The sequence below is a fragment of the Stegastes partitus genome, unplaced genomic scaffold, assembly GCF_000690725.1.
Source record: "Stegastes partitus isolate 25-593 unplaced genomic scaffold, Stegastes_partitus-1.0.2 Scaffold539, whole genome shotgun sequence".
Classification (NCBI taxonomy): domain Eukaryota; kingdom Metazoa; phylum Chordata; class Actinopteri; family Pomacentridae; genus Stegastes; species Stegastes partitus.
The window spans coordinates 343,254-396,828 of NW_007578270.1; the positions used below are offsets into that span (position 1 = coordinate 343,254).

At 48.0% G+C, this 53,575-nt stretch overlaps 2 protein-coding genes and 1 long non-coding RNA gene across 4 annotated transcripts; 1 reads left to right on the forward strand and 2 right to left on the reverse strand.

Annotated features, from left to right (window-relative positions):
• The first annotated feature begins 5,774 nt into the window (after positions 1-5,774).
• On the forward strand, positions 5,775-48,516 carry tnrc6c1 (trinucleotide repeat containing adaptor 6C1). Its single transcript, XM_008288070.1, has 21 exons — positions 5,775-6,042; positions 11,867-11,969; positions 12,739-12,760; positions 22,307-22,633; positions 31,316-33,841; positions 35,437-35,631; positions 36,452-36,618; positions 36,716-36,793; positions 37,303-37,521; positions 37,749-37,895; positions 38,130-38,249; positions 38,475-38,558; positions 38,751-38,991; positions 39,075-39,239; positions 39,405-39,581; positions 39,850-39,999; positions 40,402-40,512; positions 41,212-41,430; positions 42,099-42,172; positions 42,273-42,412; positions 42,505-48,516. The coding sequence occupies exons 2-21, from the start codon at positions 11,907-11,909 to the stop codon at positions 42,896-42,898; spliced, it is 5,619 nt and encodes a 1,872-aa protein (XP_008286292.1). The 5' UTR covers positions 5,775-6,042; positions 11,867-11,906; the 3' UTR covers positions 42,899-48,516.
• LOC103361862 (uncharacterized) lies at positions 24,808-25,628 on the reverse strand. Its single transcript, XR_520424.1, has 2 exons — positions 25,190-25,628; positions 24,808-25,086 (listed from the first exon to the last, which is right to left on the reverse strand). It is a non-coding gene; the product is annotated as an uncharacterized LOC103361862 (long non-coding RNA).
• Positions 48,517-49,558: 1,042 nt separating the features above from the next.
• LOC103361863 (uncharacterized) lies at positions 49,559-52,826 on the reverse strand. 2 transcript variants are annotated; one of them, XM_008288072.1, is made up of 4 exons: positions 52,747-52,826; positions 51,270-51,620; positions 51,098-51,201; positions 49,559-50,048 (listed from the first exon to the last, which is right to left on the reverse strand). In XM_008288072.1, the coding sequence occupies exons 1-4, from the start codon at positions 52,793-52,795 to the stop codon at positions 49,836-49,838; spliced, it is 717 nt and encodes a 238-aa protein (XP_008286294.1). In that variant the 5' UTR covers positions 52,796-52,826; the 3' UTR covers positions 49,559-49,835. The 2 variants fall into 2 exon arrangements, with proteins under 2 accessions (XP_008286294.1, XP_008286293.1); XM_008288071.1 differs by having other exon boundaries at positions 51,086-51,201.
• Positions 52,827-53,575: the final 749 nt, after the last annotated feature.

Below are 53,575 nucleotides of genomic sequence, written 5' to 3' on the forward strand. Positions count from 1 at the left end.
TCCAGTCAGGTCCAGTCCAGTCCAGTCCAGCTCATCCCAGTCCAGTCCAACCCAGCCCAGTCTAGTCCAGTTCGGTCCAGTCCGGTCCAGTCCGGTCCAGTCCAGCCCAGTCCAGCCCAGTCCAGTCCAGCCGGGCTGCTGTCCTTGGAGGTCCGTTGGTGGAGGAGACCCGCCTGGATGCTGTCCGTATGGCAGCTGTTCCTGTAGCCGTATTCATCCACAGCAGTGAGAAAGGTGGAGACATGCAGTGTTTCATGTGATGTTAACGGATCCTGGTTCATAACGTGGTGCTTTTACAAACACATTCTTTGTTTGTGGTTAAAGGCGGCCGTCTCTGAGCCCGACTCTCCTCTGCTCGGTTTCTCTGCATATAATCATGAGTGGCAGACAGATATCGACCACAGCCATTGTTGGCCCAAGTGTCTGTTTGCTCACTAGAAAAGACTCATTATGTTACAACAGACTGATATCTCTGCCCCCAAGGACTTCCATCTCATCTCAAATGAAAATAGAAACAATCATAGCTGTTGGTGGAGCTCCCCCCACCTCCAGCAGCAGCACAGTGACCTTGGCAGGTGCAGTCGGCGCTGGATTACGCTGACTTTGAAGGATGACGAGCAGATGAGCTTTCACAGCGTATCACGGTGGCATCTCCTCCTCTGCCGGAGAGAGGAGTGTTGGTGCTTCACTGGGTAGATGATGGAAGCTGCCATGTTGGTTATAAGAAGAAAGAAAGATCCGAGTGAATTAGAAAGAGGGAGACAGCAGAAAAAAGAAAAAGTACCGAGACGGCAAATTAATGTTTGGCAGAGCTTAATTGTTCAATCGAATCATTTGAATCCATAAAGACACACAATTATGTTTATGCATGCCATAAATCTGATTAGCGCAGAGTGGCACTCTGCGAATGCAGCTCAGCCTGTATGGGGGGTTAATGCCCACCCACACAGCTCACGTCTGATTAGCTGCGAAGCACAATCACTTATCTCTCTTTCAATTACAGCCTATGAAGTGAAGTACGGTGATGTATCCCTCAAATTACCTGCACAGTCTTTTCCTACTTTAAGCGACAGAAGCACTAAAATGACACCCGAGACCTTCAGTCTGTCACTGGACCAGTTGGTTTGGTTCACGCTTATTCATGATGAAGAAGATATAATTTTTAATCTGAACTGTATTGGAGTAGAAATATAAAACAGCATGCGATTGAACTATTTATGCAGAATTTAATTAATTCCAATGCATACTTAAGTTCTGCATTTATGGACATTATGTTCCAAAACTGGTGACATTTAACATAAATATATTTTATTGATTCATTCATTCAACCTTTATTCATACTTGACAGGACAGTGAACCTCTTTTTATGAGTCAATTATCAAAGCAAAGAGAAAAGAGAAAAATACCCACCAGAGAAGTGGCGCTATGACAGTTTGTTACATAAAAACATGAAACTTCCTTTTTACGGATGATTTGTTTGATAAAATAATTAGGGTCAAATAAAAGGCAGTAATGTGCAAAACCCTAAAACCTGCAGGATGACATAAATGTTCAATAGATAAATAAAAACAATGACAGGTGAAGCTTTAGAGGAATGAAATCAAACATGTGGATGAGATGAATGTGCAGTAATTCTGGGGAGGAGCTACAGTTTGTTCAACAAGTTCAGATCTAACTTATAGAACATAATGTGAGAGTCAGTGAGCAGAACATCTGAGGAAGTCCGCTTATCTTCCTGGAAAGGCTTTATAGAAAAAAAGACAGCCAAACACATCATAACAATACAGTAACAATCCCCACCGACAGACCTCACGATAGAACAACAGACCACATGCAGAAGTCTCAGAGCATGAACGTTCGGATTGTTCAGACGTGACTGTTCATCTTCAGCATGTATGAGCTTTTGGAGGCGTGTACTCAGCTATGTGTCAGTACACCGTACACTGTTTCCAGCAAAAGCCTTTTTCACCCAATCATTACAAATGTGTTTCTGCTCCCAGGAGGTCCTGCCTCCTTTAGAAGTGACGCTCTGACCGACCCTCCCTGCATTTCCCACAGGGCCACAGTCTGACGCTGACCTCTGCCCCAGCCAGACGGGTCGGCTGCTCGGGTCAGCTGGTTCCTCACGTCCACGCTGACTGTCTGCGTGTTCTCATCAGTGCTGCAAACATCCAGCGTGGAAGCAGCAGGTCTCGTCTGGATCTCCACCACTTACTGACTCATGCTCTTGCTTGTTCTGCTGATGCGCTGCAGGTTCACCAGGTTCAGGATTCGGTGCTGAGGGGTTTGATATAGCTTTTGCAGTTCAGGCGATGAGTTCTTGTGGACTGTGTTTAAATGATAGTGGGTGCAGATCTTAGTTTTTGCTTCACTTAAACTGGTAAACAGTGCAAACTGAACGTGCGAGAACGCATCATTACCTGTGAACTAGCATGCCTTCGCCTGATGTGGTGATGCAGAGGACAGCTAGCAGGGAGCCCAGCCTCCTCCACTGGAAGGAAAGGAGTCCCACTTTAACGTCTGCACAACTCATGTTGGTGGATTTTGCCTTCAGTCGCAGCTAAACTGCTCATTGTGTTGTTATTCTGAGAAACACAACAAGCAGAATTTACAAACTAAAACTAAAAACTGTGCTTGAGCAAGGTTCTCCTCCCCGTTTGAGCTTCATGGTTATGTCTGAAAATCTGGTACTTTATGGATTCATTGGGGAAAATTCTGCGGAAAGAGTAAAGTGACCACCACAATAGAAAACTATAAAATATCATAGAAATATAATATGAAAATATTCTAAGATACAAAAATGCTAAATAAAGTGTAAAATATATTATGAATAAATTTAAAAATGCACCGTAAAATGCAACATGCTAACAGTGCAAATGTACAGTGAATGAATGTCCTGTAATGTAAACCGGTGTAGGATGAGAGCTGGTCTCAACATGCTGATGTTTAGTAATGTCATCACGATCATCGTCAGAGTTCAGCACGTTCAGCCTCATGGGAAGGTCAGTAGCTTAGCATGTGATGGAGGTTCATCAGGTGAATGAGGGGAACATGAACGTGTGCACCACATCTCATAGATTTGAGACTCTGGATCAGAAACCTGCGTCCAGCGGTCGACTGAGCGAGCACGGCGAGATAATGCAGGAATCTTATCATTATAAACACAGTAAGTGTTCCGTCATCAGACCGAGCCGTCGCGACAGCCGCTGCAGGACGGCTCCCAACAATGAGGTCAGAAATACACTGAAAACACACAGTTTAAACAGGACCCGGGTGATGGATTATTATCTCCTGGCCTGACATGCAGAAGATTCATTACTGTGGAGTGTGATTAGTGTCTCCCCTCCCCTCCTCTCCACACACTCCGCCCTGCATTCCATCATCTTGAACACTGACTAATTGTGTTTTGCCAGTGTCCCTGTAATGCATATTTCTGCAGCTACCCAGATGTGGGTGCCACCACCATCTATACGCCGCGACACCACGTACAGATGGTTGTGTAATTGCGAGCACACGGTGGGGATCACCCCACTCTGTAATCGCACTCATAGTTAGCTCTTCGTCATTTGAAGTTTCCAGATTCCCTTTCAGATGCCACTCGTTTAGGGTGGACTACTGGTGGGCGTTTATGAAGCTGCAGATGTGGCTCCACAACTGGTGACAAATGGTCCTCCAGTCACATCTGTGTCTCCACAGTTCGATGGAGGAGGTAAGGTTTCCTCTGAGTCATGCACAGGGGGAGTTCCTCTGCCTAAAGTAGTCAAAATATTGACAAGTTTCACCATCAGTGTCTTGAAAACAGCTGAACTTGGCTGCAGAAGCACATCAGGTCTGAATTTGTTTGTGTCATTTTCCTCAAGGAGAATCTGGTAATAAAGCTCGTCCACAATCACAGACGCATCGCTTGTCTGTTTGGTGTGCAAATATGCTCGAATGTCTCCCAGATGCTTTTACTCTTCCTCCAATATTGATCTGTGCATTAGCACTGTATAACTAATTTATGAAGCCAAGAGGAGGTTTTGGTGTTTTTATGAGACTGAAAAAATGATCCATACAATGATTTAAGCATTTATTTTACTCATAAGTGACGACTACAAAACGGAAAGTTCCCAAAAAAAAAACAAGTAAACCTTAATAAAACAGTGTATTCTGATGTTAGCCAGTGATTTTGTACCTTTCATACAGCTTAGTGCAGCTCAAAGTGCAAAATATTCTTTAGATTCCTTGTGACTGGCAGGTTCTTATCGATCTAGTTATTAGATAATTAATGATGGTTTATGGTACCATTTGTATAAATTCTATGACATGAGATTTAACGACTTCTCTCTCATTTATTTTGTGTGATTCTGGATCATTTTATCCCCTCGAGTGTTTTGCATATATTTAACTGAAGGCAACTTTCTCTTTATTGATTAAACCACAAAAAAATATTTCTGTGTATTAAAGCTGCACATTTAGAAGAGTTTTTCCATGAAAATGTTGCCTTCCGACCTTAAAATTATTTAGCTGTAACTAGAAATGTACAGATCTATGTAATATCTGCCTCTCTCTCCATCTGTCCATCCCCACATGCTGCAGCTTGAGCACACCAGTTCACAGCGATGTTCAAACACTGTCAAACAACTGTACAAGCTGGAGTATTGGGATCATACAGAAAGTCTCACCATGCACGTGGGCAGAGTTGGTTCCTTAGGTTTGGTTTGTACGAAACCCCAAAAGTCAGAATCCGTGTTTCTGAGACGGCCGTCGTTATGCTGCAGTTTTCAGGTGGAAACGTTCAGTCATGGACATGTTAACCATGTAAAATAAAATATCTTCACTGTAGGGGCCTTTAAAGGTCAGAGACATGAGAACCATGAGCATGGCCCCAACAGCACTCAGAGGTCAGTAAATTTCACAAACACAACATCAGAATGAATCCTAAAACCAGTGATTATAGTTGGAGCTCAATGCAGAGAGAGCGGTGTGGACATCAGTGGAATGGCTTTACTGTATGATAGAGAACCAGTTTTATTGCCAAGTAGGTTTTCACACAGAAGGAACATGATGTGGGGCTGCAAGGTGGCGCAGTTGGTAGCACTGTTGCTTCGCAGCAAGAAGGTTGCCGGTTCGCGTCCCGGTGAGGACACCGGAATCTTTCTCCATGTTCTCCCCGTGCAGCGTGGGTTCTCTCCGGGTTCTCCGGCTTCCTCCCACACAGTCCAAAAACATGTTGATATTAATTGGTGATTCTAAATTGTCCGTAGTTGTGAGTGTGTTTGGTTGTCTGTCTCTAAGTGTAGCCCTGTGATAGACTGGTTACCTGTCCAGGTGTCCCCTGCCTTCGCCCTAAGTCAGCTGGGATAGACTCCAGCCCCCCCGCGACCCTAGTGAGGATTAAGCGGTGTATAGAAATGGATGGAACGTGATGTGGTGAAAACGCTAAAATGTAGAATTAAAGGAATCACATAAAATAAAGGAAGCGCTGCAGGTCATCAGGAGTCAGTGTGAGGAGACAAACAGGACAATGCACATTAACTGCAAGCGCAGGTCAGTCCGAGGAATGATGAAAGTAGCATCAGACTGACAGAAATGTTCACAGCGTGCAGGAATGTGCACATGACTCACCTGAGGACGGTCACGTGACATATGGCCTAAGGATGACTGATCACCATGTTCTGAGTGCAGTGAAGCCAGCCAGGCCTACATTTCCCAGCAGCCCCGCTACAGAAACATCTCCCTCTGTTGGTGTCGGAACACAGCGCAGGTTCGGCTCCGACCGGACCGCCGAGCTGCTGTGGCCGGGGAGGGTGAGGGCTGGTCACAGCTGGAGCACATCAGGAGGCCGAGGATGGAGGGGCTGCAGTTGTCATGGAGACGGCGGACGTGGGGGCGGGGCGTGCCGGAGCGGGCCCCGTTTGTTTTGTTATTGAAGGTCACATGGCCGCGCCGAGGCTCCGCCCTCCTCCCCCGTTAGCACCGATTCAACCGTCTGCTCTCCGGTCAGTTACTACAAAATGGCTGCAGAGGCTCCGCCGACGAGCACCGACTGAACGCTTCATGGTAGGATCCCGCTCCGCCCGCCGCGGCAGCTCGACGCGGTTTGCGCCCTTTTTCTTCTTGTTTGCTCTCCTCTTGCGGAAATATCGCGGAATTTGGCAGCTAAACATGGCAGCTGGACGCGGAGGACAGCTCGGCTCAGCCCCCTCTGACATCAGTGTTGTCTTCGGCGTCTCGCCGCGGTTCGGGCTCCGGGAGCTAACGGGCTAGCTAGCTTAGCTGGTCCTGTTTGTTCCGTCGAGTGTTCGCAGCAGCTTCGGCTCACATCGGAGGGACTCGGCCGACAGGGACGCTGCTGCCTGGTGCACCGGGCTGCTGCACCTGGCCGGCGGGTTACCTGCTGGTTCCTGCACACCGCTGCTGGGCTCCCGGTCGGAGGGCTGCTGATGTGCATCCTCGTTTGTTCTGCAGCTATTGGGGGACGTTTGCACAAATAATCGCTCTTTGCGTTGCTAAGACGTGATCTTTTAGTGGGGATTGGGCTTTTTTATGTTTAATTCTAACGGTATATGCAGAAAACCGGACTTCTCAGGTCTTAGACACATAAACAGATCCATCTGCTTGAGGACATTGAAGGTGTCCAGTAAGCCAGAATCAGGTAAAGTCACGTTGGAGAGCAGTTTAACTCCTGCTAAGAGTGATTGTTTGCATGTTGGTCCTGCCTGATGCACAGATAATCGCTCTTTGTGATGCTGAGACATCATCTTTTAGTGGTGATTGGCTTTTTTAATATTTACTTTCATGGTATCTGAACTTTTAGGTATTTTGTAGAGTCACAGTGTCCAGCATGCAGAACAATGTGTGAGACATAAGGAGTTGTTTTCCAGGATGCATCAGCTCTGCAGCCTGACGTCCTGCAGCGTGCAGCCAGGGAATGCCAGCACCCCGATGCATGCAGAGGGCAGCCTGACGTAAGCTTTGAGGCCCTGCTGGTCTTCCTAATGTGTCAGAGTCCCTCATTTGATCCTGAGCCTGGCAGAGGATGAAGAGGTGGTGGGTTTGGGGGGTCTGCTGGGAGGTTAGAGGCCCCTGAAAGAGGCAGTGTGTATTCACAGAGAGGCGCCAAAGGGGGTAGATAACAAAAACAGGCCACTAAATGCTGCGATTAGGTCATAGCCTGAGCTTCAGTTCAAACCTCCCGATGGCTTTCCTGCCTTAAAGCTTGGCTGGAGGGCTGAGGGGCACGTTGCCAGATTGTGTCATTCGGTTTGGTGTCAGAGATCAGCTGCTTAGCGGGAGTCTTAAGTGGAAATGATGAAGTGGCATTCTGGGAGAAGTTGAAGTTTGGTTTTGCTGGATGCTGTTGAAATGCTGCGCAGGTCGCTGCTGCACATCTGTCAGCCTGCACACATCAGCTCCAGGTCCTGACCCTCTGGACCTGGGTGTCAGAGTCCGAGCAGCATCCTTAAAGATAAATGCTGCTTTAAAGCATTTCCCTAATTGTCCTTTTCAGAAGCACAAATGAGTCCTACCGGAGCTGAGAGTTCTGTTCTTGCACACGGACCATTGCTGACACAGGAGCCGGCCCGTTCGGATTTATGAAGACAAATGTGGAAACAGTGAGAGAGCTACGTGATCGGGTTTTAATAAGACGTTTGTTGGGTTTGCTCTTTGATCTGCTGGACCAATAAATTGCCGGCCGCCCTTGTGAACGTGTCCCCCCCGTTACCTCAGCAGCACACAGCTGACACCGGGCCTGGAGGCGGGCCTTTGGACTGAGCCAGCCAGTTATTTTAGGGCCTGTTCACAGAGCCAGGAGTGCAGCACAAATTTCTCTTTCCTTGTCATTACTGTGGGTCAGAAAGCATTAACGCAGCCACACTGAGAATAGCTTCAAGTAGTTTACAGAGTGCAATCCTCTTTGCACAGCACGAGGACTTAGCGCGCTGCTTAGCCAGCACTTTTCAAACTACAGGTAGTGGTGACAGTCTGAGCCTTTCTCTGTGTGTTTTACTGTGAAACTCTGCTAAAGGCTGCTAGTTTACGGCGCTGGCAGCCGAGCAGAGGGCGCTCTGCGCTCTGCGTCCTGCGCTCTGCGTCCTGCGTCCTGCGTCCTGCGCGGCGGCGGCGGCTGTGGCTGCTAGCGGGCCTTCTCCCAAGTGCTCGCCGTGCTCTCGCTTGGCTCGCAGCGATGGCATTCCTGGCTCCGTGCCCAGCGACTGCCGTCTAGCACCCCTTCCCCCATCGCTCGACATGCACACAAACCAGCCCCATCGTTTGCAGCCCCCTCGTCTCCATCACTCCAGCGTGGCCCAGCCAGGCGTTCACGTGTCCACAGCAGCAAGACTGGTTCCGATGGTTCCCCCGGCGTCTGTCCACTCTCGATGTTCGGCCGATTCTACACCTGCTTTAATCAGAGCGTCCCGATGTCTTCCCCGGTCTGTTTTCCTTTTTGCCTTCCTTTGTCAGCCCAGTGAGCGTCTGGTCTTAGAGGGACACCGAGCTCTAATCCTGTTGTTCTGACAGGAGGACGGAGCTGAGCTCAGTGACCTGCGTCCTGCACATGGACAGAACCACCGCAGCCCCAACACGCTCATCATGCTCCGTGCCGTCACTATTAATGCTTTATTAATGCTGCCACAGCCAAAACTGCCTCCCTGTCGCAATAAGTGCAAGATATTGTACATATACAAGTCCACTACCTCTGTCCAGTATCCACTGTGTGCAGTGTACACTGTGCGCATTATTAACGTCATCTTTTTATATAGAGTTCTTTTTTTTGTTTGATAGATAGATGGATAGATAGATAGATAGATAGATAGATAGATGGATGGATGGATGGATATATAGATATATTTCTTTTATGTTTGTATAGTTGTTTACAAAGTTTTATATTTTAGTGTTTTGCACTGAAAGGCCTGGACCTTACTTTTCGTTGTACTCGTTACAATGACAATGAAACGAATCTGAATCTCTGACGTACGTGTGATGAAATGGTTTTATTCTCATCAACACCAGCAGTGAGTCTGTAGTCGTAGCTGGTTGGTTATCAGAGTTGTGTCTTGCGCTCATGTGATGCTGATCCAAAGCCAATCCACGTAGTGCTTTTATGCCGTCAGAGGGGCTGCAGGAGGTGCCAGCATCCGTCAAACTCTGAAGAACATGACGCACATCTGTCTGAGGCAGGCAGATGTTTGGAGGTAAAACGGCAGAGAGCCTTTCCGCCTGCTCAGGGACCAAATGTTTCTTAAACTGAAATCATTCCGACGCTTTGCTCGGTGCTCGCTGTCCTCATCCGGGTCGGAGGCCGACAGCAGCTCACATTAACTGGAGCATCTCTCTTATCCTCTGATCCTACATGACACAAGCCCCACTGATGCCTGCGAAAGGAGCAGCACCAGCTATATTTAGCGTGGCAGCTGCACCAGCAGGCCCCCTATCAGCCTGGTGGAGGTGAAAAATAGGCATTTATGGTTGGAAGTGGCAGCTCGCCGTGTTGTTGTGGTTTATTTTGGTGAATCTTGCTGAAGCTCAGGGTTGCAATGTGGACAACAGAAGGGTTGTTGCTGCTGCAGGTCTGTGGTCTGAGGTGTTGGTGGCAAAACTTCCTCACAGTGTTTCCTACTTTGTTTTGTGAAGATAGTTTGTCATTTAAGCAGCTAAACATTCAGTTTAAGTCATTTAGTGTTGCTGGAATACTTCGATACCGGCCATCTCATGATGAGCTTGTTTACTTTTTAGACTTTGGGATGTTTTTGCAGTAGTTTGGGTTTAAATTAGTTTTTTAACTTGTGCACATGACCAGCTGATTTGGATCATAGTTGGTGCCATTCTGACACTAAATCAATCAGAAGTACGTCCTCTAAAGACACAGTTGGTTGGTCTTTGTCGTGTTGGGACGCTCCTCTCGTGTTCCTGGGTTGATTCTAGTCGCCTGTTTATTGATTTAATTGTTTCTCAACAGCACAGTGTGAATTCTACAACACTGAGCCCTTGACAGTTTGAAAGAAGACAAACTCTCCACTAATTCCCAGCTTGCTGGACTGACTGTGTGCTGGCAGAGCCTTAACGGGCCGATGAAGACGGCCTGAGCTGTGATGGCGGCAGCGACCTGGAGGTTTGCCGTGGTGACCTGGCGTCAGCCGAGTCGGCGATGCCTCCACGAGACTTAGGTTCACGACGCAGCTGCAGGCGCTCTGTGGTGCAGAACTAACGTTTCTCACATCTTGTTGATTTGTAATCCATTAAACACACATTACACAAGTTTAATTTGCAGTTTAAACACTGTGTGCATTTGTTCAGGTTACCAGATTAGCAGAATCCATATTTATGTGCAGGAACGTGCACGAGATCACCTCTCACAGGGTCGAATAGAACAGTTACATGAAGTCAGTGCTGCTTAAAGTCTTTTCATGTCATTCATAGCAGCACCGTTTCCAGCTTGGACCGTCTGTGTGACTGATGTTCATTAGGACCACGACGTCTTTCCTAAGTTGGACTGTTGGCGACCGACATGTCCACCGCCTCTTCTTCTGGCTGCTGTAGTTTCAAATATCATATATATCTTCGTTTTTATTTATTTTCTTAATACCAGGAATGTTGTTTGATGACCTACAACATTTGAAAGATATCTCACACCAGCTGATGAGCAGAGCGACGGCCATCAGGCTCCGTTGGGTCGGCTTGTTTAGTTTTTGGATTACAAGTGGGCATTTACTGAGTTATTTTTTATGTAAATAGGGGCGCTGCAGCCAGACTGCAGGTTTACTTGTTAAATAAACGTTCAGTTAAATTCAGCAATGTCGTGTCGCACTAGTTGTTATTAAATCTGATGCGATAACAACAATAACAACATGAACATGAAACATGCTGTTGAATTATCAGCACTAAGCCATCCTTACAGCCGTTTTCTGACTCCAGCGGTGCTTTACAGCGCTGGCTGACGTCTGATGCAGAGCTGGGGATGAGGAGACCGTGCTCACAGCTACGTAACGTTTAAACCTTCTCCTGAACCCATCGCTCTCCTGACAGGCTCCACTGTCCTCCCTCAGCTGTTAATAGGACACTCACATTTGTGCTTTAACATGCATTACATGCCCAAGTCCACCTCTCGCCTTGTTTTTCCAGCTCCAGCGCTGAACCTGTGCAGCTGAGCTGTTTGAGCGCCGAGCTTCAGGGCGCTGTCTGTCTCCACCTGACTGCTCGCCGGGCCTCGGGGAGTGTTTGTTGCCAGGCAATGGCACACATCGCTGTCGCCTGCAGCAGCGTCGGCTCGGCTGGCGGTTTTATGTACAGCTTCACATGTAGCGTTCAAGGATTCCAGGCTGGTTCCTCTTCCCTCTGTCCTCAAAATCCCCGCTGCTAGCTTTCATTTATTTGTTGGTTTTTCTGTGTGGGCTGGCTGTGGAGTAGCTCCCAGCTGGATGCGCTTGCACATGAAACGGTGCAGCATGGTCGGGTGGTTTCAGCTCGAGTGGATGCTGAAGGTGTAGCACACCAGCAGTAAGGTATAGAGGGTGTGTTTCTGTGGTCTGCCTACACACAAGTTGTGTTGGGATTTGTTGGGTTGAGTTAAGAGGGGATCTCTGGGGCCCCACCACACTAGACCTACACTAGACCTGCAAGGCCTCTTAATAGTTCCCAGAAGCAGCCCTAAAGACCAAACTAAAACACTCTCGTCAAGGTATGTCGAGGTACGCTCCTCACGAGATGACCGCTGCCACACATGTGGCCTTGTGTCTTACAGCTGGAGTCGCCAACGCGCTGGTTCAAGGACGGCAACTGAACAATGCAGCTAAAAAGATGTCAAGAAGTCAGTGTGACTGGCGTTCACCTGCTGAGGCAAAGCTCGAATAACACCGTCTCTCTCTCTCTGTTTATATTTAAGCTGTGAAAAGAAGCAAAAAACATAAGAAGAGAACCATTTGATGGAAGATAAGAAAAAGAAAAAGCAAGAAGAGAAGAAAAACAAAGAAGCTGCACTGAAGAAGGTAAGCGTGTAGCGGGAGCTGTCCTGTCTCATGTTGTCGCTTTGATATCTCCTAAATGCTGTTCAGTGAGATCCGACATGAGAAGACCGTAAAACAAGATGCTTCCCCTCAGCCGCTCTTAGCACAGGGTTGAATAACACATTTATGTTAAGTTAATACAATAAATAGTTTCAGATTTTGGACTCTTGAATGAACAAAACAAAGAATTTTCAGATTTTTCAATGTAGTTTGTTTATTTCTGCTGTATTGTGATGGTTTATTGACCAAAGGATTAATCATGACAACAACAAGCTGCAGTATTTGCATGTTTTAGCCGACCCCTAACCAACCAAACCGCTCCACAGAATGCACTTACAACAGACTGGAGGCATGCACATGGACCACATGGATTTGGTCATGTGTGTTTCCTCAGGAAGCATCTTTATGTAGCCGTCCTCCTCCCACCTTCGCTCCTCTTTCCCTCCGGTGGCTCGTCTGTTTTCAGTGTTAGCTCGTCAGGTCAGACTGCCATCGTCCCGTAGCGTTGGTCCTCAGCGCTGGTAGGACTGTTAATGTATGGGAGCGACGAGTCCAATGAACCCGTTCACCCTGTGGAGCAGAACAAAACCAGGCCCTGAACATTTTGTTCTGATGCCCGGCGAGTTGCTTCAGTGTGAGAGAGCCCACTCACATGTTGTTGTCGTACTTCCGTGCATAAAGCCGGCATGGACCAAATGTGTGTCATTATCAGTCCGTTCTGTCGTTAATGTCTGTTCTTCTCTGTTTTCAGGCCACAGAACAGATAACCAAAGGTGAGTCCAGCTGCTTGTTTATCTTCACACACATGAAACAGATCATTCAGAAGTCGACTGAAGCTCGTGTTGGTCTGTGAGTCTTCTGCTGTGCCTGAAACACCACATGGCTGAAAGCGACCCTCTGCCAGATTTATGTGTCGTGACCTTTTTTTACGAGTTGTGCTGTGTTTTCTGTCAGGAGGTAGACTGGCTGTGCGGGGTGCTAAATTGTTAATCAGCCGAATTAGGTGGATAACTGTGTGTGCAGGATCGCCTTTTAGCTACTCGCTGTCCTCGCTGCTAGTCTGAAACATTAGCTTCTGCAGTGAGACATTTCCAACTGAAAACATTAGCCAGGTGGTCTGGTTCTACCTGAGCCCAAATAGAAGCCAGGTGTCCACAGCAGACTAATGGGGAGCGTGGGGACGGTGCAGCTGCTCCTCAGGCCTCCCCATGGGCTCCTCAGGCCCGCCAGCAGGGTGGAGGTGAGGAGCCGTCTCAGAAGAAAAGGAAACGGAGCGAAATCACCCACAAACACACCTGACATGTGAATAAGGCTGACAGGAAAGTGGCCTCTGTTGTAAAGAGTGGACTTAGCTGAAGACCGGCTCTCCTGCCTCTGCCTCCTCCAGCCAGGTCTCCTAATGAGCACAGATGTGGGAGGCAGTGATGGGCAGCTGCTGTCGGCTGTGGTCAGACTGGTTAGTGGACAACATGGGTTTCTAAGGGCCGATGTTGATTATTGGTAATCAAGAAAGGCCAATAACCAATATACCTTAAAAGTAATGTTGTGACAGCAGGAAGCTGTCATTCATAACTGGGCCTCTTCATCAATAAGCTGACTGTGACTGAATAAGTCAAACAGAAACAGGAGAGATGAAATGATCTCCTCTGTTTATGTGACTGATCAGTTTGTCTCCTGATCAATCATCTCTGTGTTCTTCATCCTTCTCTGTCCCATCACTGTTATTATCTATAAGGTCCACATCCTACAGCGTTATCGATTCCTGTCTTCCAGTTAATCTGTAGCTGCCTGCTAACTTAGCCGCTAGCCATTAGCATAGCATTAGCCACTATGAGAGAAGCTAACTTCCTGTTTTGTGTTTCTTGTTCAGTTTTTCTGCTTGAGACTCATTTCTGAGCGAGAGGAGCTGCATGAGAGCCTACTGCCACGTTTAGTGAGCATTAATCCAGGCCGGACCGGTGATTGATCCCTGGTTCGCGCTAATGTGTCGTCGTCTTTGGTGGTTCATTCTGTTTAGATCAGTGAGAAGCAGCGAGTCGGCGTCTGTTCTGTTGGCCTCCCTCTCTCTCTCTGGATGGGCTAATGAGGCCACAGCTACTCCTCCGGTCCGACTCAGCCTCGGCCCTCCACTGTTTGCTGCACTAATGAACGTGCGTTACGATTCGTTTTGTCTCTGATGGACGTCGTGTTGCAGCCACAGATCGACCTATACGCTCAGCTCTTCTCCTCAACTTCAAACTAGTCTGTGATGAGCACAATTATTTCCAGCATCATGCCGCGACCTCATTTCGTTCTGATCTTTACCCCTTTCAAATGTCACATGTAGCATTTTAGCCCATCGTGTGCATTTGTGTCTGCAAAGAAATTCATTCTGAGGATTAATTATAGGAGTTCTTTCCCCGATCAATTGTTGTTCACTTGAAAACCTGTCAGAAGGTAAATTCAGGCAGAAGATCCATAAAATCCAGAGTTTATGTCAAATGAGAGCCTATTTCGTAGATGTTATTGACAACGATGGTATTTCATTGTGATGAGTGACGACGAAAAGCAGAAAAATCACCTTTTGACACGATAAGCGATGAACTGACCAGTTCGCTAAGACAAGGGTGTGATACCAATGCAAGGTACAGTGGGAGCTAATTAGGAGAACAGGGCCAGTGTGGAGGCTGAATAAACAGGCATCCGTACACAGGAGGTTTCTGGAGACCCCAAGCACTATAGTAACCCTCCACCGCCTCCTGTCTGGTCGAGCACTGAGGCCCACCCTGGGCCCAGAGGAGGAGGAGGCAGGAGGGAGAAGGGAGCTGCAGAAGGTGGGCTGCCAGGGACAAGATGCAATGAATTGTTGTTGCATTAGTGCGAAGCGTAGGGAGGCGGCTGCTAAAAGCACGCTGCCTCTGGTTGATCTGAGAGAGCTGGAAAACGGCATGCGAGAGCAAAAGAAACAGACGGAGCCATGTGAAGCTGTGAGAATGCACTCCAGTTTCCTGTTTGCCGGCACAGCTGAGGGGCCCTTTGTAGGATATTTCAACCGGCTCGTTTGTGTGACACGCGTTCTCCCTCTCCCAGGCCCACAACGCGACGGCAGAAACACCATCAGCATACGTGCATGGTGTAGGTTTACACTGCTACTCACAAACACTCTGCCTCGGTCGGCCACACGGAGAGAGTTTGTCAGCAAACGTTCAGCTCAGACCTACAGCAGTCTGCCATGAGTTTAGTGGATAGTCTGCAGCGGAGTGAAAGCTGTCCATCATGGCTGCTGCAGACTGAGGAGGAGCGTCTGTCTGGGTCTGGGTGGTGTGCTTGTGGTGTGAAAGAAAATGAACCAGCTGCAGGATTTATGATGGCATGATTACAGCATGATAGGAGTCCAGAAACAAGCTGCTGTTAGTCAGCATTGATCTTGTGTTCTGACAGTTTATTAGAAGTGAGTGAATAAAGGCAGCACTCAGTAACCGTCCTCCTAAAGAGCACCCAGCAACACACACTGTATTCCCACCTGAACATCTTCATTTATAAAGTAAAGGTACAGCTGGACTCTCCCCGGTGGGTTCACTGATGATGAGGAGAAGAGGACTGTCCAATCAGTGGCTTTCCTGTGCGACTAAATCTGATGTGAACACAAACCAAACTCTGTCCTTGTTGTGAACAAATGCTGCAGGTTTGTTTGCACGCTGTAGCGTTAGTAAAAACCTCAGAGTGTGATTGCAGAGTGTTTCTACAGCCGGCGCTGCACCAACAGAAGCTCAGCCAGTGCTGATTGGAGCAGAAACTTAACTACATTAATGAATCATTTTATTTAATCCAGTTGTCGTTTTCTGCGCTTATCTGGGTCACACTTACTCCATTAATTATATCTTTGGAAGTGATGATGATATATCGCTATGAAGTGCGGAGAGTGATGCAATAAATAATCCTTCAGACCTCTTTGTTGTTCTAGAAGCAGGGTTAACATTGAACCTGTTGCTAGATCTCCTGGAGTCACAGCACCCTCAAGCATTCACACGTTAAACTGAAGCTGGATTCATGCAGCTGTAGTAATCCTCGTAAACCTTTTCTGTTGTGGAGATGCTGTTGTCACATGATCAGACATCGGCATTACAGCAAAGTCCAACCTTTACAGCCTCGACCAGTTCCCAGTGCAGCTCACCAGTTCAGCAGTCATGGGCTCCAGCAGAGGCCTTCTGCTGCCAGCACGCTGCACAGGAGTTGATTTCTGAGGCTTAATGAGCTTTTGTGTTTCTGTTCATGCCATGCATTCTCCTCCTATCAGAGACGGGCCACAACATACAACACGTCAGGGCGCACGTTTACGCAGCGCAGTCAGAGATAACGTTATAAAGTAGTGTCGCAGCAGTAATTCCATAACAGATTAATTTGCCGTTTCACGTTCGCTTAATTACGCCCAGCTCTTTGTGTAGGGGAGCCATAACCTGCGGTGCTATCAGGGGGATTCTAGCCCTTTTGTTGTCGTCACCGCCTCTCCTGCTCGTCTCATCCAAAGAGCTGCAACGGAGGCAGCGTCGCCATGATGAGCGGCATGTAAAGAACTGCAGGAGGAACAGCTGCTGGTTCGCTATAAATTGTGCACATGAGGCTGTTGTCGGTGCACATTGTCACATCACTGATTTAACTTATCTTTAGCCCAACATGTCCCACTGTGGGGTCCAGCTGCAGTGAAACCCAACAGAATCGGGTGCCATCTATTTTACTTCATCCACTTTTTCTCCCTTTTAATGCAGAAAGATAGATATTTCCACTTGGAAAATTTGCATATCTTGTCTTGAGTAGTGCTAAGTGACCTTTCCTCCTGCCCTCTTGTGTTTTCTGTATAATATTGCAGTTTGAGTGGTTTTTCGGTGGGTTGTGTGGCTTGCCAGGTGCCGCCCAGGTCAGGAGGACGAGACGTTCTGCTCTTTTTCACACTCGACTTCCTCTAAATCATAACAGACAGTGGAATCTGGCAGCGATGGCCAGGGACAGGGGAGCCTCTGCAGGTCGACAGTAGGTCTGAGCAGAGACGCTTGGTGATCGTTAACGGAGGAAGCAGCCGTGCAGAGTCTTAAAGCGCTCAGGTGTGCGGTTTGGTTGCATTGTTCAGACGTCTCGTTACCATGTGATTAATGCTCTGACCTATATAGCCTTGAGTTCTCTGCACAGCGCTGCCAGACTTTAAGCACTTTTAAATAGCGTTTTTGTCTGTGTAACGTGATGCAGGCAGGGTTTTCCCTCTTAACTACCGTGTCATATTTATTCACTTGTAATTAAACCCTTTAATCTTCTCTCTTGTGAGACGCGCTGCTCACATTTTAAAGCCCACAGGAGGAATGAGACGGAGACCCCCAAAGACACGCCTCCCTTCCTCGTTCACGATCCGTTGATCCTCTCTCCGTTACTTTCATTAGATGTCTGATCTTTACTTATAGCAGGAGGATGCACTGACACAGTTCAGCAGCAGAGGCAGCGCTACGACGCTCCTGACAGACATCCATCCCAGAGAGTGTCTGAACACACAGACATGAAATGGCTTTAGCCACTTTGTCTAGATTAGGGCTGGACCCAAATACCCCCTGTAAGGCCTGTAGCCTGATGGACAGTGAGCATCAGCGATCCTGTTTAGGTCACCAAGATGTTCTTTAGGTGGTTTGTGAAAAGCTCCATTCATTAGTTCGGCCGACCTGAGAGCTGCCAGCAGCGACTGTCTGAACGACGCTGTTTGATTCCTGCACCAGCGGGATGCTCTTGTCGATGCGTCACACTGATGACGCCAGCATTCAGCTTTTCCTTCATGGAGACTCTCTGGCTATCACACAATCCACTGTCATGACTTTCAGGGCTTATTTCAACCACGTTAACGGAGTGGAGCGCTACATAGGCATGAGGAAACACTGTGGAGCATTTAGGAATCAATAACAAACAGCTGGATGTGGTGCAAGATTTGAGTTGCAGCCTGTTTGAACTGCTCACATGTAAAGTCACGCAACCACGGGTCTGTTTAAGTCAGGAGACGTTCAGCACACGTGTTTTTCTCTACATCGAGTTCCTATCGCCTGTTATTGACAGTAAGCGCTGAGGAATGAACCAATGAAAGCGTTTAAATTCCCAGCATTGTGCTTCATGAAACAGCTGACATGAAGCTGTGCCAAGTCTGAACCATGGCCGTTCTTTAGCCTCCTCCTGAGGCGAGCCGCTCACAGCGAGCCCGGTTCTACCGACCAGCCCGTCACACGCTAACTACCAGTGTTGTTGTTACACTCTTCCTGCAACATTAAAAAACATATCTGTGGTCCTGTAGCCGTTGGTCCAGCCACGCTGACTGACAGATAAAGACGACTCTGTGGACTGAGGTGTCTCACGACTTTCCTTCTCTTTGCTGAATATTCCCAACAACAGTTGAATGAGTCCGAGGGAGGTCTGCTGCCGACCTTCTGTCCATAGACACAGCTGTTGTACTGTCATGGTGCTTCTGAAGTCCACTGACTCTTCAGTTTAGTCTTAGTCACCACTGCTTGTATTGAGTGTGTGAAGCTGATGGTGTCGGTGCTGTCTGTCTCGATGGTGACCCGAGTATATAGTCGGTGCTTCTCATCCTACATGGACCGGCCAGTCTACCTGTGAAAGGTTCTCCAGTGGGTCCTGAACAGCTGCTATTTGAGAAAACTCACACACAGAAGCATCCTTTATCTTCAAGGTCAGGTGGCCTGTTTTTCTACTTCCACCCGAGAGAGATAAAGGACTGTGGATGCTTCCCACCCTCTCCTCCTCCTCCGCCTGCCCTCCACTCTTTGAAATCTCCCCAGACAGCCTCCCCCAACCTCCACGTCTTAAACAGTCAGGCAAGCATGCTATCATCTCTTCTCTTGGAAAATTAAGACCTCTTTTAAAGTGGAAAATGGGATGTCTTCCTCTGCATGAAGCACATACAGCCCCAAGGCCAGGGTTTGATGTGCATCTTTGATGAACTGGGAATTCTCCTGTGCAGCTGCACAGCTGAGGACTGTGTTTTTGCAAATAGGCTGTCAGAGAGAGCGACTGATCTCGTTTCACTCTGTTCCACTGCTCCTGCCTTGTGAGACACATGCTCAGGAAGCCACACCTGCCAGGAACATTTATTGTTTGCTTGCAGTTTGTTTGATCGATCTGATTATTTTCATGATGATAAAATGTGCAGTGCGGCGTTGTGCCTGTGCAGGACTGTGCCACCGTTCTGACCGAGGAGTGCGAGCAGCGTGGCTTACTGTCGGCAAATAGTGTTCTAATTGTAAGCGGCTTTGGAGCCAAGCTGGTTTGAGGCAGTGAGACGGAGGCTCACGGTGGAGCTCTGGGGGTGGAGTCACTCCCTCCCTGCTCGCCTCCTTCCCTTCCTCCTGAACGTCGACTCTCCCTTTCCCTCCCCGTCCCTCCTCGTTTCTCTCCTCCAATTGGCCGACGGAGCAGCCAGCTATCGTCCCCCTTCCCCCTCAGCTTCCAGAAGAATCTACGTCACACATCAGAGTCCCAACTGTACACGATCGCCTCCATAACTATTATTACACACGGTGGCGCGAACACAAAGTCCTCGTCTGCTTTTAAGGGGAAATCACCTCAGCGGGGGAGAATTGACCGGGAATTACGGTGTCCATCTGCCGCCCTTAACGCAGTAATAATGACGAGAGGATAATAGTAGATCACTGGAGTTGAAGGAGAAAGGGGGAGGGGGAGCACAGGAAGGTGGGGAGGGATGAGGACGGAGAGGAAATGGAGCAGATGTAGAGAAATCTGATGAGCTCCGGCAGCTTCCCCCACCGATCGCTGAGCTGCAGGGAGACGGCGAAGCGGTCGGCGGCTGCAGCCTGTAGAGGAACATGCAGATAAATGAGGGAGAAGAGCCGAGTGTGGATGTTCCACGACACCGCCATGCCCTCTCCCCTCGTGTGGGCCTCAGCATTACATAACTCTTTGTTTTTGTGGCGCTGGCCGCATGTGTGCGAGTTATTCATTGCTTCACCGCACACGCTGGCGACGGCAGCCAATGGCGACCCGCTGCTCTTTATAACCCGTTTAGGCCGCACAAAGATTTTCTTTTTCTTCTGGTGGCTGGTTTTGTAAGCCCTCCCTCCCTGCAGCAAGAACTCGCATACAGCAGACGTTATGTCCAATCAGCTGACGGCTGGGTTGTGCTCTCGTACAGTACGTGTGCGTTTTAGATGCATTCTTGCGCTTCCTGTTTACATTGTAGTTTCCCAGTTTATTGTGTTACGTAATGAAATGTGCTTGGTGTCCCATAATGCATCTCATCCAGCAGCGGCTCTGTGTTCCCGAGCTGCTGATCCTGTCTGACGTAGTCCTGACCCTTAACCTCGTACGTCCACATTCAGCTACTGTAAATTAGCCTGCAGGGGATTTAAACTTCACAGCTCCGTGAAGTTTCTTCTTCTCAACGTGCAAAACCGAATGTGGAGCCAGTGTTGAAAGCAGCTAAAGTTTATAGTTGTTTAGGTGTCACTCATCATCTGACAGAGTTTTCTCCACAAAAATTAGCAGAAAGACCCATTTAGACACTTTGAAAACCATCCTTCTACAATTCAGTGCTTGTTGACACCCTAAACTCCGGTGGCTTGTTCAGGAAGGCTGCTGTGGTCTTGTTGAGGCCCCTGCACCATCACCAGCTCTATCTGTGCTCGTTAGTCAGTGTCTGGTGAATATAATGGAGAGCCAGACATTTACCTCAGCAGCTGGTAGAGACCAAACAGGAGCTAAAAAAAAAAAAGACCAAACAGTGGACGTGGATTCGCCATGAGCACCACTCCACATGATGATGATGTCTGTCTCTGTTGTTGCTCTTCAGTTGGTTTTAACAGTGATAATGTTCACAGCTGCCACGCGTCGCAGGAGACCAAAATAAGTGACTGCAGGTCTGAGAAAGTTGCTGCTTGGCTGAATAGTTGGAAAGAGATGAGCGGCAGCCGAGCCCAGGCCATGGGAAGTGGCCGGTGGAGACTGTTGCTACGGGTAACTAAAGCTAGTGAGACACCAACGTTGGCTTCAGCAGTTAATGACAGCAGCTTTGGTAGAGCCTGAGAGGTGATCATTTCAGGGCCTTAACCTGCCACAAACCACGGACGGCTGACGCTGATAGGCCGAGCGCTCTTCACAGGACGGTCCTGATGGAGACGGCCGCCCACGATGATGCAGCAGGACGCTCTAAGTCCACGCTCTGGTGCTTGACCTCTTCATCACCAAGATGTCTGTGAACAGGCTTCGTGGTCGACTGAGGGAGCTGTGTGTCTTGGCCTTCCCTACAGTACCACCCTGAGATTATTACAGTCCTCTGATCCTCTGAGACCCGCATGTGTTCAGACTTCAGCCGTATCTACTGCGTTTGTAGACATCTCCTCATTTGCCTTTCTGGATTTAACTTGATGGTCGTCTTCCAAAAGTGACCGTGGCTTTTTATAAAGAAGCTGTGGAGGAAATGCTCGGCTGCCGCAGCGTTCCAGAAAAAACCTGGGCTGTTCTGGTGATGGCAGCAGCTTTCAGTAAATCTGTTGTTTTTTTGCGTTTTGAAATGTCAGTTATAATACGAAGTCAGAACCAGAGAGACTTTACTGTTTCCATTCAGAGGCTCAGGATTCGTTGACTGAACGTCTGTCCTCTGCAATCTGTACGCTGTTGCATTTATTTATTGATGCACTATCCATTTATTTACATGTTTGTCTTTGACTATGTGTTCTTTAATTCATTAATGTAATTATCAGAGGTCTGTCTGCTGCTGGAGCTGGGTAACGAACTTCCCTCTTGTTTGAATGACGATAAAATGAACTGAACTGAAAGAAACTTTAAAAAGAAGATAAATAGAATAGAATTATTTTTGTTGATCCCCTATTGGGGGGAATTTACACGCCACAGCAGCATCCAAAATATAGAAAGAAAGTACAAGAAAATAACAATAATTAAGTAATAAAATAAGTATGTACACAAGATGACAAAAATATTCAATTGAATCAAAGAAATATGTCCAATATTTACACTGGAAAAAGAAACAGATTGTGCAAACAAAATATAAACATAAGTAGAAAAATGTGCATTGTACGGGGAAGATAGAAGCATGCAGTGTCACAGATCAGCTCTGATTGTGTTGTTGCACGTTTCTGAGCATCTTTATGAGTCAATCAATGCTTTTGTCCCAAACGGACCTACACGTTGCCCGCTAGTCCAGCAGTAATGTCTGGATGCTGCTGTGCGCTCAGCAGCTCTGCTTTGCCTAATGCCTCCTCCACCCCTCACACCTGCGTTTCTCTTGTCACCTGTCCCCTCCACCCCCTCCACCTCCGCAGTGCCAGGCTCTGTAAAGCTCGACCCCATCCCTCCTCTTCCCCCCATCAGCCCCAGCGCCGTCCCGTCTGTTCCCCCAAGCAGTGGAAATGGCCAGCGGTGCCCATCGGGAGGCCAGCCGCAGACAGCACCCCCGGTCCAGCCCCCGGTCCAGCCCCCGGTCCAGCCGCGCTACCCGGCCAGAGAGGTGCCTCCACGCTTCCGGCAGCAGGAGCACAAGCAGCTGCTGAAGAGGGGCCAGCCTCTGGCCTCCGGGACACTGCCGCTCAGCGCCACTAGTGAACCTATACGTTCCTCTCCTTGCTCCTCCACAGCCAGCCTGCCCACAGGTCAGCCTGGACACGCTACGGCACATCTCTCATTCCCTTCCTTTGTGCAGCTTAGTTAACATGACAGCCTGCCGTATTTTACTGACAGTGTATCAGGTCTGCTCGTGTCCTGACATGGAGTGATGCAGAACTTTTCCTTCGCTGAGAGTTAGGCTGTGCGGCTTCGTCAGTCTCGTGCTTGTGCGGACACTATGAGAATCCCACAACAGCAAAGAGGATCATGCAAATATTAAGGACATATCAGTAGAAAAATAAAAGATAAACAAAAGTATACAGTGCAGATTGTCCACATTCCTGCACATATTAATGGTATTCCACGGCTTCATTCATGAGTAGATGAAAAATAAATACCGACAGAGAAGTATTCATGTTGCACAGAAAAACAGTGACTGCAGAGTTTTTAAATGTACAAAATATTCGGAAATTGCAGCTATGAAAGGGTTGATGTTGCACCAAAAGGCAGCTGAGAGCAGAGCTGACAGGTGTTTTAATTAGAACTCTGCAGAAGATGCAGCTTTTCAGTGCAGCGTCCTTTTAAGAAAAGCTTAGCCAGACAAGCGCTGACCAGAGGAACAGTTTCCTCTGAGAAATCTAACATGTTACTTCCATAATGTGAGACCCAGCTGGCTAAAGCTGACACCAGATCTGTTGACAGCAGCCATGTTGGAAAATGAAACTGCTGAATTTACAACATGCTAGAAATTCAAATAATCATCAGATAACAGAGTATTCAGACAATCACTCAGACTTACAGACCTCCTTCAAAACACAAGTCAGTTTGTCAGAAGTTATGCCAGGTTCTAAGATGCATTTGGTGGCAACGTCACCCGTTGGTTTCTGCACTGAGAACATGAAGCCAGGGTTTTGCTACTTCCTGGTTGACATCTTGGATTTTTGGAGCCAGTGATGCAAAAATCGTGGGAGGGGGGCGGAGCCATAGGAGCAGCGATTGGTCAGACGGATTGAGAGGCGGGCCCTCTCTGCCCCGCCCACATTTACCGCCTTCTGCTCGCTTCGTCTGCATCGTCGCTGCCGACTGTCAATCAAACCAGCCACGCCCCTTGAGCCGCAAAATGTGGACGATTTTTTAAAAATTCAGTATTGATTTATTTTCAGATTGGCCACCTGATCTCTGGACCTGACCATGAAAACTAAGAAGAAAAAAATCCTGAGCTGTAGGAATGCAGGATTTCGTGATCTGTGATCACTTCTTTTCCAGTTCCAGTCTATGGGAGCCAGGGCTTTGTGGAGCCAGCAGCTAGTGGACGTAGTGATGCTGCAGGTTTTTGACACTTCCAGGTTGGCTTCATTTTTCCGGGGCCGGTTGCTACGTCCATCTTTTATACAGTCGATGGTGGCGACCAGTTCGGGGTTAGAATCCCGCTCCATGTCCAGCCGCCCTGCTCCCCGACACAAAGGGCTGAATTATTATTATTAAGCTCTATAAGACTGTTTCACTATTGCAGCTTTGATACCAAGTCATGAATCAATCAGACCGTCACCATCACAAAACACTAACGGGGACTTTTTGAGGTTGTAAACGTTTTAATGGATGTTGTAGACATAAAATGTGAACAGAAACTCGTTGACTTTACATTCTGTGTGCAGATTAAGATGTGTGTCTGGGAGCAGTGTAGATGTGTTTGTGAAGTTTCCTGCTTTTGTTTAAAATGCTCTCCATCACTGTTTGAATTCTGGCTTTTAGTCTAACTTGTGTTCGACCGGCGGACTCAAAATATCTTCGTCTGTAACTCGTGTTACTAGAACTTTGGCATCGACTCGGTGCTAAAATATCAGCTCTCGTGACGAGCAGCTGCTAGGTTCTGTCAGGTTGGCCAGAAGAGGTTCTGTGTTACTGCTGTGGACAGACAGCGACTACTTCTACTGATGTTTACGTTGTGCGCTGCGGTAGTGATGATGCGACGTACCTGCAGAGCAGAAGCTCACGCCTCACAGGTGCTGCTGACTGCTGTTTGTTTTCTCTCTGGCTGACTGGGAATAGGAATGGGACAGAGGAGGAATACAGGCAGAGGATGAGAAGTAAACACAGCTGGCAGTCTTTGCATGTGTGTGTTTTTCTTCCCGCTGCTTTACGTGTGACGATAAACAGACTGTGTGTGTTTTAAGAGGTCACGTTCTGTAGTTTCCTCATAAACCAGTACCTGCTCTTTGGAGATGTTTAAGGCACTTTGCACTTTTTATTGTCTGAGGAGGAAGCGTCGCCATGAGCCGTGTTTGAGCATCATCCAGCTCCTCTAATGCTGTTTGCATGCAGCTTTATCTCCATGGCGATGAGAAGTTTATCCTCTCCTCGTCTCTTTCTCCTCCTTCTCACCATCATCATCCTCCCACTCTCCGTTTGGCTTTGCTGACCAGCCCTTCAGTACTTCCTGCTTCAGGAGGAGGAGCGATACGGAGCGAACTAGTTGGCTGGCTGCCTCGGTGGGCCTGACCTGGCACAGATAGAAGGACCGAGTGAGGAGGAAAGAAAGAAAGAAGGAGCGAGCGAGCATGGCAGAGGTCCAGCTCTGTGGGCTGAAGTGACTCATGGCTTACGGTAAAAGCTGCTGCTTCTCTCCGCCCCTCTTCTGGCAGCCCGGCTCAGCTCTGCTTCTCCCTGTGTCTTTGAATTGACTGATTGCATTAGGACAGACAGACAGACAGGAGGCCTTCCAGACTGACAGACTGACAGGAGTGCAGTGGGACGGCTTCTCCTCCATGTACGCGTATTTCATGCCGAACTGTGCAGCTCAGGGATGCACAGAGACGATTCTACAGGTGTCACCTTCAAAAACTGCTTGTTTCTGTTGTTCTACAATATGCAGCATTATTATTTAACGCTACAGTGGATCCTCCTCCATGGCTCCGGCTGCAGAGAGGACGACTGTCCCCTTCTCTGCTTTCATGCCTTCCTGATAGCCGGCAGCAGAAGCACACTAGCTGCATTCATCGCCTCCCCTTTCCACCGACTGCCCTTAACCCCAGCCGTGTTTCATTACCTGGTCACATGCTGACAGGCGTGTCCTGTGTGTGTGTCCATGCCACACATTTGTAAACACAAACATTGTCTTTCTCTGCAGTCTTGGTGTGTGCGTGTCGTTTCTCTGCTGTGAAGGCCTCTGGGTGTGTTTCAGGGGTCCAAGTTCATGGGATAAGACTTCTTATGCTTTCTGCATATAACAGTAGTCCTCACTGGAGGAGTTTAGTTATGTGGCCACGCCAAGCACACAGCTGTTGGTCAGATTAGGAACATTTATCAGTCTGTGTTTGACAGTAAAGTCCTCCTCTCCTTGACAAATATAGTCTTACTCTTAGCTAATCTGACAATTAGCTTGTAGTGCTAATGTGCTGGTGATGGCACTAAAAATGTAAAGCTTCCCCTGATTGCATCTGCCTCACGCCCTTCGTTGAAGCCTATAAAATACTGATCAGAGCTTTGTAAGGCAGCAGTAGACACCGACAACAACACGTTTCAATGTAAACAGGCCTCGTCAAGGGGGAGAGCAGCAGCTAATGTGCTAATGGCTTCTCTGGTGCAGAGCGGAGAGAACATGCATGCTAGACTGGATGTGCTCTTTAAGTCTGCTGATGATGCTGTAAAAGAGCCTTGGGAATCCCCTCAAAGAGGACTGGGATGTCTTGTGATGTGATTAAACATCAGCTCTCTGTTAACCACAAATGTTGAGCGCGCTCTCTCTCTCTGCTCTGACTGTTTCTGGCGTGCTCGTTGTTCTCTAGTGCACGTGTTCTCCTCCTCCACCTCCACCAGAACCACCGCTCACATACTGCCGTTGGCCCGAGGGCAGCCAGGATTAGTCAGGCTGCTCATACTATATGTTCGTCTGTCAATCTGCCCGTTATTATAGCCTCCTCCTCCCAGTGCTGCCTTTTGCTTGGCTAACAATCGCTCTCCTCAGGCCCTTCCATGTAGTGGAGGCATGAGAGAGAGAGCTATTTTAAGACTGGCACGCTGAAGAAAGACCTTGACCTGATTTATCCTTTGGAGGAGGAGGAGAAAGAGGATACTGACGGGCAAACATGACGGCCAGATGTCATAGTTGTACTGTTCAAAAGGCACATGTTGTCGTTGTATTATTACCAGTGCAGCTTCAGCACAACCCCAACACAGCATTAGAACAGAGTTCTGCTGGTTCTGGCGGTTTCACGTTGTCTTGTCAGGAAGTGTTGCACTCAGAACCTTAAATCTCCTGTCATGATGTTTAAAAACCTATTATTAACCTTATTATTTATTGTTAAATTATATCTAACCAGCTTATGACCTGCTGGTGCAGCGATGCCATGGTACGCTCCGTGGTGCCAACCCAGTTCAACACTCGTTCAGCTCCTAAGATGAGTCATCGGTAATGATGCTTCATTTTTTTTTTTGATAATTTCACTTCCTGTTACTTATGCGTTGTGCAAAGTACATTGTAGAAAAAGCATATTTATGCTCAAGTTCAAATTCTAAAATATTATATTTAAATCAGTCTTTCTTCAAAACAGAGTCAAAAATGCTCTGTTCACTCTTTGTGTGGCAAAGCTAAGCATCAAATCTGCACATCTGAAACCGAAAAGGTCGACGAAAAGGCCAAACAACAAACTGGTAGATTTAGCGACTTTACATTTGAGCTTCAGACTCATTTATTTGGCAAAAGGAACACGTCAGTCCGTGGGTTGCGCTGTGATGTGAAACCTAAATTAACTGAGCCAGTCTCACTTTAAAACAGACTGAAATGTCCCACATCAAAGAGAGCAACACAAGTAGACGTTCTGAGTTCATTCCTTCCTGTGCTTTTGTGTTGCTGCCTGCAGAAGCACAGAGGAAACATCACCGCTGCTGGTTCTGCTGGTACAGTTGAGGCTTGTTACCAGTATATTATGGTGCATAAACACCATGTTTTTAATAAATCCCAGTAAGAAGTGCTGTAACTCTTCGCTGGACTGAAGCTGTTTGCTCTGCAGATGTGACCCTCGTGTCTTGGTGCAGCTCTGATAATGTTCTGCACCGTTTGCGATCATCACGCGTGGAGCAGTACATTCCTGGAGGTGCATGTTTGTGTTGCTGTTTGTGTGTCTGTCAGCTCGTTCATCTGGCTGGCAGCCTGCGTTGTCAGCTCCGTACCATCCAGCCTCTGTGCCCCTCGGGGACTTCATTAAGCCGGCATCAGTACAGCTGAGGCCCGCACAGCCCTCCTGGATTATTTCCTCCTCTTTTTCAACACCCATCTCCGTCTTTCATTTTCTGTCTTCGCTATCTTTCATCCCTCTCCGTCGTTCGCTCCTTCTACCCCTGTTCTGTTCGCCTCCGTATGCACACCTTCCAAACATTTATGCGTGCCGAAGATAGAAAAACACATTTAGCACAAATAGTTTAGATTGTGTGTTTGGGAAGTGTTCTCTAAATGGAGTATCACAGTGTAATGTGATGAAGTGACGTTGAGCATCCTTCTCCAAAAGGTTCAGAAGTGAAGGACTTGCCACTGAGAACAGAAAGCAGACTGGATCACGTAATATAGAATCAAGAAAAGGGAATCTTTCAGTGAGAAAATGGTCCAGAGCACAGCAGCTGTCTCAGAGTCCTGACCTAAATCCCAAAGAGCACCTGAGTGAAGCTCCGGCCTTTTGTTTCTCACTGAAACACAAAGAAAATGTTCGCTGCAGCGTCGCACGGCTCATTTTATCCTGTATAATATAGAATGTATGTTCACCACCGGTGGAAAACTACAAAACGCCAGAACAAATCAGGTGTCCAGATAGTTTCCTTTTCTTATCTAATACGGTGAGAGTCACACGTTTAGGTGTGCGAACACTTTCTGGTGGTGAATGCTGTCGGAGGTCTACAGGAAGGTTTTCCCGTTGATCTGAACCTTCAGGAAGTACAAGTGTGGATGCAAACACTGCCCGGTGTGTACGTTAGCACACAGAGCGAGCGGCCGTGACCTCACCGTGTGGTCGGCTCGGGAGCTGAGCCTCGGCCATAAAGGGACTCTGTTCTCCGCCAAACATTGACTTATTGTGTTGTTGTGTGGGCGCTGGGATCATTTGTACACAATAGCCGCCTTGATCCGCGGTGCTGCTCTCTTTCTTTTGCCAAGCTCCGTGCCATTCCTGCCCTCTTCCCTCCATCCTTCTGGATCTCTTCCTCTGTTGTCTCCGTGTAGCTGCGGTGCCACGTTTGGACCCAGATTGCGGGTCAGTGATCACGCAAGCAGATCCATACAAGCTCGCTCAGTCACGTGCTGGCCATGTGTCCAGGCCGCTTTCTGTCCCCAGCTCGCTGTTTACAAGCGCCACGTTTCGACTTGTAGTCATAAATTTATACAAAAACAGACTAGTCATCGTGTGAGATCTGATTATCTGCCCGTTCATACATAAACATGTGCATATGTGTGAGAAAATGTGCGATTCCGGCCCGGGAGGGGGTGCAGCAGGCTTTTGTCGGGGCTCTCATGCTGTCTCCTGCCTGCACTGCCATTCAAGAGGCTTCCATTGTGGGCGGCAGTGCTAATTGCAGATGGAGCTAAATATTTAGTGACAGTTTTGAAAGGTTGAAAGATGCGAGGGTGAGGGGGTGAGGGGTAGAAGAGTCCCCCCTTTGTTTTGTTTTACCTCGTGCCTTGTGAGTGCATAATGAAAGTCTCCCCCTTTTCTCTCCAACACTCCCATCCCCTCCCCCCAGCAGCCTTGTTTCAGTGCTTTTCCAGAGAGGGAGAATATCCTCGGTCAGGATAGGAATAGAGCACGATATAAATAAAGCCAGAGGGAGGCAATAGATAGAAGAGGAGAGACCCAGTCAAAGCAGTGTTGGTGGGAGGGACGGAGCATGAGGGGTGAGGAAGGAAGGGAGGGGAGAGGAGGGAAGGTTGTCTCATGCCGCGCAAGAGCTGTGCAACTTCTTGGCAGCATTTCAGAAATGAGCCTCAGAAGCTTGGCGAGCCGAGCAGACATATTGAGACAAGGATGGTCGCTGCGCTGCACAAACGCTAGCTCTCTACAGGATGGTTGGGAGGCACCTCTCCACAGGTATTCATCATCTGTCTCTCTCCTGTCTGCCCGTCTTTCTCTCTCTCTGCCTCTTCTGCGTTTGTTTTGGCTGCGTGTCTTTACGCACCGTGCGAACAAGCACTTCTAAACGTTAAGGCTGCAGCGACAGTGCATGGCGGACGTGCCGTGTTGAGTTCTTACGCCGTGTGTTTATTACTGCGTGAGCGACGAGCTGAAGCAGATACAGGCAGCAGATCAGAGCCTTTCTGGCTCCGGTTCAGGACTGAGAAAATGGCGGTCTGCACTTCTCAGCAGAGTGACGCTTCAGAACGACAGCGCTGTGTCAGAAACACAGTGCCCTCTTTTCTTCCCTCCTGCTCGCTCGCTGCAGCCGCTCTGCCTCTCCTGTACTTGCAAGCATCGCAGCGAGCTTGGAAACAGGAGGTGGTGCACAGATGCTGTCACTTCCCTCATGTAGTTGTGACACAGGCTGAGTATTTGCATACAAACTATGCATGCATGTGAGGGCGCATGTAAACAAGAGCGGCTGCAGCATGAGAGGCAGCAGAAGCTGGATGGTGAGGCGGCGCCGGGTTGATCGGTGCAAGATCGTGGTCTGAATTTGGACTTACTTGTACCAACGGATATGGACGCTGGACCTCCAGGGAACTCACTCAGGAAGGGACAAGCCGAAGCATCACTTTGGGTTGTGAGGGTGGTTGTTACGGCAGATGGCGGCTGGTGTGTTGGTGAGACCAGCTCCCCTGGACTCTACCAGACAGTGTCTGTGCTTCATGTTGGTAGAGGTCAGAAGTTAAGGATGACTCAGCTGCATCGGCCCTGTAACAGATTCTCTAACGTGGTTTCCAGATACGACCGTTCATCTCTCGGACGATGCCGTGTCCAGCTGTTATATTTACTCCTTTATACACAAAAAGCAATGCTATGAACATGTTGTTATTATTAGTGATTTTAGTAAACATAGCATGTGGTACCATTTTCCATTTGGTCCATTTTTAACACTAATTACTAAATTATCATCACTGATGCTGCATGCCGTCACAGATGAAGCTTCTGTTTTCACTGCAGGGGTTTGTTATATTGATTTTACAACAAACTACAAGTCCATTTGTGATAGTATCTACAGTGATGACTATAAATTAGCTGATGTATTAACTCCCATGACGGTGATAAATAAAAAACATTTCAAGCAACGATTTTCCTGCAGTTTCACTAATATTTGGTTTTGAGACTTTAAATGCAGTAAATAATCATTTGAGGCAAAGTCAGTGAATAAAAATAGCAAGCTGAACACATTGGCTGTTTCTCACTTCATTTTGACAGGTACTTTTAAGATACAAATGCCTGAAAGGTATTTTGAAGTCTATAAACAGTGATGTGTGAAAACGTTTAAATATGTAGTGCTTCAATGTTGTATCTTTTTTAGTCGAGGCTTCCTTTGCCCTCGTGTTAGTCACTCTCCTCTCTGTTTGCATTTTCAATGTGGGTGGTATTTATTTTCATTAATAAAGCATCTTGTGAAGTCTATGGACACATAAGGAGACACCTTACATGTTGCCATGGTGTTTCAACCTTACTAAGCTTATGTGGGTGTGATGACGTACGTAAGTTATGCCTCTCTGCTCTCATCCTCTTGCTCATTCTCATGGCTTTGTTTTTTTCTATCCTCCCTTACAGAACTGCCCCCACAGAGTGGCCAGGGAGCCCAGTATGATAATCCCCTCTGGGGACACCTGCCAGCCAACAGGAGTGCCACAAATGCTGCATCTTCTACCAACCTTAGTGGCTGGGATCAACTGATCATTGACCAGAAGGACACAGAGGCTTGGCCTTCTATTACCCTCAGCCAGAGCCAGGCCCCTCCAGGAGGATGCTCTTTGGACACTGATCCTGGTCACTTGACCAGCAGCAGCAGCAGCAGCAGCAGCAGTAGTACTAGCAGTACTTGTAGTACAGTGAGTATGGCCACGGGAGCCAATAGCCAGACAGGCCACTTCCCTGCCAATCACCTTAGCAGCAAAGCCAACAGTGGGCCCAGCCCTGCCAATCATACTGGAACCAGCATGCTCTCTAGCCAGGTTGCAACCAATCGCAGCTGGGGCACTGGGCCTGGACCCTCCCATTGCCCGCCTCAGTCCTCAGGGGGGAGTGAAGGGAAGGGTGACAGCCCAGTGGGAGGAGGAGGAGGAGGAGGCAGCAGGGGCTGGGGTTCTTCTTCATCATCCTCCACCACCAACTTTAACTTGAACCTAAACCCTAATGCCAACCCATCTGCCTGGCCCATGCTGGGGCATGATGGGGGAGGCACAGGGGGAGGCAGCTCAGGGGGAGCCAACACCATTTCACCTCCTCAACCTACACCTAACCTCTGTAATCCAACTGGCCCCCCACCAGCCAAGACCAGCACCTGTACCGGAGCCAACACTAACAGCAACTCCTCGGGGATTGGCAGCGCCTGGGGTACCATAATGGCTTCTGATGCACCAGAGCCACACCCCTCCCCGTCCACGAATGTGTCTTTCAGTTCAGAACCTCAGAACCTTAAAACTGATGGACCAAATCACACTAATAAGCAGGAACCCCCCAGTCCTATTCGCAACTTGCCTGGCTGGGGCAGTGCACCTGTAGGCTTGGGTTCCATGAGTCAGCCACCAACAGGGGCCTCACAGGTCAATGGAGAGGATGGTAACTCAGTATGGGGCAACAGTGGCAACTCAAAAGCAACTCCTTCTAAGGAGGCACCTGGCTGGGACTCTGGCTGGGGCCATGGAGGTGGTGGAGCAGGGAATTCTGGAGGCTGGGGGGAACAATCTGGTGGGGACTGGGGTAAGCAGCACACTGAAGAGGCCCAGGGAGGCTGGGATGCCCCCAGCTCCCCTCCCCAGGATTCCCAGGCTAGTCCTTGGAGCAGAGCTGTGAGCACAGCCGGTGCTAGTGAAGGGAGCAGCGACAGCATGGAAGGACACCCCCAGCGGAGAGACCGCTCATCCAGAGATAATCCAGCTCCTCTGCTGCCTGCCCAGGATCTGGACCCCAGGGTGCTGTGCAACACCGGCTGGGGACAGACCCCGGTACGCCAGCACACTTCCTGGGACATGGACAATACTAAACGCAAGAACGATGCAGGCACTGAATCATGGGGCTCCGGCCCAACTACTCCAAGTGATGCCCAGGGGCCCTCCAACACGGGCCCCACGCAGAGGACTGACTCTGGGAGCAAAAATGATGTGCCTGGTTCTCAGGGAGCTTCTGGTTGGGGTGGAAGCATAGCTGCTACCAACCAGTCCAGCTCTGGTTGGGGAGAGACGTCCAACAACATTAAGCCCCCAGGAGGCCCTGGTGGCTGGGGAAACCCTCCAGCAGGGGGCCCCAACACCAACATACCCAAGAATGGTGGTCAGTCCTGGGGAGAGGAGAAGTCAGCTGGGTGGGAAGATTCTCACATCAAGTCAACATCCCAGAGCTGGGGAGAGCAACCCAAAGCATCCCACAACTGGGGCAACAGTGGCGGGAGCAATAATGCCGGGGACTGGGGAGAACCAGAGGACAGCAAAAAGAGTCCCTCTAATCCTGGCTGGGAGGGAGAAGCAGGAGGCTGGAAGGAAAACCCACGAGGCTGGGGCATGTCTTCTTCAGGACCTGGGATATCTGGAGCTGGAGGAAATGGGGGCTGGGGGGAGTCGGTTCCCCAGCGGCCCAGTGGCCCTCCTCAGGGCTGGGGGGGCAAGCCTCAGGATGGCCCCAGTGGTAATAGTGGAGGAGGAGGAGGAGGAGGCATGGGCTCCTGGGGGGGCTCAGGCTCAGTCAAGCAGGGTGCAGGCTGGAGTGGCAGCAAGCAGGACTCCTCTGCTGAGCCCACAGGCTGGGAGGAGCCCTCCCCTCCTTCAATCCGCCGCAAGATGGAGATAGATGACGGGACCTCGGCTTGGGGCGATCCCGGCACCTACAACAAGTCAGTCAATCTGTGGGACAGGAACAATCCAGGAATGTCCCAGACTAAAGGCACCGCTGGAGGCAACAATCCCCCAGGTTCCAACAACAACCACGCCCACTCTCACAATCACCCTTATCATGGGCCGCCTGCACCTCTACAGAACCATAGCCAAAACAGCCAAAACCCAGGTCCCACCAGCGGGCCTATGGATCCTCCTGTGCAACATCAGTCTGCACCATCTCACAGCAGGGGTCCCCTGATAGCTCAAGGTAAGACGAGACTCTGCTACATAGACTAGTTAGCCATTTCTTTATAATATACACACATTATACAATTGTCCACATTCAGATTTCAAAGGTGATTTGATTTCAGTTGACCAGATGTAACTCAGGATGAATAGCAGCGCCTCTTTCTTGTAGACTGTTTAAAGCAAAGGTGTAGAACGTGAAAGCTGGTTAGCTAGTTAGCGCTGCTGAGCTCCAAGCTGTTGATCCACTTGAAGGTAAAATCTTGACCCAGTTTGCACTCTTTGGATTTACATCTAATCAGCAGCCTAAACCAGTGCCAGCCTGGTCCTCCATGAGGCTCCTCACATTTCACAACACAGGGTTCTGCTCTGCGGGTAACCGTGGCAACCCCACATGGGGGCCCAAAGGAAGCACAAGAATGCTGTTTACAAAGTGCCTCGTGAAAATACTGATTCACCACAAACTGTTTGAGACACATCGGAAGTGTGTGATTATATGGGAGCCACCATCTGTCAGCAGCTGAGGGAGGAGGTGGAGCAGCCCCTGGGCTCTGAGAGGATGCCGCTGCCCCCTGCTGGCCCTCTCTTGACCCTGCATGGTGATTCCATGTTGGAGAGGATTAAACCTGGTTGTTGAGCTTATAGCAGGTTAATACAAAATAAGAAGTCCCTTCTAAGCTGGGGGAAGCAGCAGGACAGTTTGCCCCTCTGTGCCTTCTTAGATCAGGGTCGCTCTTGGCCCCATCACACCAGACGGCTGAATGTTAACTATAATTTTGGAGCAGCCTTTAGGACTTGACCTTTCCCTGGAGGGAGAGCTAAGCTGAGCCTGGCGCTGCTGCAGACCTAAAGACAGCACTGTGGCTGCCATGCCAAAAGGGACGAGGAGGTGCCAGATCTTAAATGGGCATCTCCTCCCTCCATCAGCCGTCCTGCTGAGCCAAGTCCAGGTTCCTGCCTCCCTGCATGGCTGGCAGAACGGTAAACGGGGCAATGTGTTCACCAGAGGCTCGGTTTGTGGCCAAGCTCATATCAACAAATAGGAAATTAATATAAAATGACAAAAAGAAAACAAAAACTTCCATCTTAATTTTTGAACATGTGGAAAATGCTTCAGACACAAACATGCTTGTTAGATTTTGTGCTGCTCTCTGTGTGTGCAGATATCAGACACATTTAAGTCTGTTTATAAGGAATCAGCAGTGAAAGCCAAGTAAGACAGTGATGAGAACAAGGCCAGCAGGAGACAGAGCTGTGATGAGGGCTCTATATTAAGTGAGATGAGACACAGAGTTATGCTAGCGTAAGGCAGCATTAAACACAGCCACAAGATCAAACTGTACATTTCTGAAATGTGGTTATCTTTTTAACTTTTCATAGGTCTCCTGATGTTTCTTGTAAATTTAACAATTTAAAAAATACCCCAGTGTGTTTCTCAGTATGACTGTAATTATGTAGATGTGCTAGATGCCATCTTGTACCCTCTTGTGAAAATGTCTAAGTACAGAATCAAATGAGACCAAATAGTGGATTGTCGCTGTGTGAAGCATGTTTTTAGACTCTGGTGGCTGTGCAGGCACATGTTTTTGACAGGTTGCTGTCCTTGTGTCTATCCAGGTTGGGGAGAGCTTCCCAGCTCCCACACCAAATCAGAGAGTTCCTGGGGGGAACCTGCACCGTCTCCGGTCAGTGTGGATAATGGCACGTCTGCCTGGGGCAAACCTACCGGGAGCTGTGGGGGATGGGGAGAAGGCAACCCAGACAACTATGGCAGGGGCAACCCAGCAATGACAGCTGCACCTTGCAAACCTGGTGAATAGTCTTATGTACCTGATGTGCACAGTGTGTTTACCTGTCAGGAACCGTGATGCTGCATTCATGCTCCGCTGCTGCAAAAGTTCAGTAATTCTCTGCTGATGATTCAAGTCAAGGATGTCAGTGTGTCATCAGGGAATCAAGAGCATGGCAGGTTTCCTCATAACACCACACTGACCCCTAGTGGCTGCCCCGTTTACAGTAGTCCACACACAGACGAGCTGTCATGTGCACCTGTACCCAATTACTTTTATGTTCAGTCATCAAAGTTTTGTCCTAATCTTAACCTTTTAAACCCTGCAAGCTCACAAGCAGGAGGACAGTGTGGTGGGGGGCCTGCACCCGTACATACCACATTCATGGAGAGCCATTCAAGTCTGGCAGCACAAACTGTTGAAGAAAAATGCTGTATATCTGAAAATAATTATCTAAAAATTATTTGCTGAATGCATTTGATTAGATTACATTAGATTAGATTGAACTTGATTGTCATTGCAAAGAGTACGAGACAAGATGCAGATGAGCATCTAACCAGAAGTGACTGTGTGGTGTCTACAGTGTGTTGGAGTATAAACAGGGTGACCACTATGAACATATAGATTTAGATAGGATATAAAGTAGATGTGGTATGAGTAGTATAGATAAGATGAAAACGGTGTTATTGCTGTGAGATATATGCAGTTCATATACAGGATGGACCGTATTATAAACAGTATGAACACTGCTGTACTATGTGGGATATTATCGTATACTCTGTGTTTCGTCTTTGTTTTTTGAGAACACATCAGTAATTTGTGCTAACTTGTGTGTTTTCCAGCGCCCAAACCTATGCAAGATGGATGGGGAGGCGGCGGTGAAGAGCTCAGCCTGTCTGGGGGTCAGTGGGACGCCGAGGAGGGAGACATGTGGAACAGCACTGCCTCTCAGGAGAGCAACTCTTCCTGCAACTCTTGGGGCAATGCATCCAAGAAGGGCCCGCAAAAGGTGTGAACCACAGCTAGCTAACACTGAACAATCCCTTGTCTGTTTGTTTGACATTATTATTTGACATCAGAGTCAGCATGTTCATCATGTCCTGCAGGGGAAGGTCCCAGGGAAGCAGGAGGACACCTGGATCATGAACCGTCTTGTCAAACAGCTGACTGACATGGGCTTCCCTGTGAGTTGACTTCACATTAACTGCTCTACTGCTAGGACATGTGAATAATGCTTGGTTTGTAAACACTTTTACTGCGACTTTCATTTGAAGTAGCGTCTGGTTTTTGGGCCAAATGAGGCATTTGCAGCAGAGCCTCCTTCACTCGTGCTGCTAAACACGCCCTCGTCACGATGACAATGCTCCCGATTCTGGATTATGGCGACATCATTTACAAAATGGCCCAGAGCACCGTGCTCAAACACTGGACACTCTTTGTCACTCAGCCATCCGCTTTGCCACTAATGCTCCTTCCACACTCACCTCGTAATATACCAGCACAACTTTGCACTTCGTTTCTTTGACCAGCACCATGTAAACATTACTTTGCCTGTTCTTTTGCACATTAGTTTTCTTGTTGTTCTAAAGTGTCATGTGTGTGAGCTACTGGATACCTTGAATTACCCCAAAGGGATAAATGAGTGTCTACTGGGCTGTTTTTGCACTACTGATGCTTCCTGGGTTATTTACAGAGGGATCCAGCAGAGGAGGCATTAAAGAGCAACAACATGAACCTGGATCAGGCCATGAGTGCCCTGCTGGAGAAGAAGACGGAGCTGGACAAGCGTGGGATGGGGATGTCCGGCCACGACTACAACAACGGGCTCATCAACAAGCCCATGAGCTGCCCTCGGCCTCCACTTCTTTCCAAAGACCCTTCGGCAGATCCTCGCTTGCCCTTCATGGATAAGGTGAGTCATTCAATAGCTCATCTACATATAGAAGTACTGAATGGACACAGAAGTGCCTCATCCAGCTGGCGTGTTAGTTGTTTTCCTCCAGATTCAAGGTAAGTCTCCCCAAACCATCTCTTGGAAATCAGCACCAACCAACGATTTCTGAGCTTTTAGCACAAAGGACAGAGTCTGATCTTCCTGTATTTGTGATCATTTGTGGCGCCTGAATGTGTGTCCGGCAGATGCAGAGTGGAATGTTTGGCGGTGGTGGAGCAGCACAAGCCCGGGCCATGCAGCAGCCGCAGCCGCCTCCTCAGCCGCCAGTGCCGCCTCTCAGCTCCTCTCAGCCTAGTCTACGTGCTCAAGTGCCTCAGTTTCTCTCCCCTCAGGTGCATTCACTGAAACAACAAGCCTAATATATGAACAGATGAGCAGGCAGCGCGTTTAAATGTATGTAGTGTTAAATGATTCTGTCTTTGCAAACATCTCCACTAGGAGATCAGCTATATCTGAAATTTATATGCCAGCCGCTAACACATGCCTGTTTATTATGGAAGTGAGACGAGAAACTATCAAACATTCAGAGAGTTTTAAAGCATTGTGTATTAATTGTTTCCCCACAGGTTCAAGCACAGCTCTTACAGTTTGCAGCAAAAAACATTGGTCTGAATCCTGCACTTTTAACCTCACCAATAAACCCTCAACATATGACCCTTCTGAACCAACTGTACCAGCTGCAACTGGTGAGTCTCATCTCATCCTGCTCTGCTCACACTTTTATTACACATTCCCCAGATCTGTGTACACATGGTTCATCTCTGGGACTTCCAGCCCTCAGCGAGCTCTGATTCAACTGATGTTTAACTTTCTGCTTTCATGTTTTAAATTACTCTGAATATTATAGCGTCACCGCTGGGTATATAGACATGTTGTTTGACATTTAAGTCATGCTCATATCTGATTCTCAGGCGTACCAGCGTTTACAAATTCAGCAGCAGATGTTGCAGGCGCAGCGCAATGTTTCTGGCCCCATTCGACAACAAGAGCAGCAAGTAGGCTCCCTTCTTACACTTCATTTTCTCTTAGTCCTTCATCTGATCACTGAAAACCCCAGATTTACTCTAATTGTCTTCTTTCTATGTATAACAATAGCATCATCTAAATAAAGTAGATGGTAGAAGAACTTCCATTTGCCTCATGCACATGATAGATCCTAACATGTCTCTGTTCTGATGTTATCTCAGGTCGCACGTACAATCAATAACATGCAGCAGCAGATCCAACAGCACCAGCGTCAGCTGGCCCAGGCCCTGCTGATGAAGCAGCAGCAGCAGCAGCCTCCCCCTTCCCACTCAGGCCTGCATCCTGGAGGGGCCAAATCCAGCCTGGATTCATTTCCAGGCCACCCCCAGGCTCCAGGCCTCCCTGACCTGCAGACCAAAGAGCCGCAGTCATCTCCCAACACGTACAGCCCCTACGCTCTCTGTGAGTAGCAGCTCTTTGAAAGCCAACCAGGTGTCAGTACAGGAACGTTGGCAGGCCGGTAGTAACTTCTGTCTGTTCCTCAGCTGGACTCAATCCAAACATGAATGTAAACTGCATGGAGGTGGGAAGTCTGTCTATGAAGGAACCCCCTCAACCCCAGTCACGCCTGTCACAGTGGACACACCCCAACTCCATGGAAAGCCTCTCTGGAAACTCGTCTCCTCTGGAGCCCAACCTGGGCAAGCATGGTGAGACAGGAGCAGGATTCTGGCTGAGTAAAGATGATGTTTACATCTGCTTCAGAGTGGTGTATTTATAATGACAGAGATCTGAGCTCAACCTGCAAATGCTGGTGTGCACGTTACGTATAGCGACCGTACATCTGCTAGTTTCGTGTCATGTGCCTTCTCCAGGAGCCACCCTGGGCCCTCCTGGTAAACCCCCTCAGCTGGACGACTCGTACAGCCCCTACAACCTGATGTCCAGCTCAGAGTCTCCTACCAGCCCCCTGGTGCCCCCGGACAGCTGGGGTCAGGGCAAGAGCAGCAGTGACAAGATGGCCAATGGGACCAATATCAACTGGCCACCAGGTTGGCTCCCTCACAGTCATTATTACGTTTCATCTAGTCAGCCATGTTGGCAGCTGCTGGAGCTGTGAGTACGTTTATTCCTGCTCTGTGTGAAACCTCCCATCACGTTAGGGATAGTCTTACTGATCTACTCAACAGCAGCTAAGTCATGTTCAGAGTCAAAGGATCCCTGTAACAAGGCCTGTCACCACTTTGTTGTTAGACAGTTCAATCACAGATTCTACATGTCTTCTGTGGTTTGTCAGTTTTATTTCTGTTTCCGTTTCAGAGTTTTGCCCCGGTGTCCCCTGGAAGGGCCTCCAGAACATCGACCCTGAGACAGACCCCAACGTGACCCCCGGCAGCGTCCCCAGTGGACCCACCATCAACACCAACATCCAAGATGTCAACCGCTACCTGCTGCGGGACAGAAGTGGAGGTGAGAACGGGTCAGCCATGAGAGCTGCACTGTGGGGAATCGGCTCAGAGGGCCTTTTGTTCAGACGCTGCGTTGGTGTCTTGGTCTCCAGTCAGATTCATTTTGGAAATAGTCCCCTGGTTTGGAGCAGACATTTTATTGAGCTGGCAGCGTCCCCACATATTGCAAATATCCTGAACAGTTTGACAGTCAGTGCAGCAGCTGCCACCTGCTTCTTACTGTATGTTCTTCATTTCCTACTTTAATTACTTCATTGCCATTTAGCGGTTCTTATTCTTCTCTTCCTGATGAACTTACTGTCATCATTTGTAGTGTTTTTTCTTTATTCCATTTTCTCTCTCTGCTGCTTTCTTTCTTATTTGTTTGTGTGTCTATTTGTTTGTGTTGCTGGCATCGGCTTAGGCTCCTCTCCCACTTCATCTCAGAACGAGGCTCTGCCTCCCTCCACTGATTGGCCAGTCAGTGCCTACACTAGCTCGTTCAGTCTTTCGTCCTCGGAGATGGACAATGCAGGTACCTGGTTCATCCATAGCCTTCTCCTCCCACATTACAGAGGCTGAATCACTGCAGACAGCATCCTCCTTCCCTCCTGTTGCTCTAACACCCAGAGCCTCCACCACTCACTGACTGAGAACCACACGTCTCTGTTTCATCCAAGTGGCTGCTCCTGACTGAGTGTGACCTTCATCTGAGCTTGTATCCCATGCAGTGCATATGTCCCCTGTGCTGTCCTCTCTCTCCCTGTGTGTGCTTTGGAAAGTGTGAGACGGAGGAGAGTGTAGCTCGTCGTGTTCCCTTTGATTAACAGAGACTCTAACTCACTAGTGTGTTTAGGTTGCCTTAGTTGTCCGACATGTGCTCACACTGTGGGGAGGGATCTGTGCCCCACAGACAAACATGCATGAAAGCCAGCCAGTTGAAAGTCCTGTGGTTTAAGTTTCATATGTAAAGTGTTTTTAGGTGTGAGATGTGTGTGTGTACTGTTACATGAGGCCCCATTCTGCAGAGGCTCTTTGGGAGCTATGTGTTCAAATGCTGGATTAGTTGGAGATTAGTGGAGACGTGGAGACTGTTGTCAGGCTTCAGCTGTTATTACAGTCTTGGACAGTTTTAAAGAGCTCTGTAGTCATGTGGCTGCTCAGGACTCCCCCCAGTGGGAGCTGCTGTCTCTCTGGTCCTGTACACCAACCTTCCTGTTTCTCCTCCATCCAGGTAAACTGTCAGAGATGAAGTCTACGTGGTCTCCGGGCCCCATTTCTCACAGCCAGGCCTCTCTGTCCCACGAGCTGTGGAAGGTCCCTCAGGGCCCCCGGAGCAGCACCACGGCTCCATCCCGCCCCCCACCAGGCCTCACCAACACCAAGCCTTCCTCCACCTGGGGGGGCAACTCTCTGGGCCTGGCCCAAGGCTGGAGCAGCTCGTACACCACAGGTAGCGCTCAGCATCCCTCAGGTGTTTACACACATTATTAGTCATATGGTGCAGCGTGAGTGGAACAAACTGAGCTTCATCATCAGCCAGAGCGATTTGTTCTGATCCTTCTTTTTAAACACGTTTTGTCTTGTTGAAGAAGATCCCAACAGAAGTAGTCTGGTCAGCCGAGGAGAAGCCAACAGCTGTCTTCACTTTGGTCAAATCCCTCCTAGACTTATGTTGAACGTAAAGTGTCTTTACTGCTCACAACACCTGTGTGATTGGTCAACATTGTTTTCTTTTAGCAGTAAGTAAATAGATTTAACATTTTCACAACTTTATTAAACATTTTTGCAGAAGGTTTGGCAGCAGAGGCATGTAGTTCATCACTGGTGAAAATACTGAAAGAACTTGAGACGTCGTGCGGAGCTAAGACACAACGCTCTAGATAGTCCTCATCCTGCCCTGAACTGTCAGCTGTCTGAAGGTTATATCCTGTAAGTGTGTGATGTGGAGCTCAACCGTAGGCAGGATCAGCAACCTGAGCAGCTCTTGTGTGGTCCAACTGACATCAGGCGCTTTTCCTGTTTAACTGACACCACCCATGCAGCTGAAGTAAACGGTTTTGGTTTCAGACGAGCTTGGTAAGTACGACTAACAGCCTGCTGCCTTCTCTGTGCACACAGCAGGAACCACGTGGAGTACAGACAGCTCCACCAGGACCAGCAGCTGGCTGGTTCTGAGGAACCTCACTCCACAGGTACCAGCTTCTGTCTGTGCCTCTGTCTCACCTTGAATCATTGTAGAACCGTAGCTGTGTCTGTGCCGCGTGGCTGCAGTAACCCGGGTTTGTTTTCCAGATCGACGGTTCGACCCTGCGTACGCTGTGCATGCAGCACGGCCCTCTCATCACATTCCACCTCAACCTGACGCAGGGCAACGCTGTGGTGCGCTACAGCTCCAAGGACGAAGCTGCCAAGGCTCAGAAGTCCCTGCACATGTACGCCTACACTCACGTTACTTCCAGCATTTGGCTCAGTCCATTTTTAAGATTTACCTTCAACCTGTGTTCTTTGCTCCATCTCTGCCCAGGTGTGTGCTCGGGAACACCACCATCCTGGCCGAGTTCGCCGGGGAAGAGGAAGTGAACCGCTTCTTTGCACAGGGCCAGTCGCTGGGCGGAACCACCAGCTGGCAGGCCAGCCCAGGCACCAATCAGACCAGGATGGGGGGGGCTGGGTCCGGAGCCTCGCATCCCATCGGCCACTCGCCCCACTGGAACAACAACAACGGCGCCAGCAGCAGCAGTAGCAGCGGCCTGGGAGCAGGCGGGACGAAAACAGGCGGAGAGTTGCTGTGGGGAGGCGTCCAGCAGTATTCGAGCCTGTGGGGACCCCCGAGCGGAGAGGAGGGACGGGTGATGGGGAGCCCCACCCCAATCAATACACTGCTGCCTGGGGACCTGCTGAGCGGAGAGTCCATGTAGGAGAGAGGAGCCCCGGCTAAACGTACACCAACAGGAGCAAGAACCTTGCAAATCAATGTGGAGATAATCAGCATGGGCGTGACGGCGAGAGGAGGGACGGAGGAGGACGGCGACGTCTCCACCTCCTCCACTCCTTCGGTTTAACCACATTTCAGTTGCAGTTCCTTTGAGAATCTCAGTGAGAGATTTCGGTCACAGTGTTCAGTTTTTACTTGTGGAGACACAGGAGGAAGTCTTTCACTCAGCAGAGAAACAGGACTTTGTACAGCGATGAACTTTGGAGAACTGGCCGTGTGAAACGTACTTTAGTCAAACTGACAGTGACGAGCTGCCATCTTTAACTTGCATAATCCCTCACTGCCTTTGGAGGCAATCATACTGCACCTCAGAGATCCATGTAAAAGGCATCATTCCCAAAGTAAACCCTTCAATCAGAGTGGTTGTCGAACATTCAGCTGGTCCAGACTCCACATTTGTTTCTCTCAGCACTAATATTAGCCTTAAACTATTTCCTGCCCTGCTATCCTCACTCACTCTGTACTTGGTGAAGAAGCATACGGACACTTGCACACCCTTATTTCTGAGCCAGTGAAACCTGAGTGGAGAGTACATGCTGCTGCGGCTTGACACAAGCAACCACAGCTCACAACTTCAGTGCATTTTTTGCAGGCAGATTGAGTTCCCCACAACGCTCAAAGGGAATGATGCAACTCTGTTCGCCTTGTTCAAGCCATTTATTTTTGTAGTGTTTTTTTTTTTTTATTTTATTTTTCTTGAACCATTGCAAACAAAGCTAAGAGATGATATTATTCAGATGTGTCTGTCGGTCTGTGTGGCGGGGGGTCGGGGGTGCACCGTGAACCAACCACTGCTTCTGCTACCGACCGCAGCCACAAACACTCAACGCACCTCAACCCGCCTGCGGGGCGACTCGCAGTCCGGTCTCAGTCTCAGACCCTCTCACTGATGTTGTGGAAAACCTCAAGTCGTGCCCCCCACCTCCCCTCCTGTCGCCTCCCTCCCTCCCCCGCGGTGCCCGCTCCACCTGCAAACACCATTAAAGTGACGTGCAATATAAGCCACAGACTCTACCGTCCATCGCCCACCGCGGCTCTCGCACAGAGACGAGACTCTGAGGAATGAGTGAACTGCAGAAGCTCTATCTCCCCCCCACCACCACCACCACCACCACAAGAAACTGCCACTACTTTCTACCCTTCATCTCCTCCTCAGAGAGTGTGTGAGCTCAGGAGCGTAGCGGAGCTGGTCCTCAACCATCTTCTGTCCGAGACCCAAGGACACAAAGCACTTGTTCAGCCAGCCGACTGTCCGCATCACGCCAGCGACTGGTTCTGGTTCTGGGGAGGGCAGGTGTGTGTGTGTGTGTGTGTGTGTGTCCACAGAGTGTATGTGTTTATGTGTGACTGGGGAGAAGCCATCAAACCAAAACGAGAGGAGCCCATTTTCGTTTTTTTTTTACCCGAAGACCCGATGACTTTTTTCTCCCTCCTCCTGCCCACGTGTGCATCGGTAGTAAAGTCTGATCGAAGGCTTGTGAACTCGTGGTCTCTCATAGCACTTAGCCAGAGCCTCGCTGCTCTTTACCCTCAATGCCAACAAATAGAAGAAAGGAGAAGCAACACTGGCAAATAAAAACTGAAAAAGCAAAGACAAAAAAGCAATCTGCTCAGTGGCTTCTCTGCATACTTATTTTTTAACTTAACATGGATGTGAACTTTTTTTTGTTTGTTTTTCTTTTTTTTTTTTTTTTGGAATCCTTCTTCCCTCGAGTCAGTGGGACCAGAAAGGATGTCAAACACGGTAGCAAAGTGAAGGGAAAATACAAAGAAGACCTGAGTGATGGTGGGTGTGGCTCATCCTCACCCTCCTATATCAAAGTAAATATCACTGTTACATTGCAGCGTTGAGTCTTTAGCCTTGGTGTCTGGAAGTGCTCGACGTGTTCGTGCTCTACTGGGTCCGGCAGGGAGGACCGCCGTCTCTTCTGTCCCGTCTGTGCTTGTTTTCTACCGGAGGCCCTGCCAACCTGTGTGATAGTGTGGCCACTGAGTGCCTGCCTGCTGCAGAGCGGTGCTGCAGCAGCCTCGTCCCTCCCTTCCCTCCCCATCGCTCGCTGCCTCCCTGCAGATCCCCACAGACCGGCTTCCCTCTCGTTCCTCCCTTCGGGCCTCCAGGCCAAGAGCAGCTCTTTCAGAACCTGTATTAAGTCTACTACTACTGCTAGCCAGAGTCTGTCCTCAGCAGCCTCCACTTCCACTCTCTCTGTCTCTCCTGCAAGGATCACTTTAGCCAGAGATGGAGTCGTTTGATGTGTTTTGTTTTCTCCTGGATTTTACTGATGGAATTGCCAGTGTGCATTTTTTATTTTGTTGTTGTAAGAAGTTTGCTGATGTTGTTGCTGTTATCATTGATGATATAGTTAATGATTGTCTCCGATGATGATGATGATTTCATGGCTTTTTAAATACTGGTCTTTATGCAGTGTTCAGCTCCTCTCCTGCCCCCTCCCCCTCCCCCCCACCGCCTCTGAGGCAAAGCCAGTGTGTAGTTAGGAGGTACGCCTCAGCTGTGCAGCAAAGCCCTGCTGCCATGTTGGAGCAGGTGTGGTCCAGGTGTGGTCCAGGTGTGGTCCAAGTGTGGTCCAGGTGTGGTCCAGGGTAGTGAGCCAGTGCCCCGGCCTTCCTGGGGTTACTCTGTGTCACAACGCCTGGCGGTGTCGACGGCCTCGCTCACACTGGTGCTTTACGTTTAACTCTGGGAGCACTCGGTTAAACTTAGAACCACCTCAACTGACAACAGCCTTCCATTTCTATGCAAAGACAGGAGGTGTTCGTTCACAGCCATCCCCTACATCTGCCAACCTTCACTTCTCTCTCAACCTTTACTACCAGGCAGCTTCTCTCAAAACCTCACCTGGATACCATGTAGGGGACCTGAAGGAGCCTCTCCTTTAGCGGTTGGACGGAGCTGTTGGACGACACTATCTGTTGGCAAACACAGTCACTTCTTCAGTCTTGTGCCAACTGATTTACAAATCTCTACTTCCACCTCGCCACACCCTACTTTATCTTTAGCATGATGAGTTTGTTTCCTGCTGCCGGGGCATACCACGAGCTCCGGCTGCCGGAGGCTGTAGGAGCAGAAGGGAGGACGGATGAACGGTGCTGGTGTTCACCGACAGAGGACTGGAGGTCCAGAGGAGGTCCAGGCTGCAGTGGGGGTCCCTGTGTGTGTTTGTGCACTGTTTATGGCTCACATCGGGTACATCTCTTTAAAAACCAAAAACATTATCTTTTTCTTTATCATCAAGGTTTTCGCAAAAACTAGAAACTACGAAAACCCGTCTGTTTCCGCTGTGCACTCTGTGTTGTGTCTCTGCAAGCTGCCGCCTTCTCCCCTCCAGGCTCGCTGTCTGGGCCTCGTGTGGGGAAGCTGTATCCTGGAGGTTCTTTGGGACCGCCAACCTGAAGGTCGTGCCAGCCACTATATATATAACTAACAGGTCCGGCTCTGGGTCCCAGCAGCGACCCAACGTATCGGCAGAAACGGGGACACGCCTCAAGTTCGGTACCAAGTCTTAAAGTGTAGGGGATTGGCCCTCTTCCAGAGTCGCTCCAGACTCGTTCAACACAACAATCACTATTGCCTGTGCTGTCTGTCTGATTGTTCCTGAACCTGCGTTCACTCCACACTGGACTTGAATCAAGGAGCTGGTGGGGAAGTGGGGAGTTGACCCGAGTGGGAGGACGGGTGACCGGGACAGCGGTCGAGTCTCAGACGTGTCCTAGCACCAGCACTGAGAGCCCCGCCTGCACTCTTATCTACCTGTCTGGTGTTGGAAATCAGATGCTCTCCCTTTTATTTTTCCTTTTTGTTGACGTCACGTGGACTCAAAGCAACTGGAGCTGAATTAAAATATGCTTCTCAATCATGGATCAGACAAGGGTCTGAGGCAGGGACCCCAAAAGAGTTGAATTAGCAAATCTCTCTTTGAAAACAAAGGCCTGGGTTGAATATGCACATGCTAGGTCCTATACACTGTGCAGCCAGCGTACGCAGCGGCTGTATGTGTGTGTACGTCTAGATTTCTCTGTTTTCCACTTAGCCTAGCCCTGCCCTGCCCTGGCTCAGCCCTCCCTGTGGATCCAACATTATATTTCCCAGAAGACAAGATCATAAACATATCAGAGTAATACAAAATAATGAAAACAAATACTTGAATCAAAAGAAGCGCCAATAATGTAATGTGAACACTTTTTGTAGTGGTTTTTTGTCTCATTCATACACTTCAGAGATTTTTGATAGCATCGGTTCAGAGTGAATAAAATTTGACATACGAGTGTTGTTGAAAACAAAGATCGATATAAAGGCTAATTTTACATCTGTTGTATTGAGTGTTTGCACAAGGCTGCTTGTACTGTATGAATGAATGTGAGCTGAGACGTGTGAGAGCTCGTGATTACAGCGGACGAGTCATCCGCCTCGTGTTTTCTTTTCAATTCAGTATACTTTTGTTGTTGATTTTTTTTCTTTTTTTTTTTTGCTTGTCAAAACTATATTCTGATGTTAATTGTTACTAGCCTCTAGCGTTGCACTGAGTGTCGGCCTCCCCCTCATCCAGCTATATGAACAACCTGATACAAGTACTGAGGGGAGACGGGGACAGTTCACGTGTAAATGTTTACTCAAGGACTAAATACGTGTGTTTTTAAAATGTAATGTTTATCTACCTTAGTGGCTTTCATTGTGGAATAATCCAAGAAAGTATGGATCATAATTGAGTATTGCACCATTTTTCAGACTATAAACCTAAAAAAAAGAAGAAAAAAATGGAAAAAAAAAAATCACATATGTATAAAAAATGCAGCGCAAAAAAAAAAAAAAAAAAAAGTATTTTGCAGACCTGTGGCCATAGATTGGAGTAGAAGGACTTCAGCTCTCCCAAATCTGAGCAACGGAGAGTGAAGGACAGACATCAGACCGAGCCTTGGCTTCTAGGGCTCACTTCAGAGGTGCCTACCTTTTCTTTTCTTGGTTTGTTAGCTTTCGTTCTGTTTTCATGTATGTTCAGTTCACTCATCTGTCTCAATGCAAGGCCACTGACGGTTTACAAACACGTAGGGTTTTTTTCTAGAGTTCAACAAATTTCAGCAAAACAAAGGAATTAAACCATGGGAATGTTGGGAAAAGAAAAAGAAAAAAAAAAAAAGGACAAATGCTTCCATTTTTGAAAAAACAACAAAGTGCAACACAACACTTGACAGAATGAAGATTCTTGTGCTACTTTCAGAACTCTGGGATTGAACAGTGTTGTCTTGTTCTGTTTAACCTTCTTTGTTAATGTTGATTTCATGGACTATCTGAAGCCTGTATGTTTTATGTTGATTATATATATTTTTCCTTTATATAAAATCAAAAAAACAAAAAAGAAAAAGAAAAAAAAAAGACATAATTGCTCACTATCTTGCACACACACGAAAAAGTGGATCTAGTCTCAGGAAGGCCAGGGTTCCAGAGTACCAACTCCACGCCATTTTAATGTACATTTTTATGATGAGTTTAAAAAAGACAAAAAAAAACCAACAAAAAAAAAAAAACACACAAAAAAGGATGACTTAAAAGAAACGATTCTAAGCACTGAAAGTTATGGATTTCAGAAGAAGAGAAAAAATCTTTTGTTTCTAAATCCATAGCAGTTACGTCATAACCAAATAATGGACTTTAAATGAAAATGGAGTGCTTTATATATAAATCTATATATTAAAATTGCTTTACATTTAAAAACAAAAATGGTCAATGAGTTTGTTTAAAAAAGAAAAGAGAAAAAAAAAAAGGCGGTGAATAACATGCAGATGCTGTATGTTGGACTCTCTGTTGTGTTTCTTAATGAGGTCGGTCCTGACGGATCAGGAACATCGTGCATTACTCTGTCTGTCTCTGTCTCTCTACCTCTATCTATCTATCTATCTATCTATCTATCTATCTATCTATCTATCTATCTATCTATCTATCTATCTATCTATCTATCTATCTATCTATCTATNTATCTATCTATCTATCTATCTATCTATCTATCTATCTATCTATCTATCTATCTATCTATCTATCTATCTATCTATCTATCTATCTATCTATCCCTCTCTTCTCTCATTCTCTCCCACAGCGGGTATTACTATTATTACTATTATCGATAGATGAATCAGACTTTTGTGGAGCATTTTTCACCTTTTGGAGGATGTTTGTAAAACATGAGCTGGTTGTAAAGGATCATGAAACTATGCACAAGTGTCGGGGGGGGGTGTGGGGGGGAGATGGGGATTTTCCAGCCACTGATGGAGGCTGATCTGTTGCAGGGTTTTGGGATCCAATGTGTTGTATTTCTGTTGTACTTCAGTGGAGGTGGAGGGAGACGGGGACTCACCTGGAGCCCTCCACCTCCAGCTTCCTTCCCCTGATCCAGATCGACCTAGCGCTACATCGCCATGCTGTGTATTCCTAAAACCAATGAGCGTCTCACTCTTAGCACTGTGGGATTCTAGCCTGTCGCCCTCAAGGGTTCTATCTCATTTTGTTTGTTCTCCTCAGTTCGGTTATGGAGGGGAGGGTGGGGTCTGGGTTTAGGGCTGCTTTTTGTTTGCCTTTTTTTTTTTTTTTTGAAATATTAAGTAAAAATGTCTGTACTGAGAGTTAATGAGAAGTCAGTGGCTTGTAATGTTTTATTTTTTCTCTGTATATCTCTTTCTCCTCATAGAATGTGATTGTTAAATGACATGCACCGAAACAAATGTTTTCATGAACTATGGAGCTTCTTTCAAATATTAATAAAATAGCATTTTTTTCTTGGCTGTTGAAGCTGTCGCCCTTTGCTTGTTTGTTGCTGGTGTGATTGTCTGTGGACGCGACGCCGCCGCCGCGCTCAGGCTCTGAGGGCGAGCTGCCTGGGGCAGGCGTAGTAGTTGTCCTGCGGCGGTCGGATGTTGGGGTTTGCGTAGACGGGGAAGCTGACTTCCTCCAGGTGCGAGGAGGCTTCCTGGTTATTTTGAGGGCTTCCGGGGCTCTGCTGCTTCCTGCTCATTTCCTCGTAGATTGGAAAATGAGGCTGCGGTCGGGGATGAGGCCTCGTCGTCGCCTACAAACACAGTCTGTGTTCACTTATTTTTAACGCTGAGGTTGCGTTAGGAGTTTTAAAACAGTGGATTCTTACGTTTCTGACAAGTGTTCTCAAACAGTGACACAAACTGTAAACATCGATCAGTCGCTCTCAGATGATTGGTTCATCTTGGTGCCTTTAAAACGTCAGGACATCAGTTCATGTTCACGAAACAGTGACGAAACCAAGTCTTTACAAGATTTTGGCATTATTGCTTTAAAAAAAGACAAACACTAAATATTGCATAAGAGTCGGTTTAATCCTCTGCACGCTGTTTAATGATCAGTCTTAAATAATGCCAGAGTGACACTGAGACCAGGAGCAGACTCTTGTGTGAGCTCTTTTGTTTGAAGCTGATGAGCATCGACACAGTCGGCAGAATAACACACAGCACGAATAACAGAAACTTTGCTTTAACTGCTGGTTTGCTGAAGCATGTCGGGACGTTTTACATCTCCAGACAGTTCCAAGGTTTGTCAGTTATTAAACAGATGCTCTGCTCTGTCTTTGCCATCACGGATCCTTTTGACCAGTTTAATTTGCCTTTTGGATATTTCGTGTTGCATTTAATGAACTTTTCCTTTGTCACTTTGCATGTCACAGATTTGGTGAGTCATGCGGTCCCACCAATAGTTATCTGACAAACACGTTAATTACTGTTCTACTTCATATGAGTCACTGTGCAGCCGTCTTTGTGGTTTTGACTTTGAGTCAGTGCTCAGAAATTAGCCAAAAGAATGCAAACTTATGTAACGTGACAGAAGAACTGAGACATTAGCCGCGAGCAGCGTTACTTCACAGCACGACAAAACCTCAGAAACTACCACTTGACTTGTAGGAACTAAGCAGAAGGCTACTGGACTTCTCTTTTAGGTTCTAGAAGACGTTCTAAACGGATCAGAGGCAAAACATCTGAAAGAACCTACAACAGAAGCCCGCCTGCTTTCGTCTGGCTGAGAATCCACACAGACAAACCATCTGAGTTACATGTGCTCCTGTGCTTTCTGAAATATTACCTGAACACTCACACATGTGCGTATGGCCAGCCAGCTGAGCGTCAGCACAAGTCCTGCTGCTGTGACGTTGATCCAGAGCAGAGCAGGGTAGCTCTGAGAGCAGCGGCACGACGTCGCTGCAACACAAACACAACGTTAGCGTCTCAACACTCGGATGTGCCCTGCAGCAAAGTGAGGAGTTTACCTTCAACCAACAGGAAGATCTTTTGTGAGCCGAGGACGATGTGATCGGAGCCGTTCACGTCCCGGTAGCTCAGCTCCCACATGTACAGGCCCGTGTCGCTCTGCTGCAGGTCAGAAATGGTCATGTTGGCCTTTGGGGAGTCCAGACCTCCACAGAGCTGCAGACGAGTCCTGATCTCCGGGTCGACCCTGACCTCCCCAGCCTCGCTCAGCGACAGCAGGGTGGTCTGGCTCTGGGCACCATGGTGGTAAAGCTGGAGGCCTGAAGGGCTGCCGTGGTCCTTCTGAGGGGAGCAGGACAGGACCAGAGACTGGCCCTCCGCCAGACGCTCAAACACCAACTGCGCCCAGGCTGCAGGAGGAGATCATCGGTCAGACTGCAGCGAAAACATCTCAAGAACCACAGTTGGAATGAATGAAGTGGCGTCAGTCATAGTTCCCAGAGGATGAATCCTCCTGTCCACCAGCAGGACGGCAGTCTGCGCTCCTAACCACATGTCTTACAGTTATTTAAGTCTTGTTTCTGTCTGCAGAGCCAACACAGGTCAGAGTTTCCTCCTAAGTCTCTTTCAGACATTCACTCCTTCCCTTTAGTCTGACAGCACCTGAAGGCATCAGCTTCGTGTCTGAATGTGCAAACTGGTCACTTTCCCCTGAAACCTGGAGCCTTTTCAGACGTGGAACACCGAACGTTGTCACAGCAGCAACTTCTTTAAATATTACAAGTTATCAGAACACACGGGCTTCATCAGGGTGACCAGGTTCTGTGTTTAACAAATCACAAATAAACTGAGCTGTTGAAATGGCAAAAGTATTTGAATTTTTGGTTGAATCTTCTAGAGGATGTATCCGAGGGTGGGGGGGGCTGCCACACTGGAAACTATGGACCAGGAAGTTAAAGAGACATACGTTCAAAAAATACCCCAACAAACATTTGCCAAATACGAGAACAGAGAGGAAACATGAAAAACTCAGAGCTTAGTTAATACTAGAGCACAGAAACTAGACAACAGAACACAGACCCTCCTAAAGTGTGAATATCTGTCAAACATCAAACAAACAAGACTAATTCAGTCCTTTCTTGGAGCCAAACAGCTCCACTGTGCTCGTCTGTTTGCACAATTAACAGCTGGGAATTAATGATGAATGACCTTCTGTCTGCTGGTGTGAAGCACGTAGAAACCTGTTTTCACTGCAAACACTTTACCAGTTTTTGTTTTTCTCGACATTTAAACACCCCAAACCTCAAAACTGTAATTAATTTTAAATATAGAACCAAAATGTACAACTTTAGACCTGCTAAACATCAACACATAATTTAGTTCAAAAGCCACAGAGCTCTGTAAAATAATATCTGCACATTATATTGGAGGAAAATATTAAATCACAAATACAAACATAATTAGGCACTGAAAACTGTCTTATTATTTTTTTTATTTTTATTTTTTAAATCTTTTTTAACTGTAAATTGTACTTACCTTCACAGAGCTGGATGAGAACGAGAACCCAAACCCGGCTCGTCTTCATAGCTTCTTCACTTCTAAAAGCACAGAGCAGTACAGGCGCTCCGTCATAATGCTCTCTTCCTCTTCCTTGTCTCTGCTGAGACTCTGCACAGCCTCGCTCTATTCATTGTTCTGCTCCTTTACGCAGGAAGACACTTCAAAGCCAGAATGGCAGTTAAAACACTGTGGTTGGTCTGGTGGAGCTGGAGGACTGTCTGACTGATTTATAAAGATGTTTTGAGAGAATCAGGAAGCTTGAGACCTTAAACCCTGTAAATCTGAATGCAAACCAAAATAATGCGACTCCTTTCAACAGTATTTCTAAGAAAAACAACAACTGTTGTTCCAGCAGCAGCGTAGCCATGCCTGACCTGAGCTGTGACGTCACATTAGACTGTCAAAAAGATTGACTTTGTCAAGATGTGTCAAGATCAGTGTGAAGGTGCAGCTCAGAGACAGACAAGAGGCAGCAGGAGCAGTGCCAGTACCAGCAGTACCAGTAACAGCAGTACCAGTACCAGCAGTACCAGTAACAGCAGTACTAGTACCAGCAGTACCAGTAACAGCAGTACCAGTCACCGTAGCAATGGCAACAGTAACAACAGTAACAGTAACAGTAGTATCAGTAACAGTAGTGACAGTAACAGTAATAGTAGTACCAGCAGCAGTACCAATAACAGTAGTATCAGTAACAGTAGTAACAGTAACAGTAGCAACAGTAACAGTAGTAACAGTAACAGTAGTAACAGTAGTAGTAATAACAGTAACAGTAGTAACAGTAACAGTAGCAACAGTAACAGTA

Coding starts and splice junctions, on each gene's coding strand:
- tnrc6c1 (XM_008288070.1), top strand. CDS start 11,907: ATGGAAGATAAGAAAAAGAAAAAGCAAGAAGAGAAGAAAAACAAAGAA. Junction 38,992..39,074: donor GTACAGCCCCTACGCTCTCT/GTGAGTAGCAGC, acceptor TCTGTTCCTCAG/CTGGACTCAATCCAAACATG. Junction 42,173..42,272: donor TGAGGAACCTCACTCCACAG/GTACCAGCTTCT, acceptor TTTGTTTTCCAG/ATCGACGGTTCGACCCTGCG.
- LOC103361863 (XM_008288071.1), bottom strand. CDS start 52,795: ATGAAGACGAGCCGGGTTTGGGTTCTCGTTCTCATCCAGCTCTGTGAA. Junction 51,621..52,746: donor TCTCATCCAGCTCTGTGAAG/GTAAGTACAATT, acceptor CTCCTCCTGCAG/CCTGGGCGCAGTTGGTGTTT. Junction 51,202..51,269: donor GATCTTCCTGTTGGTTGAAG/GTAAACTCCTCA, acceptor TTTGTGTTGCAG/CGACGTCGTGCCGCTGCTCT.